General features: G+C 41.5%; 1 protein-coding gene across 1 annotated transcript; it reads left to right on the plus strand.

Moving 5' to 3' along the window:
- Positions 1 to 10,524: 10,524 nt before the first annotated feature.
- On the plus strand, positions 10,525 to 41,745 carry ARRDC4 (arrestin domain containing 4). The gene is made up of 8 exons (XM_072148574.1): positions 10,525 to 11,407; positions 24,498 to 24,561; positions 26,450 to 26,597; positions 30,848 to 30,950; positions 32,581 to 32,837; positions 34,978 to 35,140; positions 35,379 to 35,533; positions 36,695 to 41,745. Exons 1-8 carry the CDS (start codon positions 11,176 to 11,178, stop codon positions 36,758 to 36,760), a joined length of 1,188 nt encoding a protein of 395 aa, XP_072004675.1. The 5' UTR covers positions 10,525 to 11,175; the 3' UTR covers positions 36,761 to 41,745.
- The last annotated feature ends 30,344 nt before the right edge of the window (positions 41,746 to 72,089 follow it).

A 72,089-nucleotide genomic window follows, 5' to 3' on the forward strand; every position in this document is an offset into this window, starting at 1 on the left:
AATTACTTGCTGCGCCACAGTTCTCTGAGGTAAATGCTTCAGATGCAGCAGCGCCGGATGTAGCAGAGCTGACAAAGTTCTTTGCAGGGGTTAACCTCTTGAGTGCTGGAGCGGAGCTCGACAGCATGTGGCAGCAGTAATACAATTCAATGCAGACACACAATCACTTGGGCCTATACCCGAATGGTAGCAGGGTTAGGCAGCACAGTCTTTTCAATAAAGGATTGTCCTTAATGCCGGAATAAGGCACAGAAGTATCAATCCTGTTCGTGACGCCACTTGCAACATCCCCCACCGGGGCCTAGCCTTTTTCTTGGGGCCCGCAGTACCTGAGTGGCTGGCGGTTGCGGCCTAAGCACGCTATTGTGTCACGGTGCTTGGTATGGGGAACCGGAGGGCTGTCCTACAGCCTGGCAGGTCTCCAGCAGGGTGGTGTTGGCAAAAAATGATGAGGGAGAGACTGCTGTAGCGGATCTCCCTGGGGCAACCCTTTGGTGTCTAGAGTATGAGTCTCTGTGTGGTGGACAGGGTGCCCGTGATGGTGACAGCCGGAGTAGCAGGGACCAGACGGAGGCAGAGGTTGAACAGAAACACTTACAGTTCTTTATTGGAACCGACAGGAACATCAGCAACGTGCCTTTAACAAGATGGTGGAGTACTGGAGAGGTATTTGGAGGGAGCCACAGGATGTAGATCACCAGCCTGGATGCAATGGCAGGCTGGGAGGTAGCTGTGTCCTGGAAGGATGCTTCAGCTTTATCCTGGAGTGCTTCAGGTATCACCCTTGAAGGTAGGATGATACCCCTTTCCTCACTAACTAGCTATTAGTTCCACTCTTCAGGCAGGGGCTAGGCTCTTCCTGCTCTGGTCTGGTGTGCTAGCTGTACAGACTCCGAAGAGTCTGTACTGGAGAGACTCCAGTCTGCTTCTGAGCTGCTGCTCAGCTAACTGCTCTCTAGAACATTTTTGGCCAGGGGTTTTATTATCTCCCCTTGGTCAGGTGGTGGCTGCTCCTCCAATTACCTCTCAGCTCACAGAGACAGAGTGTAACACATATGATTGGCTGACACATATGACATCAGACAAAACACTTAACTCCTGCCTTACCAGGCAGGATCTACCACTGCAATGTTCCCCTGTGTCCTATAAGGACTATGTAGTGTGATGTAGTGACATGCTGTGGGGCTGACTAGACCCTACACAGGCTGCAAGCTACATGGTGGGACGTATTCGCAAACACAGCTCTGCCTTGCATCGGCGAGGGTGTTGCACATATTTCACTAGGACTGTAACAACTATGGTCGCAGAAGGGCAACCTTGACTGGGCCCGAAGCTGGAAGGGGCCCGCAACTGCTAGTCAACAGATCACAGATCTGTGAGGAGGGACAGATAATCAATTATATGCGTGTCTAAGACATACATACAATTGATTAAGAGAGTATCGCAGGCAGAGACACCTCCATGTAATCTGACAGCACATTCTCTGGGATGTAGGTGGTGCGCATTTGCAGCACGTGCATCCTGTCACGCAATGATCCACTCTGGCACTGCAGGCAGAAGATAAGTATGTTTTTTAGTGAGGACATCCAGAACTGCATTGACAAGGACATGGACTTCTAAACTTTGTGAAACTTATACTGGGTAGGTGGGGGAGTGGATTTGGTTATCTATTTGATGCTGAATAACTTAATGGAGGAACATAGGGGGCTGCTGAAATATGCATGACTTTTTTTGGGGGGAGGGCTGTTGAGCTCAGCATGAATTACTTTAGGGGGACAAGGGGCTGTTGAACTCCACATTACATAATGTTGAGAGGCTGCCCAGTACTGCTTTTCCTAGTTGAGGGAAGGGGTGGGGGATACTAAGCTCTGCATTACTTTCATTACAAAGGTCGAAGGCAGGGGCTGCAACTGATTTATACCCTAAGTGTTTGTGTATATTTCTGTGCAGCATATACTGTATATGGGTATTATATATTTATATGTATTCTAAAGTATAATGTGAGGGGCCAGTATAGCTGTGAAGGTTTAGGTATATCGGGCCTCAATCCTAAGTTTGCAGCAATTCTCACTGGATTCTTGGTACGCTACTGTATTTCACATTAGTTATTAAAAAAAAGGTTTATTATATGTGTTAGGCTATTATTTTAAAAATTTTACATTTATCTAAATTGCTAGTTAGATTACATAGAACACTATATAACTTGAAGTACTCAGTATGACACCATCTGACACCACTGCATCATAGTGATGCGTCCTGGCCGGAAGAGCACAAGATGGAGCCACGGGGCTGGGGTGAAGAAGCCACAAAGTGAGTATAGATTTTTTTTTTAAGACTGATGGCAATTCTTCATATAGGGCTCGTGTATAGGCGGGTGTGGGTGGGCGTCTGCCCATGCCGCCTATATGAAGATCCGCCATTGGCGGCGACATCGCGTCAAAGTGTGGGCATAGTGTGTTACAAGTGAAGAGGAGAAAGAAGAGGAGCCGCCAGAAGCATGGGTAGTTGGGTATGTAAGTTTATTTTTTAATACAACAAGGGGTTGCTTTAGTTGCTGGGGCACTGCTGCAGGGCATTTCATTACTAGGGGCTGCTGTAGGACATTTTATCACTAGGGGACTGCTGCAGGGAATTTCATCATGGGGGGCTGCGTGGGGCATTTCTTTACTGGGTGGGTGCTTGGGGCACTTAATTACTGGTGGAGGCTGCAATAGGGCAGTTTGTATAGGGGAAACTACATGGGGCATATCTTTGCTGGGGGAGGCTGCATGAGGCATTTCATTAGTAAGGGGGGCTGCTGGGCATTACATGGCTGAGAGAGATTGCTGCAAAGCATTTCTTTACTGGTGGAGGCTTCAGGAGATCTTTAATTGCTGGGGAAGGCTACAGGGGGATTTCATTACTGAGGGAGGCTGTATGGGGTTAATGAAGGAAGGCTGCTGCACATTTCATTACTGGGGGAGGCTGTGTGGGGTATTTTGTTATTGGGGGAGGCTGCTGGGCATCTTAATATTGGGGGTGGCCACTAGACATTTAATTACTGGGGGTGACCTCTGGGCATTACATTAGTAGGGGGGGGGGCTGCTGGGCATTACATTACTGGGGGTGACTGCTGGGCATTACATTACTAGGGGAGGCTGCTGAGCATTGGATTACTAGGGGAGGTTGCTGGGCATAACATTACTCTGGGAGGCTGTGACCAATGTAATTTCCACCCTATTCCACCCTAGGTTTATACTCAAGTGAATACGTTTTCCCAGTTATTCGTGGTAAAACTAGGTGCCTCAGCTTATACTCCGGTCGGCTTATACTTGAGCATATAGGGTAGTGTACTTATGGCACTGGCTTTAGGAGTCTGTCTATGTTATCAGGGAGCTCAATGTTGAGTTTTTTCCATAGGTAAACAGGTGAGATTTCAAATTAAACAAAATTCTTCAGAAAGGACATTTTATATTCTACCTCAGGAGGTTTCTCTCTTAGGTACCAATTCCATTATTGTTGTGAGGTGTATTAGCTAATCTGAATCTAGAGAACTTGTTCCTGAAGAATGGGTAATGATCATACAGTCTCTGCTGATGGGTTTTCAATGGGTTTTCGATGTCTTGTATTCTACTCGTGAAGTTGAATCAGGGCCCTTGGTTTATAATGACCCGGGTTTATAACGAACGTTGTGGTTTTGGGTCCCTCATTAGAGTTTGGATCCAGGCTCAGGTCAATCAACCCCACCACCACCACCACCACCACCACCCCTTTATTCTTATCCTAGCAGTTTAACACTTACTTAGGAACATTGTAGGAAACTAGATCTTAAATTGTAAAGACAAATCATGTGAAAAAATGAGCTTTAGCAAGTAATGGTAATAGCCATACTAAGTATTTCTCCCCCTCCCTCCCTCATAATTAATATAACATTACTTCACCTCCGCATTTATGAGTCACCAGATTACAGTCGCTGACAGTAACATCTCAGGTCAGTGAGTTTACAAATAGCTAAAAAGGGGAAAATCTCCTTATTAAAAATATAAAAACCATGTGGAAAATGCATTAAATAGCTTTTTGCATTTTGTTATGACAAAGTATTGAACCACTTAAGTTTTCGGTTCGTGGCCTTTATTTGTTGTTATAGATATTTTGTAGAAGGGGTGACATTTTCAATGACATTTTTCACCTAAATAAATAAACTATAACAAAAATTGTAGTTATTGGGCACCTTATCTTACTATGACTTCTGTCCCTACTGCACATTACAGATGGCTCAGTTGCTTCTTGGATATTAGTATAACACAGGCATATTATTAATGTAGACATGCAAAGTATTAGTATTATAATATAGGCGTTAGTCATGTCTACACCAAAGCCTCAGTTACAGATTTTGTCAGAAAGTTCATTGCTGATGACTTGTTCATCCACTTGAATAATGGACACCACAATGCAAGTCCATAAAACCCTATTATAGTGAATTACATGTATGTGAAGAAGCTTCAGTCAGTCTGTGTTTAGGGCAGGAAACAATTAATACTGCTGCAGCAAAGACTGACTGAAGCTTCCTCGCTGTGACCCCTGACCCTGAGCTGTCATTACTGACACTTTACAATCTACTGCAGCTGCAGCAGGTCACAAGGTGGGGCTGTTGGAAACATGTTAGCCTGGACTGCTGTTGGAACTGGTAGTCGGTAGGGGAGGGGGTGTATGCTGAATATAATAACAGTGGAGGGAGCTGTGTATAAGGGTCTGTATACAATGAAACTGGGGGAGCTCCATATAATGATATGGAGGAAACAGTATATGGGGACTGGATATAAGTAAATAAAGGTAAATTGTGTATTGGGCCTGAATATAATAAAACTGTGGGGAATGGTATAAATTGTAAGAGCTGTGTATGTGATGGCTGTATACAAATAATTAGAGGGCTGTATAAACATATAAACAGGATATATATATTGGGGGGTGCTATAGTCAATAGTAGGGGGGCACTGTACATAAAATCATTAAAGGAAACCTACCACTTGGGATAGGGTTTATAAGCTGGACATGCCGTGCACCAGCTCAGGGTGAGCTTGTGCCGGCGCTTATCTCCATTATGTTTTTAAACAGTTTTAAAGTGTTTTAACAGTTTATTAATGTTTATATCCTTACTGGTTTTCCCGCACCGGGGTCCGCGATCGGCGCACCATGCGTGCGACCAAGCGTGCATCTGAATAGGAAGTGGAAGCGTGCATGGTGCGCCGAGCGCAGACCCCGGTGCGGGAAAGCTAGTAAGGGTATAAACATTAATAAACTGTCAAAACACTTTAAAACTATTTAAAAACATAACGGAGATAAGCGCCGGCACCAGCTCACCCTGAGCTGGTGCACGGCATGTCCAGCTTATAAGCCCTATCCCAAGTGGTAGGTTTCCTTTAAGGGGTACTAAATATAAATTAGGAGGGTGCTGTAAGTAAATAAGTAACAACAGTGTGGTGTAATATTAATTAGAGGACTCTAACGCTTCACTATACACATGTGTGATGTGCAAGTAGTGACCTGTGTTAGTCAAAATTATCAAGGTTACAAAAAACAAATCACATGTTGTTATCAATTATTGTCAGTTATTTTTCGGATCACAGTGTGGGGGCTTTTCCAAAACATACCTGTAATTTAAATTGAAACCAAATATAGCAAATATATGCAACACCATCCTATTACAGTGGAGTCTTTTTATTGCAGTCCATCTTAAAATGCCATTCCTGCAGTGGCCATCTTAATAATCCCCACTTTCTCCCAGCATCCCCCTTAACCTTGCGCCCTTCCCTACAGTAGCCTCCCCTTTATACTTTCCCCTTTCTTGCAGTGTGTGAACCTTGTCCTATTTTGTAGCGAGAACACACATTTCAATAACAGGTTTGTCATTTATTTTTTATGGTAAAGGAATATAAATAAAAAAGTAAGACAATTTTTTTTACAAGTTATAATGCAAAACAGTAAACATGTTATTTACTATACACTATGGGGCACATTTACTTACCTCTCCAGAGAAGTTCACCAACGATAATGCACATGTGCCGCAATTTACTAAAAGCGTGCGACCGATATCCTGCCTGTGTCACTTCCCTGCTCAGGTCCGCCGGAGGTCACCTTCTTCTTCCTGGTGCATGTAAGTGCATTGTCTTGTGACACAATTTGAAGGTTAAATCCCACGCTCAGTCAGAATCAGTCGGATCATCTGTCGGCACGCCCCCCAATTTGTGTCACATGGAAGTCAGCGCAGCCACACCACAATCCGATCTCGTGCGACACAATCCCCTGTTAAATACCAAGTCGTGCAATCCCCAAAAACGGTGGAAATTCTGATGAAAGTGCGGCCATGGACCCTTAGTAAATAAACCCCTATGGGCACATTTGAAAATGACATGCGGAAGTTTTAGAAGTGTTGCAATGCTTCCTTAACTTTCTAACAACAACAAGCAACATGTGTTTCTCCTCCAGGCTCCAGCTCTAACAACCCCCCCCCCCCCCCAAAGCACTTGTGACCACCACACTCGGTCCTCCCCCTTCTCCCACTCTGTGCCAGAAGTTTTGAGGCAGTAAAGAATATCAGCTCTGTGCTGCCGCAAGATTTCGCTGGACAGTGGGAGGAGGGGGAGCACTGAGGGAGGGAGTCACAAGTGCTTCAAAGGGCATGTAAGAACTAGAGCACATCCCACGAAGAACTTGTGCTTCATTTAAGTTAATTTTATACATAAACTACTTTAGGAACACTTCTAATAAACATATGCCCATATTCAGGCTACCGAAAGCAACCCAGCAGCGTGAATTGTTACATAAATGAAATTTTGCTGGTAGATTTCTTTAAAAGGAACCTTCATCGGGGACCTCATTTTCACTTAAGACAGGTTGCAGAAGCATTGCAAATAAGCCTTTCTGCCTTCTTTGAGCGTTTGCATTACAATATAATTGTGTTTTAACTTACCTGGCTTCCAGATAGAATCCCCTATTTAGTCTCAGGGGTTGGCTCTAGTTTGGATGCATTTCAATAAAGCAACATGTGACTTGTCTATGCTGCTCACTCCTCAGTCCCCACCTTTGTGCTCCTGTACAGCTCCTCCCTCCCCCACTGATGTCAGCCCACCAGGCTGTGGGTTCTGTTTCTAAGAAGCAGCACAAAGGTGGGGGCCAAGAGCTGAGCAGTTTTCAGCACAAGTCACAAGTTGTTTTTGGAAATGCAGAAAAACTAAAGCCAATCCCCTGGATTGAGGATTTTGTCAAAAATCCAGGCAAACACAAAAACACAATTATATTGTAATGGAAATGCTTAGAGAAGGAAGAAAAGTATATTTGCAATGCAGGAAAGGGGTTCCGAAACCTGTCTTTAGAGAAAATTAGGTCCCTGGTGACAGGATCCCTTTAAATGGTATTTGATTAGTTATTTGAATTTAGGGAATATTACTATGTACTGTTGTGCAAAGGTAACACTGCTTATGCAATGTGTTGTTCAGGCAAGGGTTCATTTTACTGATGTTGTTTCCCACTTTATTCTAACTAAATAAATTTTAAAAAAAATCAGAAAAGGCTATTTTTGCTACCTGCAGTATTAGCACAAAATGTTGCAATAGTAGCAAAAGAAATAAACAAAACATATTAACAAATCACAGCTTGGAAACCCTGGGAAAATGTTGCAATAAAGTATTTGTTAAAGGAAATTTACCATCAAAATCCACAATAAAATCAGCATAAACCCGGGGCTCTTACTCATAGATCCGGGCACTGTGACTGTGGTTATCTTCTTATATGTGTTATCCATGGAATCCTTCCTTCTAAAATCAACTTTTAAAATTATGCTGATGAGCCTGAGGGGCTATCCTAGTCCCTCTACGATCTTTTGTCAGTCCTCAGCTTTTGTGCAGTGAGCACTTCATGCTGTATTCTTAATGCTGAGGGAGCAGAGGGAGGATGATAAAGTGTAATAGCCTGTAGAGCAAGGGGACGGAGGGGCTAAGGTAGCCTCAGAATACAAGGAACCTGCACAAAAAGCACAGAATAAAAATAGAGAGGTAAAATTAAAAAAAAAACACTAATCTGGCCTTTCCAATTACAGTATATACTCAAGCATAAGCCAGTCTGAATATAAGCCCCCTAATTTTACCACAAAAAAAAAATGTGAAAACCTAAGCTTAGAGTAGAAAATGCATTGGTCATAACCTCCCTCCCCCCAGTATAAAGCCAGCCAGCCCATGTCCTCTAGTATATAATTGGCCAGGCCCCTGACCCACAGTATATAGCCAGCTAGTACATGTCCCCCAGTATCTAGCCAGCCCCAGTATATAGCCAGCCAGTCCCCTGTATTTAACAAGCCAGTCCCCTGGATATAGCCTGCCAGTACCCTGTATTTTTCCAGCCAGCCCCTTTATATAGCCAGCAACTCCCTGTATATAGACATCCAGCATCTATATAAAGACAGCCAGTCCCTTGCATATAGCCAGCCTGTTTCTTGTATCTAGATATCCAGCCCCTGTATATAGCTATCCAGTCCCATTTATATAACCAGGAAGTCTCCTTTATGTAGCCAATCATCCCCTGTATATAGCCAGCCAGCCCACTGTATAAAGACAGCCAGCTTCTATATATAGACAGCCAGTCCCTTGCATATAGCCGGCCAGTCTCCTGTTTATAGCCAGCCAGTCCCCTGGATATAGTCAGCCAGTCTCCTATATATAGTCAACAGTCTCTTGTGCTTAGATAGCCAGCTCCTGTATATAGCCAGCAAGTCCCCTTTATGTAGCCAATCAGCCCCTTTATATAGCCCAATAGAGAAGTAGGTGCAAAAATCACAGATATATAGGTGTGTGCTGCCCCAAGAGCTAAAATGTAACAGTAAAGTCCAAGGTGTGTGTTAAAGGCTTTATTTTTATAGGTGACGCTGCAGCGAGACTCACACCCCATATTCCACCAGCGATCGGCCTCTCTCCTGCCTCACTACAGTGGCGCAGCCCTTCTAACCGGCTCACCCACCCATTTTATCCAAGACCACAGGACTAGGTCTATTAGATCCCACCCCAGCCGAGCATATGTGAGTCTCCACATTGCATCCAGTGTATGTTGCTTTTGGACCTGAGGAAGGGGAAAATGCATCTTCGAAACGCGTTGTCCATCCAGTCCATTTTATTTAGCCAGCAAGTCCCCTTTATGTATCCATTCAGCCCCTGTATATAGCCAGTCAGTCCCCTGCTCCTAGTGTATAGCCAGCCAATCCTCTTTATATAGCCTGCCAGCCCCGATATATAGCCAGCCAGTCCCCTGTGTATAACCAGGCAGCCTCTGTATATAGCCACCCCCTGTATATAGCCAGCCAGTTCCTGTATATGGTCAGTCAGTGTCCTCTGTATAGCCAGCTTTCCCCATTATATTGCCAGCCAGTGTCCTGTGTATAGCCAGTCAGCCCCTATATATAGTGAGACAGTCCCCTGTATATAACACGCACGCCCCCTGTATATAGCCAGCCAACCCATGTATATAGCCAGCCAGTCCCCTGTGTATAGCCATCCAGCTTCTGTATATAGCTAAAGAGTCCCATGTATTTAGACAGCCACTCCCCTGTATATAGAGAGCCAAAAACCTGTATACAGCAAGTGAGCCCCCTGCCCAGCACATAAAAATAAGCTCTGTACTCAGCTTTCCAACACCCCCCGCAGATCCACTACTTGATCCAGTCCTGCCGGCAGTGACAAGTCCATGCACGCTGTGGGCGCACAGACTATGACGCCAGCTGCTTGCTGATATCAGCCGCAGCCGGGGGCAGGGATCAAGAAGAGGACCTACAGGGAGCATCAGAAAGTTGAGTACAAAGTTTATTTTTTATTATATAAACAAGTATAAGCCGAGTTCATTATAATGAAAAAGTGGGAAGTTATTTTTATTTTGTATATTTGCTGTGTAATTGTTACTGAAAATGTTGCACTTCCTGTATTGTTTTCCCTGGTAAAACTGAGACTTAAAATAAAAATAAATAAATATAACAATACATATAAATTACAAAATTATTGTAATAGTGGCTTTGTACTTTATTGTACTACATTGTTCTGTGTTCCAGTAATTTATATAATAGGTACTTATAAAGTCCTTATACTTACTATCTCTCAATGTATATAATGTCATTCTCAATTTCTAATAAAAAATTATGTTATTATGTTATGTCATTGTCTTCTGATTGCTTATTAATTGGTTACTGGGCAGATTCAGCTTTGTCTGTACACTTGGAAGAACCTCTTAAACATATTATTGTACATAAAGAGATTTTTATAATGTGTTGTCTTCTTATGATGATATGTCATAACATTATTATGTGTTTACAGCATTTCTCTCTCACATGATCTCCCTCTAACCTGTTACACTAGAAACTTTTCAAGAAACTTTAACCTCTGCTGTGCAGTCAACCATTTAGCTTCAGTGTTACATATTGAACAGTGCAATGTGAGACTGTGCAGGAGCCTGTGGTTGGAGAAAGACTTCCAGGCTATCAATTGGCTATGAGTAGGGAGTGAGGCTGGGCTGTTAATAACAGGGAAGTGTTTAGACTGTCAGCTTTCGCTACACCCTGCGAGGGCTCAACACGACTGAGTGAAGGATCATAGGGCTCAGGGTCTGGAGCACTCATCTCAGGAGCACACTCTTGGGGGATCTTGTGTCTTCCTACAAGCAACAGAGGCAGCAGAAGTCTACACACCAGGAAGTGTCCTGATTTCCCTTGTTCTGAGCATGTCCCCACATCACGCTGTCAGATGACTATTTGACCCTATGACCATATAGTATTCAGCTTTGTACTATCACTTGTGGTCACAAGTTTTCCCTTATAATCTAAATAAGTCTCATTGTGTGCACTTCTTGTTTCGATGACAGACAGCGGTGACTTCTTCGAAGCAGCCGACCAAAGCTCCTTTTGGAAGCTACAAGATCATCTTGTCATCTGCTTAGCAAGCAATACATTTTTGAAACTAAGGCGTAGCTGCGCCAAACTTAGCGCAGGCCTATCGGAGGTGTTTTTGCCTCCTTAAACCCAACATTTTTAATTCTTTATTTAGAACTTTTTTTGTTTTAGCAACGTTTTCCCTAACATCTGTTTACCTGAAGGGCATAGGTAACATCCTCATCACCATGTGTTGTGTCTTAGCTTAAACGTACCCCTACATTTTGTGGGTGAAAATGGTCGGGGGAGTTATTATGAGCATTGTGCTTGAAAATGAGAGAAAAAATGGCTACGCAGAAGGGGAAACTGTATGTGGACAGGTGATTCTGGAGCTGCTGGAAGATACTCGAGTGTTAGGACTTCACCTACACGGACATGGGGGAGCATTCGCATCCTTTACGATGAAGAGAGAAGGAGAATGGGTGGAATGTCTTAATAAAGAGATTACCTTACTTGCAAGATCCACAGGTAAGATGTATGACATGAATGGTAATACTTCAGCTCAAAATATAAAGGTTTTTTTAATCTTTTAGGTACGCTCTAAATCGCACTTCACTTCAAATTTTTTTACACTATAATTTAACAGATTGATGAGATCCATATTTTTCTTTTTTTATGTATTTAAAATGCTGAAGACATTTTTTTCACTAGATTCCCAGTTGTTGTTTTTTTCTTCATTTTCTGCTGTTCATTAAAATTCTGGAAAAAAATAATAGATATTTCCACTAACAAAACTTTTTGAGGGTTTTAATCTCACTCACTTGTATATATGACCAACTTACACAAGTCCAGGCTTTTTGTAATTGAAGATAGTCCAACTTCTAATGGGTTCCATTGCGAGTTATGTTTTTTATTACCGTGATAATGCAGTGTGTAAACCCAATGAAAGGCACACACAAATGTGAACTACCAAGAAGTTATATCTTACAATAATAAGTTGTAGCCTATTTAAAACAAACTCAATAAGTGTCCCCATTTTCACTGGATCATTGATCGATGATGGTACAAGTTTTCTGTTGCACTATAGACTATACCGCTGGGCCTTCTTCACATACTGCAAATAAAGTAACCATTATAGCAACCAAATTACTTCTCAAAACTGATGGGGGTCTCAGAATTGGAATACAGACAGTCCCTGGGTTACGTACAAAATAGGTTCTGAAGGTTTGTTCTTAAGTTGAATTTGTATGTAAGTCGGAACTGTATATTTTATAATTGTAACTCCAAACAAATTTTGTTTTGGTATCTGTAACAATTGGATTTAAAAAATGTTGGGTTGTTATAATAACCAGTATTAACACTAAAGCTTAATTGCAGTTACCTGTAGTAACTGTTATAGCTCTTTATTGTGGTCTATGGTTAAAGTACAGTAAATTACTAATTACCAGTGGCCTGTTAGTAACTAGGGGTCATCTGTAAGTCGGATGTTCTTAAGTAGGGGACTGCCTGTACTAGCAATTAGTCAGCTATGACATGGATATGTCTGATAACTCATGTTTCCTCTTCTGGCTTCATGATGTATATATACAGTATAGTGGTAAGTGAGGGCCATAACAGATCACACAGATTATGGAAGATCCTCTGTACCACTCGATCATTAGCAGGCTGTCTAATAACCTGTACTATAAAACAAATTATATATTTCAAACAGTGAACTATGTAAATATGGCAGAAAACTTATGAAAAAGCCACATATACTAATGGAATGTATGGCTTGTCATGCTGAAACCAAGCCCACACACAGCCCTGTCCATAAAAAAAGAAAAATACGATGGCACAAAATAAATTTTATCTTCTGATATATTAGAAGTGTCTAAGAGCAGAACGGTTTTAGTTGCCCATGGTAGCCAATCAGAACTCAGCTTTCATTTTCCCACAGTTATTTAAGAAATTAAAGCTGAACTCTGATTGGATGCCATGGGCAACTGAAGCAGTTTTACCTCAGACACTTCTGATGAGTTTCCCCCTATGTTTTGTTTAACTATAAAGATAAATTGAGTTAATTGTTAATGTACTAGGAGGCTTATCCTGGTCACAAATGTGTTTTGTGTAACACATGCGATTGACACTGGCGAACACGTGATTTACACGTAAATGTGATTTACAATGTAAAACACACGGTGCTTGTTCAATTGAATTGTATATATGAGTATATATGGGTAAGACGCTCCCTCTTGCATTTGAATTGCGTTTAAAAACACAATTGCGCCCTGACATGTGAACGCAGCCTCAGATTTGCTAAACATTTACAGAATACAATTGAAATAAATTGCAGTGCAAGTAATGGACCAGAATTATTAAGAGTTTCTAACCAGCGGGTGATATAAGATCAGCCATCATAAGGCTCTGTAAACAGACCTAACATAAGTTTAATCTAACAATTGGTACTAGGGCTCTGTTTATACTGGAGGCAGTGGGGTCTGCTGGGCCTCACAAAATGTTTGTTGTCAAGAATAGCGCAGCCAACAGCTGTAAAAGATATCAGTATCCTGACCGACTAACATAGTTGTCACGTCATAGTGGCATAAACAGGAGTCAAAATGCTGAGCAGAGCCTAAATAATAGACTTTTTATTGCTGTCATTGCATTTACAATGCACTTAGGCCTCTTGCACACTAGCGTTGCGTTTCACGTCAGGGTGCAATGCGTGAAAAACTGACGTTTTGGCTGCGTTTTTGTTCCATTTTTCCTTGGAGTAATTTGCGTTTTTGCGTTTTTCACGCGCGTGTTGTTAGCGTTGTTTTTGCGTTTTCGGCGCATTTTTGACGCGCGTTTCAATGGGAGACTCGAGCAGTTTTCAAAGGGACCATGATTTGGGATTAAAATGTGTTATTTAATTGAAAAATAATGTCTTCTGATAATTTGCAAACATCTGCGATCTATTCTTCACTGTTCCGCGCGTATATTATCTCCCGACAATTTAGCAGATGTGAAGAACAGTGAAGAATAGAATAAAACCAGTGAACACAGTGAACACAGTGACCACAGGATCATTTAAGATAAAAACACAGTGCAGAACACAGTGCAGAATAGATTACAGATGTTCGGCACATCTGCTTACTTGTCGGGAGATACGCGCGGAGCGGTGCGAACAAAATAGCATGTGAAGAACAATATATATGTGTGTAAAGAACACATTGCAGATGTTTCCATACATCTGCAATGTCTTCTTCACACATATATATTGTTCTTCACATGCTATTTTGTTCGCACCGCTCCGCGCGTATCTCCCGACAAGTAAGCAGATGTGCCGAACATCTGTAATCTATTCTGCACTGTGTTCTGCACTGTGTTTTTATCTTAAATGATCCTGTGGTCACTGTGTTCACTGTGTTCACTGGTTTTATTCTATTCTTCACTGTTCTTCATTGTGTTTTTTTAATTAAATGATCGTTCGCGAGCAGGGGAAATACTGTTATACTGGTCACCTAGCAACCCTTACGTTTAAAACGCATTGCACTCGCATTGCACTTGCAATGTTTGCGAGTGCAATGCGTTTTTGATACGTCCCCATAGACTTGAATGGGGCGTGAAAAATGCGCGTGAATCGCAAAAATAGAGCATGCTGCGATTTTGACGCGCGTGCAAACGAACGCAAGCACGCGCGTTGAAAACCACGCAAATGGAGAAAGACCCATTGAATACAATGGGACAGAGTGCAATGCGAGTTCTGCGCGTCAAATGCACGCGCAGAACTCGCGCGTGAAAAACGCCAGTGTAGAAGGGGCCTTAGAGAGGTAACTGCTTATTCAAACCTTCTGACATAGGGAAACACCTGGACTATTTCCAGTAAAATTGTGCAGAAAGATATTTTATTCTATTTGCCTTGGATTTGATTTATGGTTTTTACATTGGGGTGTGGGTTCCTGTTGGAAATGTGTTTTTGTGACCCCAGACACCCCAGATGAGGTATGTGGTCACACCTCCACAACGTCTATGCCCGGATCAGAGTGCCAACAAATGGTCACCATCAAAACTTCCATATTAGACGGATATATCAGTGAAGATTGTCTAAACAATTAGACACCAATAAATATACCAAAAGCAATCTAACCAATCATATTTGGGGATCATACCCAAAATATATTACAACTTCCAAGTTTCATGGAGCCATAATACTGCCCCACGAGAGAGTATAGGTCTGAATTGTACATACCTGTACATGGAGGCTGTGGCAATTTACATTTAGATCAGAAAATTGGGATTTAACAGCAGGGGAAAGCTGGGTGGAAGTGGGAAAGCTGTATGTTTTCCATTACACAGACTAATTAACAAGCATTAATTAGCAGGCAGCTGTTAGAGTACAATGGTGTGACAATATCATAACAAAATTTTTATTTTGTGACATTTTCATGTTAAAAGTACATGAAACTGTCACTAAATAATAATTTTGTTATGAATTATCATCACAATTCCTGAATTGATGTGACAATGTAGCTAGTTACATCACGGATCACAGAAGGCAATAGAAGTCTATGGGTCCACAAAGAAAAAAGTATGAAACATCTTTTATTTATTTTTTTTACTGATGAGGCTGAAAAATCAGGTGTGATGTTTTCAAAGTAATGTTAAACCTACAATTTTTGTTGCGGACACGGAGACGGATGCACGACTGAAGCTGAACATCAATGTGAAAGAGCCCTAAGAATAGGAGCCACGGCTAGCTCAGTACATCACAGGGAGCGATGTAACACTGTGGCTAGTATAGTATCTCAAGGGGCATTCTCAAACACAATCAGGTGGGACTGGGGAATACAATCCATTGCTCCCTGTTATCAGCCACTTTAGGTCTGGTAGTGGCTGACTAAAGACAAACTATTGCTCTCAGCCATTTCCAACCATCAGGGAGAGACTGACTGCAGGATAGTGGAATTTCCCTTGGATATACACAGGACACAGTTAAATGCAGTTGGCCTTTAGACTGACTATTCTTACTCTGCATGTGAGATACTATACTAGCCATGATGTCACATGGTGTACCCGTGATGTACTCACCCAGCTGCAGCTCTTCACTTTGTTTGGCAACATACATACTTATCAATGTTGGCCCACCCTCTCATAAGGCAGTCGGACATGTGCTGTCACCTGGCGCAAGTCTGCAAGCTAAGCTGCGCCGCTCTGAGCAAGGATCCTTGCATCCTTGTTATGGGCTTATACATATGGCCGTGGTATGCACCCACTGCCCAAGGTGAAAAACTCACAGCAGGTTCTATTTCTGCCCCAGTTTGTGGCATGTACAGTCTCTATTCTGCTCATCGATGTGTGAGTGCAGTTCACACTCCAATGACAGATGGGCCGCAAACAATGGAATTAGCTTGCAGTCTGTGAAATTCACACATTCATCTGCAAGAGGCCTAAGAGGTGGTCATGTTATGGTAGGCATGCTCTTCTGCTCTTCCAATAATGTTTTTGGAAGTATCTAGGCATTCAGCCTCTGTTGTATATAGCCTGTCAGCTCCCGTAATATATAGCATTCCAGCCCCCTGTAGTATATAGCCTTCAGCCCCTGTAGTATATAGCCAGCCAGCCCCTGTAGTATATAGCCTGCCAACCCCCTGTAGTATATAGCCCACAAGCCCCCTGTAGTATATAGTCTGCCAGCCCCCTGTAGTATATAGCCCACCAGGCCCCTGTAGTACATACCTTGCCAGCTCCCTGTAGTATATAGCCTGCCAGCCTCCTGTAGAATATAGCCTGCCAGCCCCCTGTAGAATATAGCCTGCCAGCCCCCTGTAGAATATAGCTGCCAGCCCCCTGTAGTATACAGCCGCCAGCCCCCTGTAGAATACAGCTGCCAGCCCCCTGTAGAATATAGTTGACAGACTCCTGTAATATACAGCCTGCCAGCCCTACAGTATATAGCCAGCTCCCTGTAGTATATAGCCTGTAAGCCCATTGTAGTATATATCCTGTGAGCCCCCTGTAGTATATAGCCTGCCAGCCCTTTGTTGCATATGGCATGCCAGCCCCCTGTAGTATACAGCCACCAACCTCAAGTACTATATAGCCAGCCAGCCCCCAGTAGTCTACAGCCACCAGCCCCCTGTAGAATACATCCCCCAGCCCCCTGTAGTATACAGCCCCAGCCCCCAGTAGTATACAGGCCCCAGTCCCCTGTAGAATATAGCCACAAAATAGTAAACATCATACTTACCTCACCTTACCTCTTTCTCGTTCTTCGGGCAGCCGCTGGCCACTGAAGCCGGAGCTGCCATCACTGGGGGAGATTGCCGATGCACTGGGGTCTCCAGCGATGGTAGCTGTGTCTCACTGATACAGCTGAACTCCTAGACCCCTATGTGCGATGCAGGAGGCCATGATCCGCTGCACATCGCACACAGAGACAGTCAGCAACTCAGCTGGAGGGAGCCCCTTTTAAAGTGAAAGTGGTGGGGTCCTTTAATCCGGCCCTGGTAGGCATCAACCAAAAGTCACTCACCATATCTGGGAATAAGGTTTTATATAGCCATACTGGTTTCTGAGGCTGCGCTGATCAGTTAGCTTGGGACACTCATGCCACATAGATAGCCAGGACTGAGCAAGGATCCTTGTTATGGGCTTATACATATGGCCGTGGTATGCACCCACTGCCCAAGGTGAAAAACTCACAGCAGGTTCTATTTCTGCCCCAGTTTGTGGCATGTACAGTCTCTATTCTGCTCATCGATGTGTGAGTGCAGTTCACACTCCAATGACAGATGGGCCGTAAACAATGGAACTAGCTTGCAGTCTGTGATATTCACACATTCATCTGCAAGAGGCCTAAGAGGTGGTCATGTTATGGTAGGCATGCTCTTCTGCTCTTCCAATAATGTTTTAGTAAGTATCTAGGCATGCAGCCTCTGTTGTATATAGCCTGTCAGCTCCCGTAGTATATAGCCAGCCCCCTGTAGTATATAGCCTTCAGCCCCTGTAGTATATAGCCAGCCCCTGTAGTCTATAGCCCACCAGCCCCCTGTAGTATATAGTCTGCCAGCCCCCTGTAGTATATAGCCCACCAGGTCCCTGTAGTATATAGCTTGCCAGCTCCCTGTAGTATATAGCCTGCCAGCCCCCTGTAGAATATAGCCTGCCAGCCCCCTATAGAATATAGCCTGCCAGCCCCCTGTAGAATATAGCTGCCAGCCCCCTGTAGTATACAGCCACCAGCCCCCTGTAGAATACAGCTGCCAGCCCCTGTAGTATATAGCCTGCCAGCCCACTGTAGTATATAGCCTGCCAGCCCTTTGTTGCATATAGCATGCCAGCCCCCTGTAGTATACAGCCACCAACCTCAAGTACTATATAGCCAGCCAGCCCCCAGTAGTATACAGCCACCAGCCCCCTGTAGAATACAGCTGCCAGCCCCCAGTAGTATACAGCCCCCAGCCCCCTGTAGTATACAGTCCCCTGTAGAATATAGCCACAAAATAGTAAACATCATACTTACCTTCCCTTCCAGTGATCCAACAACGCTGCAGGCTCTTCCTTGTTCTTCGGGCAGCCGCTGGCCACTGAAGACGGAGCTGCCATCACTGGGGGAGATTGCTGATGCACTGGGGTCTCCAGCGATGGTAGCTGTGTCTCACTGATACAGCTGAACTCCTAGACCCCTATGTGCGATGCAGGAGGCCATGGTCCGCTGCACATCGCACACAGAGACAGTCAGCAACTCAGCTGGAGGGGGTCCCTTTTAAAGTGAAAGTGGTGGGGTCCTTTAATCCGGCCCTGGTAGGCATCAACCAAAAGTCACTCACCATATATGGGAATAAGGTTTTATATTGCCATACTGGTTTCTGAGGCTGCGCTGATCAGTTAGCTCGGGACACTCATGCCACATAGATAGCCAGGACTGAACGTGTCCCTGATGGCCTATGGGGGTGCTGGGGTATGATGTTTGAATGACACTCTAGAGCAGAACACCTCTGATGAATTGAAGCTGTAAGTAAACACTATGTCCACTGTGTGGAAAGGTGGACAATTTGCAGATGCCAAACATGTTACACACCCGGGACAATTTCCCATCTCTATTAGGGGATCCTAAGGGTGCTGTCAGACTATAGCATTCTAAAAATAAAAAAAATCTTTTTGAAAATGGATCCATGGCCAATCACATATGTGTTCATATGCAAATGCATGCCATCGGTAACCAGCACCCGGTGTCTTGCATTGTCTAATTGCAAGGCACTGGGTGCTGATTGCCAATCACATGCGTTTGCATAGGAACACTTATGTGATTAGCTATGGTCCGCCCCCTGTGCGCTTTGATTCTGTTTCAAAATTGAATCAAAATGTTATTGTCTGGCAGCACCTTCAGACTGTAGTCACACGGTGCGCTCTTGGTGAGTTCTTGGTGCGTTTTAAATGCACTAAAAACGCATGCGTTTCTGCGTGTTTACCATGCGCTTCACTGGTTTGAATAGTTTTTTCTTCATTCGTGCAAGTGTAAGCTGCTGTGAAAATGTTAATACAGCTGCTTACACTGAATAAAAACAGATTCAAACATGGTAACATGCAAAAACACATGTTTAAAAATGCACCAAAAACGCAATGTGTGTTTGGACTAGAAGGGATGTATAAGTGGTGAGTAGTATCATTCCCAGTTACACTGCCACACCTGAAAGCAAGTGATCCCTATCTGTAAACCACCTCCTCTACATGTCCTGGTCTGTGTTGTATTAAGTTCTTGACTAAACTATGCTCTTTTTATCTTAAAAACCTTAGTAAAAGTTATATTAAAATATCCCATACAGAATGGGGGAGATTTATTGGATGTCTGCGACAGAAGTCTGGAGTAACTTGCAGCAAAAGTCAGTCTCAAATGCCTTGCGCAAGGATTTAGACATTTCCTATACACTCTTCTGTACAGACAGGGGGAGCTTGCATCAAAAATTTTAGTAGAAAAAAAAACCATTTTTTTTTGATGCACTAAACCAGACCAACTACCAACTATTCAACACCACATTTATCATCAAGCAATAGACACAGTGACAAATCAGGCGCAGCTAAACACTGGTCTACTCTACCCTCCCCGCCCTGACACACCCAAAGTGGTGTGGGTTTGGAAAAACCTGGAAATTAATGGGAAGGGGGAGATTTGGGAGCGAAAAATGTATTATATTTTGTAGAAATAAAATATGGCTCTTCCAATAACATTGTATGGCACCAGAACCTGAATTGAATACTTGAATGTACATAAAAAAGGTTATCTCAGGTAGTTAATCTTAAGCAAACATTTCTATCTTGGTATTTACAATATTGTACTCACAGTATTTAGAGGTCAATGGGACAGCAAAGAATCAACAAAAGCAGAGATTGGAGCAGTGCTGAAAAGTAGGGAAATGTATCACTTAAAACTTGTACATGAAAGTAATAACATCTATTAAATCAGCAATGGAATTGTGTCTGACGTGGGATTAAAGGAAATCAACCATTTGTTTTTGTGCATTGTAAACCAAACATACCTTGATAATGCTGTAGCTGCACTGAGGCAGAAACATATCTTGTTTATTCCCTGAACTGAGTGGTTTTGCTCAAAAATCAATTATAAAATTCAGGACCTTGGGAAAGCTGGGTGTCCTGGCTGCCGTAGATAAACACATTACTTCCACATACACAGGAGCTGCCTGAACTGTCCAGAGAGGACTAATCAACCTGAGCTGGATGTATCATACACAGCAGCTGGGGGATGGTGCAGTAATTGATTACTTCTGTCTTTCAGGGACAACACAGTGATGAAATATGCTTATGCTGGGCAGGACAAGGCTGGAGCAGTGCATAATTAGGGTGAGGAGAGTGCTGGGGGAGCCACAGGAGTACCAGAACCTCATTATAATAATTTTATAATAGTTTTTTCAGCAAAAAAACTTGGTTCAGCGAATAAACAAGATATTATCCTGCATCAGTGTAGCTACAGCATTCTCAAGGTATGTTTGCTTCATAATGCAGAAAACAAATGGTAGATGTACTTTAAATTAAATTTGCCACTATTTAATCGCAATGCAATCTGCAGGCAGCACATAATAAAGCAGGATAATATATGGCGGTTGTACTATTTGTTCTATCTTCAGAGGGCATTTTATAGAGCAGGGGGAGCAAGGCAGAGTCTACTGTACATTGTGTTCTCCGTAGGCAGCATTTTATAGAACAGGAGTAGCTGAACAGAATGTACTTAACATAGTGTCCAATCTGCAGGTTGCATGTCATAGATCATGAGTGTCTGAGCAGATACACTGAACATAGTGTCCTATCTGCAGGCAGCATGTTACAAGAGGGACAAAACAGTGTGCACTGTAATAATTATAACAATACAGGCAGTCCCCGGGTTACATACAAGACAGGGTCTGTAGGTTTGTTCTTAAGTTGAATTTGTATGTAAGTCAGAACTGTATATTTTATCATTGTAATGCCAGCCAGAACTTTTTTAGTCTCTGTGACAATTGGATTTTAAAAATGTTGGGTTGTCATAAGAATCAATATTAACAATAAATCTTCATTACAGACACATTTGATAACTGTTACAGCTGATCATTGTAGCCAAGGACTAAAGTACAATAAATTACCAATATCCAGAGGTCCGTTTGTAACTAGGGGTCGTATGTAAGTCAAGTGTTCTTAAGTAGGGGACCGCCTGTAATAATAATAATAACAATCTTTATTTATTTAGCGACATCAAATTCTGTAGCGCTTTGCAAATCTTTGGTTTATACCACCTGGTGTTAATGCAGGCTGTTTTATTTGCCGCTACACTGGACCATTCCAGAGACTGACACCTAGAGTCAATAAGTAAAGGCTCATCCCGACCAGCCGCTTATTTCCTGGTTCACATCAGCTGGAATACACTGTCAGCCCCTAGTGGAGATTTTTCACAGCAAGCCTGTTATAGAGCAGAAGTAAATGAGCAGATTGCATATAGAGTCCAGTCAAGCTTTGCGCTGTGTAATCTGTAGGCGCTATATAAATAGAGATCTTATATAGTGTGTCTTCTTTGCAGGTAACATGTTGTAGAACAGGAGGAGCGAAGCAGAATGCATATACTGTCCTATCTCAAGGCAGCATGTTATAGAGCAGGAGGAGCTAAGTGTCTTGTCTCCATTTGGCTTTGAACATAGTGTCCTGTCCGTAGAAGGCATATGATAGCTGTCAAAAACTGAAAGAATTGCCTCTATGACTGCAACATAGAAAGAGCAAAGATATAGATGACTAAATATCAGAATATTTTCCCATGAAATACTTCTATGTCATGGTTGCAGGTTCTCTTTAAAAATTGAATCTTTACTAAAGTATAAACAAAAAATGTAAATACCCCAAAAGTCTTAGGTTTCGAAGCAGTGAAAAAATGGATGTTAACTCCTTAACGACCTGGCCCTTTTTTGTTTTTCCCCACCCATTATTTTTTTTACTTTATCCTTTTTCATAGCTATTTGAGGGCGGTTGTTATCTGTGGGACAGCGTGTCAGTATTTAATATCCCATTCTATGTACAGAGAAACAGGAAAAAAATTCTGATGCAGTGCAATTTGCATACTGTCTTAAGGGCTTTGAATTTACAGCTTTTACTGTGCAGTCCAATTGACACCTCTCATTTATTCTGTGGGTCAGAATGATCAAATATAAAATGTATATAGTTTTTCATTTCTTTTTAATACCTTAAACTTTATTTACCCCTTTCAAGATAAAGAACAATTGCCATCTCATACGTTTTATAAGCCTGTAGGCTACTTTAACTCTAAGGGACTGTTCCAATATGGTGCAATGCTACTGTATTGAAGCATAGAGGAATTTTTCTTGATCTGTATATGTCCAGCCTACACCAGGGTCTAGTATAGATCCTGCAATGACCATGAGACCTTCCGTAAGGATACAACAACTGTTCACCACCCCTTATCCCCCATGATGTCAGTGGGGCACCTATCGAATCAAAGATGTTGCCGCCCATGTGTTGCCAGAATTTAAATGCCATGTTTGACTGCTCTCTACTGTATATGCAACATGGCATGTAGTCTAAGGAAGGAGACAAAAACAACTCCATAAAACTGATCATTCACGGCTCCATATGGAGATATGGAGACAGAGAGGAAACCAGTTGCAGATGGGGTTTGTATTTTCGGAGTCACTTGTGTAGATGGGATGGGTTTGCAGTCTCCTGGACTGATTCACATGTGTTTGAGCTATGCAGAGACTGCTAACATGGCAATCCGCCCACTGGGACAGCATGTGCTCCGGATATTTATAGCCCCAGTATTAGGACAGTGCTCTTGTTTTATTATTCAACGTAAAGTAATACTGTACAGTGACCGCACCATGAGCACGTCCTGCAGCACTTTTCACCAATATTAACTTTTGGTGGGTATTATGTATAACACGCAATACGCTGGTATCGTAGATTGTGTCAGACTCTTTTCCGACTCAATTATGGCAGCATTTTATTGACCTGATTAGTACTCACCTGGGAAGGCATTTCACTGTTTGGTAGGCATATCCTTTACATTCTTGAGGCAGTTGATGTTTCCCTGATCAATCTCCTCCCAGAACTGGAGCATCAGTCAACTGCCAGAGGAGACATGATGTCCCAAATGTGCTTGATTGGAAGACCATTCAATAGCAACAATGCCTTCATCATACAGGAACTGCTGACGCTCTACGTCCTCCCAATGCCTCCTACACACATTACTCCAGTACAGGGTTGGTATCTGGCAGTTTTGGCCGGATCCCACCCATGTACTTAAGGGACTAGAGCAGGGGAATTCCCTTTTTCTTCCATTAAGTAAAAAGCGGTTATTAGCAGGGAATAATACATATTGTGCCCCCCAAATAAATTACATCTTCCCAATTAAAGTTATAAAATTACATAACATTATATATAATATATATAGTGCAGTGCAGTATTAATTTATTTGTTATGGAGGGATTTAATTAATTAAAAAAGGCAGCTAATTTACTTTTAGCGACACATGCAGGATATCGGGCACACGATCATAGCGAATCGTGGCACAGTGCATTATCGTGGAACAATGCACTTTGGGTGAACTCCTCGGACAGGTAAGGTAAATGTGCCCCATTGTGTTGTTTAAGTGTACCTTTATTTTTTTGAGCAGTGTATTATGACTTTGGTCTCTCTTGTTCTATACTGCGACTTATGACTTATAATGTGATTATTCATTGTGGAGGACCATTCTATAAGCCAATTTACTACCTTTGCCATCTACCCTTCTGTAGCTTATTTGATCTTTTTTAAACAATTTATTGATGTCATTGTAAGTGATATTATGCAATCCTAAATCTGCACCCAGTAGACCCAGGCTTCACCTGGACATTGTCTTCTACTGTGTTTCTGTAATTTTTATTTGATTTGTTTTAAATAAAGTGCTATAATTTTTGGTGATACTCGTGTGATAAGTGGCATTTTTCTGCTTTCTTTTTTGGTTCTTTTTTATAAATAACAGGTTAAACTAGACCAAATTAACATTTCTGTTTATATTTTGAGGCCATTGCCATATTTCTCCACATTTCTGTATTCTTCTATTCTGTTATTTCTTTTTGTGTTACCTGACTTTTTAAAATAATTGTTTTTTACTTAGGTGAAACCCACATGTTTACAGCTGGGAGTCATAAACTTCCCTTTCGTTTCCAGCTTCCTGATGGGTAAGTGAATTTAAAAAAAAGTTAAATAAACAGAGGGGCACATGTATCATAGTTCTTCGGCTGCCTCTTTTTCAAGTTTCCTGAAGTTGGCCTACTTAATCCTTGCAATGTATCTTAAAGGAAACCTACCACTTTGCAATAGGGCTACTAAGCAGCAAATACCGTGCCAGAGCATATCCTCGTTATGTTCTTAACCCGTTGTAAAGCGTTTGAACACTTTAGTAATCTTTATAAACGAAGCAGCTTCGGCACACGGTGGTACGCGCTCAGCGCACCATGGGCGCGACCGTGCGTGTGCCTGAATAGGAAGTGGTCACGCACATGGTGCGCGGAGTGCGTACCACCATGCGCCGAAGCTGCTTTGTATATAAAAATTACTAAAGTGTTTTAAGGCTTTACAACGGATTAAGAACATAACAAGGATATGTTGCAAGGATATGAGCTCGTGCACGGTATTTGCTGCTTAGAAGACCTATTGCAAAGTGGTAGGTTACCTTTAAGTTTTTTCCCTTTGTGATACATGTGATGAGTTTCCTGTTTAGTCTCACTTTTGCGACTTTTTGAGGTGTGCAACTTTTTAGTCCCAAATAGTAAGTCTGGGTCTACCATGCTCTGTTTGCGACTTATTAAGGGCAAAGGGGACAATTCCAAGCCCTAAAGTCGCACGAGTTAAACAAACATCTGGGCTACAAAGATAAATACGGCCACTGCACTAAATCCTCGAGGCAGCTAACTTTGGTACACTGCTTGATTTTTGCGCCTAAAAAGTCGTACAAAAAAAATAAAAAGGAAGTAATAGGAGTGATACATGTCCCCCAATGTTTAGAATAATGTCGTTATATAAATAAGGATAATTATTATTATTATTAAAACGAGGATATAGGACCTTAAGAAAAAAGTAAGCTGAGATATAGAGGATCAAAGGCGGTTACGGTATATACCAATTTCCAGAATAATTGAAGCAACATTCATTGGTTCAGACCGATTTCACTAATATTCTTATTGTTGTTATTCTTACATATACCTTTAAAGGAAAACTTCCCCTTTAAATCCTCACCTACCACTCTAGGTCTGCTTTTTATCGAATCCTTAAAGTCCCAGCGTGGTTTTGTAAGTTGTACAATTAAGCATGAAACACTGCACCAAAAAAGTTCTCATTAAATTTCACTATACAGCAAACTTAGACTTAAAATTTTTTTTCACAAATCAATAGCTCTTATGGTATAGAACAACTTTGTCTTTTACTTAAATTGCCGTTGTTTATCAGTACATTTGCCTGTCAGTTTAGCCTGTCCCTGCAGTAATTGTCTCCCCTGGCTGTGCTGATTATCGCTGTTTTATTTACACTAATTTAGCCCATTTTCTATCTGCTGGAGAGGAGGGGATACTGTACCCTGCTCACTCTAGAAGGATTAGGAGGTCATATGATGCTGATCCCTGTGTAGCTAGAAGGAGACCAGTGTCTGTGCAGCTCTGTGGAAAGAACAGAAAACATCATAGAAAGTGAGGGCATCTTATTGACTCAGCTTTAAGACGAAGAGGTTAGTCTCTGCCTACTTCTCACAAGTAGTTTCAGAACAGGAAATGCTATAACTCTGGAATTAAAGGCGAGCAACACTAAATATGCATTGTTCAGTTTGTTTTGAAAGGGGGAATCTCAAATGGCAATTTAGTAAAAAAAAATTATTATGTACCATAATTGGAATGACACTTTTTGATTTTTAAGGACATGTGCTATTTAAACTTTTAACAATTAAAGTTTTCTGCATCATGGTATTTTCACTTATATGATAAATAAAATTAACATTTGCTCATCATTGTATGCTTACTTATACTTACCACTGTCCTTTCCTGTCCCTTTAATAACCTGTTTCTGTTTTACTTCTAGACCCCTGGTCACATCTTTTACCGGTAAATATGGGAGGGTGCAGTATCGATTTACTGCAGTGTTGGAAAGACCATTGATGCCTGCTTACACAGTTGACCGTGAACTGAGAGTCACCAGCCGTATTGATGTCAACTCCCCAGCACTACTTGTAAGAAAGTTTATTTTCTCTTTTTTTTCTGAAAACTTTTCCTCCAGATGACTGCGTGTTATTTGTGTTTACCTTCCAGTAGCAAGTACTTTTGTCTGCCTGTGTTTGGTATCTGCCCTGGTAATGTATGCAGGTGTGCCAATTTGTTTTATTAGCTCTACATCACGCAGCCCCATTTACCGTACAGCCTGCATTTGTAAGGCTCGCTGTCCTAAACGTGAATAATGACAGCTGCAGAAGACATAATTATGGGAGACTTATTATTAATCATTGCAGGTCTGCTATCTAACGCAGACCATTATATGTCACGTATCCATCCATTTTTCATGCCATTTTCTACCACTAAGTAAGTGTATGCAGCTGCTGGCGGAATCCTTTCAGCTATCATGCCCTAATGGCAAATTGGATCACATTAAAGCATTGAACTCCATAATGACTGCAAATATATAGTATGGCAGGGAGGATCAGAGCATGAGTAACAACACAGTGGCGAGATGTGGAGCTAATGAGCTTTATTCTTTTATCTGCACCCATTTTATCAAAATAATATACAATTATACCTTGCACTTTCATGACAGCTATACAGGAGCCTAATGGTCCGGTATTTAAATATGAATGATATCATCACAGAAAAATACTCTGGCAGTTGAAGCCGATTTTAAACAACACCAATTTGACATAAAATATCATGGAATTTTTTTTTTGTCTTTTTGGAAAGGTAACATATAAAAGGGACTTGTATAACTTCACAAACTCCACCATTTTTGCTGTTTGCCCAGGGCAGAGAAAATATATTCAACCCCCCCCCCCCCCTTGGAACTATTGATTTATTATTGACCAATAATAGTGTATTCAATACTGTTATAGTTGTTGTTTTTTTATTTTTAACTAAAGGGAGTAAAAGCCTCTGAACCCACAATTTATAAAATTTGTAATCTTTATAGCTATCTCCAGTCAGACATACATATTATAACCTGCTAATCATTAAAGGGGTATTCCCACGAACTAAAGGCCTGTGGATAGGGCCTAACTTTAGTTTGTGGGAAAACCCCTTCAAATGAATGGTCATACATCATGGGTGTCAAACTCACACAGTGGGCAAAAATTAAAAACTTAGACAAAGTCACGGGCCAACCAAGATAGTGGAAAAAATTGTACAACGGAGGAAGTTTTTCCTTCTCATCAGGGATAAAGAGGGACCTTTTAATATAGAAACAAAGTTAAAGGGAATCTGTCGTCAATGTAAAACTGAAGATGGTGTAAGGTATGCAAATAAGTTTTCCAGGATGGGATAAGGAAAACCACGCCTCTTTTAGCTGCCTTGTAAGGCAGCTCCCTTGACATCAAGCATGACCTTCAGGAAACCTAATGGGGCAGATTTACTTACCTCGCCCATTCGCGATCCAGCGGCGCGTTCTCTGCTCTGGATTCGGGTCCGGCCGGGATTTAAGAAGGTAGTTCTTCCGCCGTCCACCAGGTGGCGCTGCTGCGCTGAAAGTCATCTCATCGCGCCGGAATGCACCACCTCGGACCAGGTGAAGGTAAGCGGTCCCCAAGCGACACTTTTTCGGTTTTTAAATGCGGTGGTTTTTCCGAATACGTCGGGTTTTCGTTCGGCCACGCCCCCCGATTTCCGTCGCGCGCATGCCGGCGCCGATGCGCCACAATCCGATCGCGTGCGCCACAATCCCGGGGCAATTCAGGTACAATCGGCGCAAATCGGAAATATTCGGGTAACACGTCGGGAAAACGCGAATCGGGCCCTTAGTAAATGACCCCCAATGACTTGATTCGAGATTAAGACTAAACCAGTATATATATCTATTCCAAAAGGAACAGATTCCCAACTGTAGACAGCACTGTTTTGACCTGTTTGGGTCTCTTTAGTACAGCATAGGGAACTGGTTTGGCTATGTAAGAGGTGTGGTTTTACTTGTCCCATCCTGGAAAACCTATTTGCATATTTTACCACAATCCCCTATTGGAGCGTCCATGACTATAAGCCTATAAACACCTCCAAGGCGGCCTTAATTGGCAGTCTTCGTAAGGAGGATACTGTAAGGTGGCAACATTGGAGAACTGTGTATTCATACCATTGTATGTGTCATTAGAAGCAACAGGATAACACAGGGGATTTTTGTTTTGTTTCAATTACAAAAAAACAGGATAACTTCACTGATCACAGCACATTCACTTCCCACAGCAGTGACTCACAGCAGAGGGGAAGGGCTGTGGTATAATATCTCACACACCAGTGCACCAGTATACTCCAATGTGAATGCATTTTTTTCACAGTCTTGCTGCTAATAAAAACACACACAAAGGTATGGGAACACATCCTCAATACATAACATTGTGTGCAGAGAGCGCAGAGAGGTGCACAATTTTCCAATATACTTTCTATATCAATTCTTCACGGTTTTCTAGATCTCTGTTTGATGTCATTCTATAGGAAGCTTCTATGTTTACTTCCTGTGTATAGAAATCTGTCCATGGTCATGTGATGTCACGCAGGTGCAGTAGCCATGATTATTATCTCAGAGAGTAATCAGGACCGTGTGATAATAATATCGGCTCGGGCACCTGCCTGGCCATCACATGACCAGAAGCACATTTATATCCACTGAAAATAAACATAGAAGCTATCGATAAAAGGACAGCAAGCAGAGATCTATCCATGAGGAATTTACACAGAAATTATATTGGAAAATTGTCTAACTTTTCCTTACACATACAATATCATTATCAATATCATTATTTGCTGAAAGTGGACAATCCCTTTATGGAGTTTTCCTATTAATTGCAACTTTTCCCCATAATATTTACTTCCAAAGGTCCTGAAACCACGGATTGAAAGCAGACAGAAGGGGCACTGTCACGGGTGGTCCCATGACGGCGCTGCTCACCTCTCCCCGTTCCAGAATCCCTGCCGAGTTCCGTCCGCGCACGCCCCCTCCCCCCCCCCCCTCTTAGGGCATGCGCGGCATCTTCAGGACATTTAAAGGGCCAGTGCACCGCTAATTGGTGCACTGGCTGATCACTTCCCCTTTAAAAACCCAGCACCTTCCTTACACCCTTGCTGGATCTTTGTGCCTAACAGCCTGAGAGAAAGCTCTTCTGCGATTTATCTGCGTTCCAGTGTTTCCTGCGATTTACCTGCGTTCCCGTGTCTCCTGCGTTCCTGTGCCTCCAGCGTTCCTGTGTCTCCAGCGTTCCTGAGTCCCTCCGTGTTCCTGTGTTACCTGAGCTCTTTCGTGTTCCTGTGTACCAGTGTTCCTCTGTGCTGCTGTCCTGTGTGCTGTGTTCCCGTACCCATCTGCTTGGACCTCCTGTTGCTGACCTTGGATCGGACTCTGACATTGCATCTCTGCCGCCTGCCCAAACCCTGTGCCTGGACTTTGACCACGAGATTGTCTGCTGTCTCTGTACCTCAACCATGGCCGCCACTGCAGACAAGTCACACCTGAGGAACGACCTGGTGGTACCACGCCGCAGCTTGTCTAACCCGCTTTGCGGCGGGCTCTGGTGAAAACCGGGTACCACTTAGACGCCGGTCCCAGGTAGTGGCTTGTGTCATCGTCTGCAGTGGTTCAGAGGATCCACACCTGCAAGCCTGACAGGCACATCCTCCAAGAAGCTGATTCTAGTACCATATGTAGGAAGTGATTCCAGACTTGTAGGGGCTATAATATTCATACAGCCTGTTTACCACACCAATTCTGGATAATCCAGTCTGGATTGTTAAATTATTCCAAATTGCCAATAAAATGTTGTAGAATTTTGGTACCATATGAGCCAAAAACATAAGAATTCATTAAGAGTTATTATGTGACCAAATCCTCTTACTAATTCTGGGGCATCGTGTTCAACCAGGCAAAATTGGCATAAAATAAAGTTTCAGCTGTTAAAAAAAAAACAAAATGTACATGACATTTTTCTTAGAGTCTGTGTGTTTTACCTATGAGTGTTTTTCAGCATGTTATCCTGTTGCACAGGTAAGGCATTAGCATAGCAGGTGATCCATGCTGTATAAACATAGTAAATTCTGCCCATGTGATAGCTGGACGCCTGTGTTTGCCTTTTATATGATACGCCTGCTCTGTTCCTGGATAACCTATTTGCTATCCAGTAATTGCACCTTTTAATCACAACAGATTTCCCTTAATGTGAGTCTGTTTTCACCATCCTCGTGCTTGTGTTGTGTGTGTGTTTTTATATGTTATCAGTGCCTTATGATTTTTATCCCGTAGGCACCTGTACAACAGTCTAAGGAGAAGATGGTCGGCTGCTGGCTCTGCACCTCAGGACCAATTTCATTAAATGCCAGAATTGGCAGAAAAGGTTATTGTAATGGTGAGTTTAACTTTATTCATTTCATTTTTATACTACAGTAAGTAAAAGTACATAAGAGTCTATCACAGGCTGTGTCTGAATAATGGAATACAATGTGGGGGGTCAGATTTATCATGTTAAAAACCATGCATGCTCTACTGGGGACTCTGGGTAAGGAATATGAAAATAAGTTTTTAAGGGTGGCAAAAGGAAAAGTATGCCTCTAGTACTACCTTAAAAGAAAACTACCATCAAAATCAAGCATGATAAACCAGGGACAATTACTCATAGATCCATACACATTCTTATATTTGTTATCCATGGCCTCCTTACTACTAAAATCAACTTTTAAAATGATACTAATGAGGCATTACTATAGCCCCTTTGTGCTGCAGCTGCACAGACTGTTACACTTTCTCCCCCTCCCCTCTCACCCTCACAACTTCCCCCTCCCTCTGCCTGATGTAATCTCACACAGTGGGAGGGGGAAGTGCTCCTGCACAGGGTAGCAGCTATTAAAGCTAGAGCATTGAGGGGCTCTCGCCAGAGCCCTCCTGTGTCATTAAAACACTTTCAAAAGTGCATTTTAGAAGGAAGGAGACCATGGATAATAAATATAAGAAGATTACCACAGTCACGATGCCTGGATCTATGAGTAAGGGTTTATCATGATGGATTTTGATGACAGATTTCCTTAAAATAAGGTAGCTCTTTCAAGAAGTCTAATGAGATTTTGTGAAATAATAGCCAAACCATTAAAGAATAGACCCCAAACTATGGAGAACACTTTTTCAATGTTATTGCATCTCATCAGTACAATGTAGGGGACTGGTTAGTTGAAATGCCATAGACGTAGGTCAGGAAGAAATACATTTTCCTTGTAGAGATCAACACCAACCAAGCTGTCTAAAAGTAAGAATGTTTTTAGCCCATGGCAACCAATTACAGCTTAGCTTTCATTTTACCAGTGCTCATGAATATTTAATGTAATTGGCTGCCATGAGCAACTAAGAACATTCTTACTTTTAGACAGCTTGATAAATCTGCCCCACAGAGTCTTAAAGGCCATAATTTTGGTTCCAGAGTTCACTTCTTTCATTGAGAAGGATAAATTCACCACTAAAAGGGGTTGTCCACTTTCAGCAAATATTTGATATTGTTTGAGTAATGAAAAGTTTTGAAAATACAATTTTTCAATATACTTCCTGTATCAATTCCTTATGGTTTTCCATATCTCTGCTTGCTGTTATTCTACTGGAAGCTTCATTGTTTACTTCCAGTGGATAGAAATCCATAGTCATGTGCTGGACATGCATGTGCATGAGCCGTTGCTATCACAGAGAGTAATCAGAGCTGTGTGATACTAACAGCTTGTGCACATGCGTATCCATCACATGACTGTGGACAGATATATCTATCCACTGGAAGTAAACAATGAAGCTTCTTGTTTTATGACAGCAAGCAGAGATCTAGAAAAACAAGAGGAATTGATACAGAAAACATATTGGGAAATTGTATAACTTTTTCTTACACAAACTATATCAATTATTGCAAAAAAAGCCTCCATTGTTTTTATGGGACCCTTTCAAGTCTCCTCTGAGATAAACCTTGCAAAACCACTGCATCTAAGTGACCTTTTTTATATTTTAAGGGGAAGCCATACCGATCTATGCGGAAATTGAAAATGGGTCATCACGATTAGTGGTTCCCAAAGCTGCTATATTTCAAATCCAAAGCTTTATTGTTCATGGAAAGATGAAAACACACAAACAAATGCTGGCTAAAGTCCGAGGGAACCACATAGCATCTGGAACCACTGAAACCTGGAATGGAAAGACTCTGAAAATACCTCAAGTGACACCTACAATTGCAGACTGTCACATTATCCGCGTGGATTATGTTCTAGCAGTGCGTACAGTACATGTTTGGTACTTTAGTTCTTACTAGCTGTAGCCCTTGACGTTGCTTGGGATAGTAAATAACTGCTCTTAGCTATAAGAAAATAGAATAGATTAATAAAATGTATTTTGGAGATAAAGAATTTGCACATAAAGATCACAGACATTTTATTATGAAAAATCAAAAAAAAAATAATAGAAGCATTTCAAATGTTATATTCAACACTACAGATATGCAACACATATTAACTAAATAATTGTCCAGGTAATGTGAAGTACTTTATTTGCAACTCCTTATAATGGCATGGATAAGACTGCAGCTCTGGATGTGACTGGAGTATCATATATGATGTAAGCAGCTCAATAGAAAATATATTACCTCACACATAAGCTGCCTTATAAAAAGAATGATAATGACAGATTGATACTCTAGTCACAGCCAGAGTTGTAGGTATCTCAGATGATGAAACGGTAGCTCTGTAAGTGACTCGAGTATCACAGATGACATAAGCATCTTAATTGAGAACATATTATCTTATATTATCTCACATATTACTTCATATTATCTCACATGTTACCTAATATCACCTCACATATTACCTCATATCACCTCACATACTACTTCATATCACCTCACACACTACCTCATATCACTTTACATACTATTTCATACATTTCCTTGCATAGTACCTCACATATTGGGGCACATTTACTAAGGGCTTTGGGAAAATGGCTTGCACAGGTATTTAATAAGTGTCTGCGCCGCTATTGTGTCGCATGCGACCCTTTTGTGACACAAATTAAGGGGCATGCCAGCACTCGATCCGACTGAGTCGCACCAAGCACCGTATTTAACATACAAATTGTGTTGCACGCCCTATGTTAAGGGTGCACCACAAAAAAGTTAGTGCAAGAGAGCGACAGATTCTTTCTGTCTTTCTCACATATTACCTTATATCACCTTGCCTATTGCCTCACATATTGGGGCACATTTACTAAGGGTCCATCGGACGCATTTCCATCGGGCTTCCCGAATATTTCCAATTTGCCCTGAATGGCACAGGGGTTTTTGGTGCATGCGATCGGATTTTGGCGCATCGGCGCCGGCTTTCATGCACACAAATCGGGGGCGTGGCCGTCGGATAACCGAACTGATTTGGACAAACCGTGGAATTTAAAATTCAAATTGTGTCGGAAGATCAGCCCTCACATACACCAGGAAGAAGAAGGTGAATTCCGGCGGACGTCAGCGGGGAAGCGACACATTCAAGAAATTGGGCGCATGCAGTAAGTGAATTGTTAGAGCTCCGAATCCTCGTCGGACATTCCGGATCAGCGGACGCAATTGGACGTGCAAGTAAATGTGCCCCATTACCTCATATTACTTCACATATTAGCTCATTTTTGACGTAACATCTTACCTCCTATCTCCCCACATATGACCTTGCATATTACCTCACATCTTACCTCACACATAAGCTGTCTTATACACATTGCCCATAGTAACTAATCCAAACTCAGAGCTCATATTAATGACAGGTGGCAAAATAGAAACTGAGTTGTGATTGGTTGCTAGAAGCTGAGCTGTGATCGATTGCTAACTGCAACAACAGCCAGCAGATGTAGAAAGTAGTTGATAAGTCTATTTTAGAAAGAGTGGGGTGAAAATTTAAACTCAAAACCCCCACACACACACAAATGGGGAAATGTAACACAGAATTCAATATTTCGCTAAATAGTTGAATATGTTATTATTATTTCTGATCTTAGCAGATCAAGTAGCAAAATATATAGCTCTACAATACAGCCAGTCCCCGGGTTACATACAAGGTAGGTTTTATTCTTAAGTTGAATTTGTATGTAAGTCGGAACTGTATATTTTATCATTGTAATCCCAGACAGAACTTATTTGGTCTCTGTGACAATTGGATTTGAAAAATGTTGGGTTGTCATAAGAATCAATATTAACACTAAAGCTTCATTACAGACACCTGTGATAACTGTTACAGCTGATCATTGTAGCCTAGGACTAAAGTACAATAAATTACCAATATCCAGAGGTCCGTTTGTAACTAGGGGTCGTATGTAAGTCGGGTGTTCTTAAGTAGGGGACCGCCTGTAGTTAATGATTGACATATTCTTTCCTGCAGGTCTACATACACATTCCTGGTGAAAAAAAGATGATGGTGGAACTACCTCTAGTTATCGGCACAGTACCATTAAATGGATTCTTGTATAGAAATTCAACCGCTACCAGTCAGTTTACTGTAGACATGAGCTGGCTTGCCTTAACATTGCCAGAGCAACCAGAAGGTGAGGACTATATGTACTATTACACTGTACACCTTGTATGAGGTTTATATGATTTATGGTATGTCCCGCTTCACCAGGCTCCCCCAGTAGTTTTCTGCTCATGATCATTTCCAGATTAGGTTTATGGAGACCTCCTTTCTCCCTTCCAATTATATGTTAATGATCCCTCAATAGTCAAATGGTCCATCTTTCCTATCCTTCTTAAAACAAGATTTTTTACTGTGTTTATGTTTTATAGCACCACCAAATTATGCTGATATTGTGTCAGAAGAAGAACTTTCTTGGAGTACCCCCGTAGCCATCGACCAAAGAGAATTAAGCGAAGGATCTAACTTTCCACCATTTTGCGTAATACAAGAGTTTAGATTTCAACCACCGCCGTTATACTCAGAGGTAAAATCCATAAACAAGAAGAAAGGTGTCATTTTGAAAATATTGAGATCAACACTTGGTTAGAAATGATGAAGATGATGGAAGGGTAAAATATGCAAAGTATAAAAATTTCACTATAGCAAAATTAGGGTACAGGAAAAATAATTTCTAGTGGCATGCACTGCAAGTATCAAAGAGCTGAGATGTCTATTTTGTTGAGATTTACCCCCCCCCCCCCCTACTAGCATTAATGAAAATGGGGGACCTCATGTTAACTTATTTGAATGGAAAAGGTGTCTCCAAACAGTTTGATGAGACTTTTGGACATAGCTGTACTCATGATCATCTTAGGTCTCAGTGGTTTTGCACACCCTAATCTAGCCATGATCTCATAACCAGTTCATAGAGGATAACATACCAATGGAAAAGGTCAGATCTAGAGTAGCAAATTAATGTCTGTATGGAGCTCCACAACCCAGTCCTACAACAATTGTTCCCAGATGAGACATGAACTAAACATTTGGCCTTGTACTGGATGTGCCAAGCATCATAAGCATCCATGACCTGAATGGAGAGAAAACGTTATTTATATTTATCACTTTGGTGCATCATGGGACATGGACCCAGGTACAGTGCACCCTCTACACATCACTTCCAATTCAGCCTTGGTTGACAATGCCCTGCTCTCCTGTAAAACAGGGCAAATAAAAGCACATCAAAGCTAGTGCTTACACCCATGGAGCACTGATATGGTCATTTACCATATTTTTTGGACTATAAGATGCACAAAAAAATTACTTTGATTTTCTCAGAAATCAAAGGTGCGCCTTAAAGTCCGGTGCGCCTTATATATAAATCATACATAAAGACAACAGCTTCCTTGAACTGTGCACAGGTCTGCCACCTGCTGGTGATTCATCCTTATAAAAAGGTGCACCTTATAAACCGCTGCGTGACTACTACTGATGTAGCCTGCTATGTGACTACTCATCCAAATGTTACTGATCGGTTGGTTTACTGTGTGTCAGATTTAATCTGACTAAAAATCACATAACCTCAGGGTCGATAACCAATAAAAAAAATCTTGGAATACCCATTTAATTGAGAATCATTTCTGAATAGCACAAATGAAAATCTCAGTGCTCTAAATACTTCATTTAATTTTCAATTTTGTCTACACAGGAAGATCCTCATCCCACCAACCAGACAGCAGAACAGAGGACTGTGTCATTCATCTTGATGGAATAAAACCAGAATTATAAATTCTATAATATTAACAGACTTTAGGTATAATGGGAAGCATCATCTCAGGCACATGGAGGATGTATGTATTAGTTCTCTCCTTAGGGCATATGCACATTGTATGAGCTGCCCAATGCCAAATTCCCACGGTCAAGGGCTTATTGTTTTAATTTGACCAGAAAAAATTTAATCAGTGGTTGCAAAAGTAAAACAGAATTGACAGATGATTCACAAATTGAATGCTCAGGGATTAGAAATCAGGGAAAATGTAGCATGACATCTGCTCTGCCGTGCTATAAGGGAAAAAGATTGTGCACAGCACATCTACAGTTGTTTTTTGTAATAGTAAATTATGTGATTAGCAGTTTAATGTCAACATTGTCTAAGGTTTAAAGTACAACTGTAACGTATAAAAACTTTTGCCTAGCTAAGCAAAATTTGGCAATTTTCTTATTAGCTATCCTACATGTTTAGCTGCTAGCAGAGACTTTACCTTGCCACACCCCCCTGACTGCTCTCTATTTGCCATGCTTTCTGGTAACCATGGGAAACCGTATAGGACAAGAGTAGGCTTTTTGGGAGGAGTTGTAGTAGAGTAGTGCAAAAAAGAGGACCTTGAGTGATGTCTCAAACATGTGACTCATCACATGCTTCAGGTCGGGCCAATTACAAACATGCTGCCCTGAGTCTGGCAAAGGACCTTGAATGGTTTCAAAAGCACATGATTTAGTTCAGCCAATTACATGCTGTCCTGATTCATGTGAATGCTCTTAGCTGATGTCACAACCAGGAAGTGCTCTCCACTTCAGGAATAGCTGAATATAATTTATAAGAAGAGATTATATATAAGGCTTTATATCAGGATAGGAAGAAGCCAGCAGCATTATACTGTTATCGTTGGAATTGTTGTCAAAGGCCTTCTCCAGCTTTACAGTTATGCTTTAAAGGGAACCTGTCTTGTTGTTTGGGACCACTAAACCACTGCATGCCTCTATGTAGTTATTGCTTAGGGTATAAACTTATTTTGTTCCACATTTATGTGGAGAACTTCAGTGCTTCAGAGCAGACACAGTGAAGCAAGTTGCAACGTGCAAGTGGTGACGTGGACTCACAGGAACCTTTCCATTAATTTCTCCTAAAATAAAATACAGACCATCACTGATTTTCAGAATTGAAGGGGTCATCTGTTTTCTAAGCTCTCTGCGAGCATCTTCAATGCTGTGTCATCAACAGAAATCTCTAGAGCAAAGCCAAAGGGAATTAGTCCAAAGCCATATTTCTAATTTAGATTTTGGAAATCTAAATTAGCTGCCATACATTTCAGCTATAATCTTATCTAATCTGCCCTAATTTGTTTCTAGCAGTTGCCCTACGTAAAAAAAAAAGCACAATTTGAAAAGTCAATGGGGGATCCATGAGAGACGGAAGGTAGAAAAGAAAAAGTATAACTGTTCTGTTGTCCTTATCCACTATACAGAATAAAACTATGTAAAGTCTACTTACAAACTTTAGCGGTCCATTGTTACCATTGGTTTCAAGTTTACTAGATTGACAGATAAAAACAATTGATTTTTGTTGTTATTGACTGCAAATTAGAGATGAGCAAATGTCAAATTTTTCAAAAGATTCAGCTCTGAAACAGAATTATTTTCATCTTCATTAACCTGCCTCCCTTTCCCTATGGATGACAGCAGTAGCTGCAATTTTAAAAGCTTCACCCAAAGTGAATCAGAAAATATCTGAATCCAAAAAACAAATAGATTCACTCGTCTTCAACTGCAGTGTTGGAAATCTGACAAAATGAATCTACTGGGGGTGTTATTGCACAGAAAGGGGGTATATAAAGTGTCTCTGATTCACTAATGGAATTGAGCAACAAATGTAGCATGAAACCAAATCCAGCATAGAATTGATGGAGTTTATAGTATTTTCCTTGGAACTAAACTGATCAAGACTTCACATTGTCATATGGTTTTATCCAATCAATCCTCAGAACCTTTGTAATGAAAAAAATCTGAAGATTCATAGTAAAAATGCTCATTACTATTGCTTGCATCAAATGATCATCCTGGTGCTTAGTGCCTTCTGATGTTTTACTGTACATAATTTCAAGAATTATCTGAACCAAATGTAGCACTTTGTTTTCTTATTTTTGCTCTCATGCTTGTATCCTGCCAAACCTAATGTAAGAAAAACTGAATGTAACCTGTCATTTTAGTTGAAGTGTAAGGTAACTGACTTGAATATACTAATATATCCTGCATTTGTCTTCTCAATACTTTCAATCCTCAACTATAGGATTAGAGGGATTATCTCAAACCCTTCCTATAATTGGGTGATTGCCACTGCTCCTGTTTTATATCAACTCTGACTGGACAACCGGTTCCTGCAGCATAAGTAGTCTTTCTGTTCTGGCAGAGCTCACCTGAGCGATAGCCACCATTTGTGTCATCACTCTTTATAATAAAGTTATAGAAAGGAACAACAAGACTATGCTGTAGTAAGGGACAAGAGACAGCTACTTTCATACACAATGGACTCTCATAGGTAGAGAATACGAACCTGCCAAAGAAGCACATTCAGTAAAAGTTTATATTTTATACTATGACTTTATAAAAAATTTGTCCTTTAACTTCACTAAAAATGTTAATGATACTGTAAATGTTTGCGTATGAATAACTGGAAAATTCTGTATATTTACATGTGATTACCTTAAAAGAGTTTTCCCCTAAAGAATATGTTATAAAGTTCTTAGAGAGCCCATGTCTCCCTCTGAGCTTTTTCACAATCCAATTGTATCCATTTGGCATCTGTTTTTTACTGATCCTCATAAACAATAGTCTGAGTGAGATGTGAAAAACAGTTCTGTCTGGGACACGCTCTGCTCCTTAATATAATGGATACACAGTCCATTAAAAAAGGTCCATGGACATTAAACTGTTAAATAAGTGATTGTATTTGGTGCAGCCGTGTGCCATATGTTAGAAAATCGGACCTAAGAGGTTTTGCTGATTTTAATGCATTTCCTGCTTCTTAGGCCTCATGAACACAGTCGCACATGGAGCCCTTTGTTGAACACACTGGGGCACATTGACTTACCCGGCCAACAGAGTTCACCCGAAGTGCATTGTCCGACATCAATGCACTGTGCCACGATTCACAAAGATTGTGCGCCCGATATCCTGCATGTGTCGCTTCCACGCTCAGGTCCGGCGGAATTCACCATCTTCTTCCCGATGCATGTAAGTGCATTGGATGCGACACAATTTGAATATTAAATCCCGCACTAAATCCGAATCAGTCGGATCGTCCCTGATTTCTGTTGCGCCACAATCCAATCGTGTGCAACACAATCCCCAGCTAAACACCTTTCACAGTGGTGCAAATCCCGAAAATTTTGAAAATAGTAAATAAGCCTCACTGAGTCGCACCACACCATGACCAAGCCACACATTGTAGTGCAGGCCCTATTACTGCTCATACTGCTGCCGCTCACTCCTCCCATCTCCACCGGGCAGAAACATGCCGCATATAGGGGAAAGATTGTGTGCATGAGGCCTGAAGCTGTAGTTTCTTCTCTGCTTGTGAAGTTGATCTAGTATTAGGAGTAAAGGAGTTAAGTAAAGGAGGCATTGTTTTCCATTTAACACCTTGGAAAATGTATATGCATACTTCCCAGAATTCCCTAGTGGCTTTAAGTCTCCACACGCCTTTAAGGTGGCCTTAATTGGAAAACTCTCCATAAGAAGAACACTTACCTTCTGACCCTTTATTAGGAGAGGAAGGAAGGGTATTGCAGAAATCTAGCATCTAATCACAGGCTGAGAAGCTGCTGCTGATCAGATGAGGAATTCCTCCATATACTAAGTAGTAATTGAAAGAGAGAAAACTTAGCATGTCTATCCTCCGGGAACATTTATTGAGGTGGACACAATAAAGGCTATGCACCTTTAAAAACAATTACAGTCTCGGAGCTGCTGTTTAGTGAAGAAGGAGGACTCCTTATATCATGGATCCCCTAGATGTAAGGAGTCCCCCCCCCAGCAGTGTTTTTAGTCTCTGAACAGTCCATAGTTTATGCGCCGACAACGGCAAAGTGAAGCTGCCTTTAGTCTAACATTATCCCTAGATTAATAGTCCAAAAATGAACTAAGAATTATCTTATTTAGTTGTCAAGAAATTTACTCGCTAATTTCACTAGCTTTCTCTTTGATAATTCCTGGTATTCCTAGTGTTATACAGGCGGTCTCCTACTTAAGGACACCTGGCTTACAGAAGACCCCTAGTTACAGACAGACCCCTCTGCCCACTGTGACCTCTGGTGAAGATCTCTGGCATGATTTACTTTAGTCCCGGTAGCAATAATCAGCTGTAAGGTGTCTGTAATGAAGCTTTATACATAATCACTGGTCCAATAAAAGCAAAAAAAAATTTGAACAAACCAATTGTCACTGGGACAAAAAAAAATAATTTTGTCTGAAGCTACAATTATAAAATATACCTGCTTCAACTTACATACAAAGTCAACTTAAGAACAAACCCAAAGAACCTTGCACGTAACCCGAGGACCGCCTGTAATGTAAAAATGTTTCAAAAAACAAAAATGCTTGCAACAATGAACTGGATTTAATTGTAAACTATATTCTGTTTGGGAAAACGCCTGTAAAATTGTAAACCGCCTCATTAATTTAGAGAAATGGATTTTTCTTACTGTGCCTTTTTTATTTCATTATGCTGACTTACTAACACATATGATGTTCTCAGATACGAACCAAAGGTGCCATGTAACTAACTAAAGCTTAAATAACAGAGGATCAAGCGTGTTCATAAAATACTCGTGACAGCACATCTCTGCTCACTTGTCTAAACTTTAAGACTCCTTTAATGTTATGTCGGAATAGAATATACAAATTGTGGTTAAAGAAGTGTTATAAATGTGACTGCATTAAAAAAAAGTGTTTTGTCTAAAATAAAAAAATGAGTATAACAGATTACTGTGCTGTGCCATGTGTGTATATTGTTCTATGAACAATGTTTTTTCTTTTATTTTAAAAAGAGAATTGTATACATTATAAGAATTGTGTTTTCTTCTAACTGGATTGAGTATTAAAGCAAATTTATCCACATGATGAAAATGCAGTGGAATTTGCAGGCAGCATGTTATAGAGCAGGAGGAGCTGAGCAGATTGTACATAGTGTCCTATCTGTAGGCAGCTTGTAATAGAGAAGGGCGAGATGAGGAGATTGTGCATAGTGTCCTATCTGCAGACAGCATGTTATAGAGCAGGGGGAGCTGAGCAGATTGTACATAGTGCCCTATCTGTAGGCAGCTTGTAATAGAGAAGGGCGAGATGAGGAGATTGTACATAGTGTCCTATCTGCAGACAGCATGTTATAGAGCAGGAGGAGCTGAACAGATTGTACATGGTGTCCTATCTGTAGGCAGCTTGTTATAGAGAAGGGGGAGATGAGCAGATTGTACATAGTGTCCTATCTGCAGACAGCATGTTATAGAGCAGTAGGAGCTGAACAGATTGTACATGGTGTCCTATCTGTATGCAGCTTGTTATAGAGAAGGGGGAGATGAGCAGATTGTACATAGTGTCCTATCTGCAGGGAGCATGTTATAGAGCAGGAGGAGCTGAGCAGATTGTACATGGTGTCCTATCTGTAGGCAGCTTGTTATAGAGAAGGTGGAGATGAGCACATTGTACATAGTGTCCTATCTGCAGACAGCATGTTATAGAGCAGGAGGAGCTGAACAGATTGTACATGGTGTCCTATCTGTATGCAGCTTGTTATAGAGAAGGGGGAGATGAGCAGATTGTACATAGTGTCCTATCTGCAGACATTTGTCATTTATTCATGATATCTTTCAATGCTTAAAATCAGTTATTAAGTAATGAGAATGGCTCTTTAGATGACTGACAGCCCTTCATGTGCGTGCACAAAGACACATCTATGAATTATGGCTAGGGCTGCCTCCTTGACTAGCTGACTGTTTCTAAGCATAGACAGATAAAAAATGAATAAATGACAAGTTATCCTGAATCTTTCACACCACAAAACTTTACACCAGACTCATCTACTCCTCATGACCAATAACGCCTGTAGATTTGACATTATTTTCATGGTGGCTGGTTAACTTTTAGGATTTTTACATAAAACCACATTTTCATCAAATGACACTAAGAACATTAGTGGAAACAATCTATGTTTTTAATACCTCCTTCATTTATGTAAAGGGGTAGTACCAAGTTTGGAAGTTATCCGCTATCCACAGCTGATAAGTGAAGAACCTCCCCCCCCCGATTAGTAGAATGCTCTGCTATCTCCGCCACAAATCAATTCCCCCTTTAAATTTAATTTGTCTTGCAGTCACATGACATAAACACAAAATTTAGAAACTCATATTGCCTGTAACATAAGCTTTATTTAAACTTTACACTGGAACGCCCTTCAGCTGATCATCATGCTTTTCATGTAGATGTGACCAGGGGCATAACTATAGCGGTAGCAGTCATAGAAGCTGCTATGGGGCCTGCAGTGTCATGGGGCCCCGGCATCCGACCTAACACACTAAAGAATGGAGGATGTGCATCATTATACACATATTATACTGCACCTTATACAGCATAATACGCAATATAACAGTGCACATCTTCCACAGTACACAGCATGAATTGGCAGCTCAGATTAGAAGGGTCAGGGGAGAGGGAAGGGACATCAGAATGACTAGGGATCTCTCATATCTAATTCCTGGACAGATATGTGTATTAATTTACATATCAGTGAATAATTGTGCACACATAAGTTTATAAATGTTGGTATGTATATAATTGTGTCAGTATACAAATATGTATATTTTCTAAGGGGGCCCCATTCAGAAGTTTGCTATGGGGCCCTGTCTCTCCTAGTACGCCCCTGCCTTTGACCTCTTTCTCTTACTGACTCAGGAAGGGATAAAACATGATCCAGTTACTCAGAGAGAAGCGGCTCTTGTCAGCGATGTCACCCTACGTGCAGGGCGAGCCTCTGTTTTTGGTTTGGAGTATTTGTTTTAATAGCATGTGTCTTTCCTGGTAGAGATAATTATCCTGCTGTCTCCTGGAACCATTGCTGGGACTAATTCTCATTAACTGCGGTGACATTGTACTGTACGCACCTTCCTGTTTCAGCCACTGGCTGTGTTATTAATCAAAAAGAACAAAGTGCTATCATCAGGAAATCTCATTATGCCTATTTACAGAGTGGAATGAAAGACTGAAATAATTATTTCTGTACTTATGAAATCTACTCAATACGTGCGCTCGACTGCTCACCATGTGATGCTTATTGACACTTTATTTCTGAGGAGTTGGTAAAAGTGGCAAGTCTTACTTTCTATACAATCTAGGCAGTCCTCAATTCATATACAAGATAGGTCCTTAAGGTTCCTTCTTAAGTGGAATATGTATGCAAGTCAGAACTGGTATTTTACAATTGTAACTCCAGACCAAATTTTCTTTTGTTCCTGTGAAAATTATATTTTTAAATTGTCCAAATCGCCCACACTTGGTGAGAGCCCCTTTAAGGGTAAAGTGGTGGGGGCCTCAGGTCGTTGAAGTCACCCAGCTTTCCCATGCTTTATGTCACTACATAAGCTGAGTAACAAGCCACATTGATGGCCAGTGTCAGTCTCATCAGCGATGTGTGTGTGCGGCGCTTACTGAGCGGCAGCTCCAGCTGAACTCCAGACAGATCCCCTCTGCAACAATGTCCCCTCACTAGGGGGTCAGCTGTAAGTCTCTGCCTGGGAGGCAAGGGTTAATCTCATTGTCCAATTGTATGCTCTGTGTTACTGGGATGGTAGGAGCATGCTGTTTGGATGAGTGGGTGTGCTACATCACAAGAGGAGGTTATAAAACCCCTTGTAGGTGGGAGTTTGGGGTTCTCAAGTTCTGCAAAGGACTTGCCCAGGAAGTCAGTCTAGGTAGCAGACCCGAAGCAGAGTTCCACCACAAGGACTCTGCTCTAGAACTCTTAGCCCAGCCTGAAGCTATTTAACAGGCTGTGTGCAAAGCTTCCTGGGGACCTGAAATCCAGCCAGCTACCTCCATCCAGCTGAAGTTTTGCTGCTGTTATGGCTGTTGCCTGTTGCCAATAAAGAACTGTAAGTTATGCTTCACCAACATGCCTCAGAGTAATCCCTGGACCTGGCTGTATACTATCACTTCATCACCCCGTCCTTCATCACCAGGGATCCCTATCTACACATCAGGGTTGCCCCAGGGAGAAACCTATGCTTTCAGCCTCTTCCTCCATTTTCTTGCACACACCACCTCCTGGAAACCTGTTAGCGAGCCCCGTGATCATCACTGTGCCAAGCCACACTAGCCAGCCACACTTCCTCCAGCCATCGAGAAAGGTCATGCCTCAGAGCGGGATGTTGTAGTAGCAGGGGCTATTCCCACCTCATTCTGGCACTGAAGCTATGGCTGCTCTGCAGCTGTCATGTATGAGACCAGGAGGAGGTGAGACAATGGAGGGGATAGAAGAGCACCTGGGACAATCTCCAAACCGCCTGTGACAGCGGGGTATCGCCCAAAAACTGGGACTGTCCAGGACAGTTGGGAGGTATGCATATATACATGGCCCCACCCCCTGTAACACATATATAAATGGTCCCCACCCCCAGTAATACATATATACATGTCCCCACCCCCATTAACACATATATAAATGGTCCTCATCCCCAGTAACACATATATACATGGCACCCATAACCAGTAACACACATATATATGTATGCATCCCCTGGAAAAATTGTACTCACCTTCCTCCTATGTGCGCCAAGCTCCTCTCCTCTTGTGAGGTCAGCATACTGGTGCTGGCAACACAGTGTGTGACGTTACTGTGCCGCCCACGTCCCTTCCTCTGCCATACACCGCTGAAGTGTCTTGGACACCACTCAGAGTCTGTACCCCGTTCATGTTCTCTAATTGTGTTGGAAGGTAAGTGTGTTTTTTTATTTTATTTTGGACCCAAATAATAAAAAATAAATATACATATATATATATATACACTCACCGGCCACTTTATTAGGTACACCATGCTAGTAACGGGTTGGACCCCCTTTTGCCTTCAGAACTGCCTCAATTCTTCGTGGCATAGATTCAACAAGGTGCTGGAAGCATTCCTCAGAGATTTTGATTCATATTGACATGATGGCATCACACAGTTGCCGCAGATTTGTCGGCTGCACATCCATGTTGCGAATCTCCCGTTCCACCACATCCCAAAGATGCTCTATTGGATTGAGATCTGGTGACTGTGGAGGCCATTTGAGTACAGTGAACTCATTGTCATGTTCAAGAAACCAGTCTGAGATGATTCCAGCTTTAGGACATGGCGCATTATCCTGCTGAAAGTAGCCATCAGATGTTGGGTACATTGTGGTCATAAAGGGATGGACATGGTCAGCAACAATACTCAGGTAGGCTGTGGCGTTGCAACGATGCTCAATTGGTACCAAGGGGCCCAAAGAGTGCCAAGAAAATATTCCCCACACCATGACACCACCACCACCAGCCTGAACCGTTGATACAAGGCAGGATGGATCCATGCTTTCATGTTGTTGACGCCAAATTCTGACCCTACTATCCGAATGTCGCAGCAGAAATCGAGACTCATCAGACCAGGCAACGTTTTTCCAATCTTCTACTGTCCAATTTCGATGAGCTTGTGCAAATTGTAGCCTCTGTTTCCTGTTCTTAGCTGAAAGGAGTGGCACCCGGTGTGGTCTTCTGCTGCTGTAGCCCATCTGCCTCAAAGTTCGACGTACTGTGCGTTCAGAGATGCTCTTCTGCCTACCTTGGTTGTAACAGGTGGCGATTTGAGTCACTGTTGCCTTTCTATCAGCTCGAACCAGTCTGCCCATTCTCCTCTGACCTCAGGCATCAACAAGGCATTTCCGCCCACTGAACTGCCGCTCACTGGATGTTTTTTCTTTTTCGGACCATTCTCTGTAAACCCTAGAGATGGTTGTGCGTGAAAATCCCAGTAGATCAGCAGTTTCTGAAATACTCAGACCAGCCCTTCTGGCACCAACAACCATGCCACGTTCAAAGGCACTCAAATCACCTTTCTTCCCCATACTGATGCTCGGTTTGAACTGCAGGAGATTGTCTTGACCATGTCTAGATGCCTAAATGCACTGAGTTGCCGCCATGTGATTGGCTGATTAGAAATTAAGTGTTAACGAGCAGTTGGACAGGTGTACCTAATAAAGTGGCCGGTGAGTGTATATATATATATAATAAATCAACCCCTGAAACAGCAGTATCATTTTATAACATATTTGGGAGAATGAATTTATTTTATTATAATAGTATTTTTCTTTGTTAATAGCCAAGGATTAAAGGAGCATAATAAAATATAACTTTTATTCACTCATTTAAAATCAGAGGACATTATATAGATAACTTCACCCTGGTGCAGAATGTGGGCTTTCCATCAGGGGGAGGTTATCACATTATACTGCATATAGTATCCCCTGATTTTAAATGAGCAAGTAAAAGTTATATTTTATTATGCCCTGTTCATCACGTCCAACCTTTAAGAATTAAATAAATGTTTTATCCCCACAACCCGTGATATTTTTTTCTCTCCAGAAAGGCATCCAGGCCTCTCTTGAACATGTATATAGAGTCCGCCATAACAACCTCCTGCGGCAGAGAGTTCCATAGTCTCACTGCTCTTACAGTAAAGAACCTTTGTCTATGTTGATGGTAGAATCACCTCTCCTCTAGGCGTAGAGGATGCCCCCTTGTCCTGGTCACAGGCCGAGGTATAAAAAGATCTTTGGAGAGATCCATTTTACTGTCCACTCCGGTATTTGTACATTATAATGAGGTCTCCCCTCAGCCGACTTTTTTCTAAACTGAATAATCCCAAATTTTGTAATATGTAATTGTATTCTAATCCCCTGATTCTCCTAATAATCTTGGTTGCTCTCCTCTACACCCGTTCCAGCTCTACTATGTCCTTTTTATACACTGGTGCCTCTCTCTTGATACATCCCATAATTTTATTTGCTTTAGCAGCAGCCGTCTGGCTTTGGTCGCTAAAATTACGTTTACCATCCACCAATACCCCCAAGTCCTTTTCAGCTCCAGTTTTTGTTTCTGTTTAGAACATAATTATACTTTTTGTTTCCATGGCCCAAGTGCATAACTTTACATTTATCTACATTAATCCTCATCAACCATTTCTATGCCCACTCCTCAAGCTTCCACAAATCCCTCTGTAATGCTAAACTATCAACCTCAGTATTTATTACTTTACACAGCTTAGTATCATCTGCAAATATTGAAACTTGACTGTGTAAACCCACTACAAGGTCATTAAAAAAAAAATTAAAAAGAAGTGGCTCCAATACTGACCCATGTGGCACTCCACTAGTAACGTGAACCTAATCTGAGAATGTGCCATCAATGACGATCCTCTGTTTTCTATCACTAAGCCAATTATTTACCCAAATACACAGATTTTCCCCTAGTCCCAGCAGTCTCATTTTATATACCAACCTTTTATGCGGCACTGTGTCAAATGCCTTTGAAAAGTCCAGATATACAACATCCACAGCGTCCCCCAGATCCAGTCTGGAATTTACCTCATTGTAGAAACCAATCAGATTAGTCTGACAGGACGGATCTCTCATAAACCCATGCTGACGCTGGGTTATAAGGTTATGTACAGTAAGATACTCCAGGATATTTTCCCCACCACTCACAGGTCTGTAGTTTCCAGGATCGCTTTTTGATCCTTTTTTGTATATTGGTACCACATTCGCAAAGCGCCCTTCAGCGAAGACAATGGGCCAAATTTATCATTGTGTTGCACCAGTTTTTTGTCTATATTTTCACCAAAAAAGTGTCTTTGGATCTTGCACGTGTATTTGTTTGCGCCACTTTTGTGTAATGCTTGCACATTGTCCAACACTTATGAAAACTCTGCCTAAAGGGGTGTAGCGGGGCTTATTCTGAGTTTGCGACACGTTTCAACCAAGGGGTATTATAGGAGCAATAAATCCTCTGTCCACAAAAGGGGCCCCTTTAGGACATTACATAAATAATACACTATATTACATTACATATATATACACACACATGGAGCATACCATATAATACATACATCAAGCCGCCATATACCATATAATACATACACTGTGCCGCCATGTACCTTATAATATATACAGCGTTCCACCATATACCAATAATACATACAGCATGCCTCCATATACCATATAATACATACAGCGTGCCGCCATATACCATATAATACATACAGCGTGCCGCCATATACCATATAATACATACAGTTTGCCGCCATATACCATATAATACATACAGGGTGCCGCCATATACCATACAATACATACAGCGTGCTGCCATATACCATATAATACATACAGCATGCCACCATATTCCATATAATACATACAGCGTGCCCCCATATACCATATAATACATACAGCGTGCCGCCATATACCATATAATACATACAGCGTGCCGCCATATCATATAATACATACAGCGTGCCGCCATATCATATAATACATACAGTATGCTGCCATATACCATATAATACATACAGCGTGCCACCATATACCATATAATACATACAGTGTGCCGCCATATACCATATAATACATACAGCGTGCCGCCATATACCATATAATACATACAGCGTGCCGCCATATACCATATAATACATACAGCCTGCCGCCATGTACCATACAATACATACAGCGTGCTGCCATCTACCATATAATACAGACAGCGTGCCACCATATACCATATAATACATACAGCGTGCCGCCATATACCACACAATACATACTGCGTGCCGCCATATTCCATATAATACACACAGCGTGCCGCCATATACCATATAATACATGCAGCGTGCCGCCATATACCATATAATACATACAACGTGCCCCCATATACCATATAATACATAAAGCGTGCCGCCATATACCCCACAATACATACAGTGTGCCGCCATATTCCATATAATACACACAGCGTGCCACCATATACCATATAATACATGCAGCGTGCCGCCATATACCATATAATACATACAGCGTGCCGCCATATTCCATATAATACATACAGCGTGCCGCCATATACCATATAATACATACATTGTGCCGCCATATACCATATAATACATACAGCGTGCCGCCATATACCATATAATACATACATTGTGCCACCATATACCATACAATACATACAGCGTGCCGCCATATACCATATAATACATACAGCGTGCCGCCATATACCATATAATACATACAGCGTGCCGCCATATAATACATACAGCGTGCCGCCATATACCATATAATACATACAGCGTGCCACAATATACCATATAATACATACAGCGTGCCGACATATACCATATAATACATACAGCGTGCCACCATATACCATATAATACATACAGCATGCCGACATATACCATATAATACATACAGCGTGCCGACATATACCATATAATACATACAGCGTGCCACCATATACCATATAATACATACAGCATGCCGCCATATACCATATAATACATACATTGTGCCGCCATATACCATATAATACATACACTGTGCCGCCATGTACCATACAATATATACAGCGTGCCACCATATACCATATAATACATACAGCATTCCTCCATATAATACATACAGCGTGCCGCCATATACCATATAATACATACAGTGTGCCGCCATATACCATACAATACATACAGCGTGCCACCATATACCATATAATACATACATCGTGCCGCCATATACCATATAATACATACAGCGTGCCGTCATATACCATATAATACATACAGCGTGCCCCCATATACTATTTAATACATACAGTGTGCCACCATATACCATATAATACATACAGCATGCCTCCATATAATACATACAGCGTGACGCCACATACCATATAATACATACAGCGTGCCGCCACATACCATATAATACATACAGCGTGCTGCCACATTATATATTTTACCTGGTAGCACGCTGAATGTACACACATACATACTGAGTATACATACAGCAAATACACATATATGAACAGTATATACAGCAAATATACACACACATACATTTACCATAATAATAATATAATAATAATAATCTTTATTTATATAGCGCCATCAAATTCCGTAGCGCTTTACAAATCATAGGGGACATATACAACTATATTACATTACAGAGTACAAATAGTCATATGGAACAATAGGAGTGAGGGCCCTGCTCACAAGAGCTTACAGACTATGAGGATGAAGGGGTGACACAAGAGGTTGTATAATGGTCCAGCCATTCTTTATAAGGGAACAATATAAAATAATTTAATAAATAATTTACTAAACAACGATGTTGCTGCTTGAACCAGCCATCAGCCGCCATCTTATTTACAGGGTCCTAGGTGAAAAAGACTGCAGAGAAGCCTGGAGCTTGGTATATATCAGCTGTTTGCCAAAAAACAGATGGGAGATAGGACATAGGATGGATTAGTAAAGGGAGAGTTGACATTTCATGCAGTCAGCGAGTGTGATAGGCTTGCCTAAAGAGATGGGTTTTAAGAGAACGTTTGAAACTTTGGAGGGTAGGTATTAGTCTCAGAGTCTGGGGAAGGGCATTCCAAAGAATTGGTGCAACTCGGGAGAAGTCCTGGATACGTGCATAGGAGGTTCGAATTAAGGTAGAGATTAATCTAATGTCACTGGCAGATTGAAGAGCACGGGAAGGGCGATAGACTGAGATGAGAGAAGAGAGATAGGGAGGTGCAGCATTATTCAGAGCTTTGTGGATGAGGGTTATTATTTTAAAGTGAATACGGAAGGAGACAGGTAGCCAGTGCAGTGATTGGCACAAACTGGAGGCATCCGTGTAGCGTTTGGCCTGAAAGACGAGCCTGGCTGCTGCATTAAGAATAGATTGAAGAGGAGAGAGTTTAGTGAGTGGAAGACCAATTAGTAGGGAGTTACAGTAGTCTAGTCGAGAGTGAATAAGTGCAACAATTAGCATTTTAGAAGTTTCAAATGTCAGATACGGCCGGATTCTGGAGATGTTTCTGATATGCATACGGCAAGAGCAAGCAAGAGATTGAATATATGGTAAACAGAATATACATATATACAAATATATTCAAACACAAATCTATACACACATATATATACATACATACTTACATTTCAAACATACATAGACGTTATCTTACCTTTTTTCTTCTTTCATCATCAGGCTTGTCCTCCAGGGAGTAGGGGGGGTTGCCGGGGAGGTGCGAATAGGTCCGGGGGGGGGGGGGGTATATCGGAGCTTGGGGGGAACCAGCGTGGACTTTGTGCTGGAGCAGGTACCTGTGCCGGCAGGTGGATGTGCCGGCGGGCGTTTGGAGGGCGGGAGACTTTGGGCTGGGGCAGGTACCTGTGCCGGCGGGCGGGAGTAAGTGTCGGCGGGCAGGTGTATGTGATGGGTGGGCCGCGGGGTGAAGAGCCGGCATGCGGGAGATGTGATGGGCGGGCCGCGGGGCTATGTGCGGGCGGGTGGATATGTTGGGGGCAGGCCGCGAAGGGAAAGTGCCGGCATGCGGGGAGATGTGATGGGCGGGCCGCGGGGGGAAGTGCCGGCAGGCTGGTGGATGTGATGGGTGGGCCACGGGGCGATGTGCAGGCGGGTGGATGTGATGGGTAGGAGAGTGTGCCAGCCAGGGGGCGGGTTGATGCGATGGGCAGGTTCATGTGGCGGCCGGAGGACATGCCGGCAAGCAGGAGCCCAACGCCGCCCCCTCATCTAGCAGGTGGCGCGCCGCCTGAGGCGAGAATCTCAACTCGCCTCATGAACGCATCCCACGGATTTTGTCACTCAAGGTGACTTCATCAGGGGAAAGGATACAGAAGTTGTGGTTGATCTATGTGCGAGCTGTCAGATGCACAAGCATCGGTATCTGATTGCCAAATGCGCATGCGCAAGTCATCTCAAGAGCGCACGCTCTTATATATACGAGGTTCAGTATATAAAAGAATGCAATGCAAATAATTACGTGAAACACCCACTAATGTATCTATGCTATAAAGGTATATACAGGAAGTCCCCAGGTTACATACATGATAGGGTCTGTAGGTTTGTTCTTAAGTTGAATTTGTATGTAAGTTGGAACTGTATATTTTATCATTGTAATCCCAGCCAAATCTTTTTTGGTCTCAGTGACAATTGGATTTTAAAAATGTTGGGTTGTCAGAAGAATCAAGATTAACACTAAAGCTTCATTACAGACACATTTGATAACTGTTACAGCTGTTTATTGTAGCCTAGGACTGAAGTCCAATAAATTACCAATATCCAGAGGTCCATTTGTAACTAGGGGTCGTATGTTAGTCGAGTGTTCTTAAGTAGGGGACCGCCTGTACAATTAAAGTGCGAAAAAGATGTAAATAGATCAAAACGATGTTGTCAGGCACTGCACAAAACATGTCCGTGGACATTTGTCCAAATGGTGTAGAGATTTTTTACCAAATGATTGCTATGGTAAGATCAATATTAATATAAGTATATTAATATTAATTATATACAGTGAAAGATAAATATAAGAATCATCCATAAAAGTTTTCAAAAAGAAGAACAGATTTAATAGTCCCAACGAAACAATGTGAATTTTGGCGCATAACTATAATGTGACGTATAGATATATATAAAAAATTGTCCATATAAGTGTTAAAAAGAAAAAAGTATTTAATAGTACCAACGATACAATGTGCATATTTTGGCGAATATATATATTGCGACGAATAAAAATATATATAAGAATTCACTCATTCAAAGTTGCCACCCTGTGTTGAATAATAAAGGCTGATAGCCATGATAATATCTAAAATTAAATAATATTCACATATGAATGATCACTTATATACTGAACCAATTAATAACAATCCATAAGGAAGTAAAGACGGAGAAGCTGTCCAACATAGATAAACTCATGAAAATTATAAAAAATGATCGAATATGTGTATAAGGCTGGGGGGATTCCCACAATTATATTGCCACAACTAGTCAAAGCAGTAAGATATGGTCACAATATAAGGGTTCATTCACACAGCGGTATGCCCGCCGTGTGGACATACCGCCGTGTGCTGGGGAGGAGGAGGAGGTGACCCCTCCTCCCTCCATAGAGAATAGCGGCGCACGGCCGCACACACGCCAAAAGATAGAGCATGCTCTATCTTTTTGCGGTGTGCGGCCCGGATCCCCGCCGTGCCGCTTTTGTCGTCTATGGGGACGTACATGCGGCCGCATGTACGTCCCCGCAGACGGCCGTGTGAATGAGCCCTAAGACAATATAACTGCCAAATACAAGTGCAATATAGAATAAAAAACCAATATATATAAAAAATAGTCATGGCATTGTCTACAACTGGACAGGTATAAGTCCATTGCCAAGAATGAATAAAAGGTGGTCAGTACATAATTAGGATCCTTCATGTCCAATGTGTAATGGAGAGCTTGAAATGGAAAGTCCAGGAGATATATAAGGGCCAATAATCACCAAGGTGTGTATTTGGGATAAGGACAGCTGACTTGGTAAATGCGGTAAGTTACATGTGGAAGCCTATTATTTTTCTTTCTCTTTTGGAGGGGTTACATCATTGATGTTATAGAAAGGAAGGAATTTTTCAAGAATGAATCCAGGCTATTGGTACCAAGAAAAGAAAAAGAAAAACAAGTGAATGAAAAAGGGACAAAGTGATACAATTGTTTGTGGGAAAAAAAAAAAAAAAAATAGTAATCTTTCAAAAATCAAAAAAGAGTGCATGTCAGTTTAGGACTGACCAAAAAAGAAGGCCCGATAAGGTGAAAAAAAAATGTTAATAAACAAAAATTTTTGAGCTCAAAGTATTATTAATATTTAACAAAAATTGTTTTCTATTTAATGTTTGATTAAATACTTAACAAATCGTTCATATTTCTTCTTTTGGATAATTTTCATCTGAATCATTTATTTTTGTTTGTAGAAGCCTTTATTAATGCCCCAAAGGGGCAAGGCTACCCGATCTATAAATCCACCGCTAAAGTTCAGATGTCAAATTCCCCCCTCATATTGTGGGTCGAACAATATCCAACGCCACTACCTTAATGCCCTGTGTCTTACCAGCATGGAATAAATGTTGATCTTTTCAAAGTGTGATAGTTTATCCTTGAGGTTTTTTGCCCTCTTGGCTATCAGGTTGGGCTGATTACAGATAAGATGTTTTGTTTTGGGTTCGGCCATCAGTATATTCCAATGTCTCCTTAAAATGTTCTGTAAATCCTGCCATTGATTGTTATAAATGTTAGTTATACCTGGTTTTGGTTGATTTTGTCTCTGGCGTGGTTGAAAAAGTTCCTCCCTTGTGGAATTCCATGTTCGTGTATAGGCTCGGGATATGGATTTTTTTGTGTACCCCCTTTTTCTAAATCTGTGAGTCAAGTCCACAGCATTTTTACGAAAGTCTGCATCTGTACTGCAGTTCCTTCTCAGACGAATAAATTTACCCACACGGATCCCAATTTTTAAATGTCCCGGATGGAAGCTATCAAAGTGTAAGAAGCTGTTTGTTGCCATAATCTAGCGAAAGGAGTCGGTAATCAAACAGTTTCCTGCCACTGAGAGCTATAGGTCTAAGAACTCCACTGATACCTGTGAAAAATGAGAGATCTGAATAATATTTCAGGGTTGAGTTTGTTAAGTTTATCAATAAACACAGTGGTAGGTTCCGTGGGCAATGGAGTATAGTACATTCTATTCCCAAATTAATTTGGCTTCAGTTAAGTAAAGATCAATAGCCCATAGTACTACATTGCCACCCTTGTCAGCCTCCTTGAGGCCAGCGGTCATTTGGCTTGTCGTTGATGTTTGGTCAGGTTCTCAATACTTATTTTTTCAATAGGTAGTTGTTCAATGTCTTCACAGACACTATTGTAGAATAATTGAATGGCTGGAATAAGGCCTAAATTAAGAGTAATTTGTGGAGGGACACGTAATGTACAAGGTCTCCAACCTTGTTGAGTGCATGGTTCGTTTTCATTCAACAGATCAAGTAGATCCCGAAAAGTTTGTCGGTCCTCCTCTGGTACTGCATCTAGAAGCTGTGTGAAGTAATTAATACTGCGGCGGATAGTGTAGATAAATGTACGGTTAGGCACTTGGGCCATGGAAACAAAAAGTATAATTATGTTCTAAACAGTTAATAACTTGGTAAAACTGCAGCTGAAAAGGACTTTGTATTGGTCAATGGTAAACTTAATTTTAGTGACCAGAGCCAGGCGGCTGCTGCTAAAGCAAATGAAATGATGGAATGTATCAAGAGAGGAATAGATTCTCATGATAAAGACATAGTTTTGCCCTTATACAAATCCCTGGTCAGACCACACATGGAATATTGTGTACAGTTTTGGGCAGCAGTGTATAAAAAGTATATAGTAGAACTGGAACGGGTGCAGAGGAGAGGAGAGCAACCAGGATTATTAGGGGAATGGGGGGACTAGAGTACAATGACAGCTTTCAAAATTTGGGATTATTCAGTTTAGAAAAAAGACGACTGAGGGCAAACAAGGATCTCTCCAAAAATCTTTTTATACCTAATCCTCTGACCACCACAAGGGGGCATCTTCTGCTCCTAGACTCGCCATAAACTACCACTGCCATAAACAAAGGTTCTTTACTGTAAGAGCAGTGAGACTATGGAACTCTCTGCCGCACGAGGTTGTTATGGCGGACTCTATATACATGTTCAAGAGAAGCCTGGATGACTTTCTGGAGAGAAAAAATATCACGGGTTATGGGGATAAAACATTTGTTTAATTCTTAAAAGTTGGATTTGAAGGACTTGCGTCTGTTTCCAACCTTTTATACTATGATGTAGGAGTTTCAGAGCTTAATACAAACCCTTTAAGTTACACCCCTGTTTATACCCCTTGTATCTAAGAAATAGTCCTAAGTATAATGGCAGGGGCACTGTCTCAAGAACTCTTATCCACTTAGCATCTCACCTGTTGTATCATATCACTTCAGCTATCTGATAACTACTTACTTATTTTAATGCTGAACCTAGAAGTTTACATATAATTTGAAAATATTCACAGGGTGCATGTGCCTATGTATAGCTGTCCCATTTTTGTATCTTTTATTCAGGGGACATTGAATCAATTGTCAAAAAATGCTGAACCATGCACTTTATATAGCAAAGATAATAGAAGGAAGAATTTAATTGAATACCTGCAGCCTCCCTTCATCCCTCTGTTCCAATGTGTTTTCTAGCTTGGAGTTCACACTGACTGCTCCCTACTGTGAAATTCTCTGCTCGTGGTCTACATTACATTCATCTTAGGAGGACAAATCCAGAACTGAGACAGCACATCTCTTAGCCAACAAATTTTAATATCATTAAAGAGCTTAATATGTCACCCTCCTCAGCACCTCATTGCGGTGCATTGAATAAATGGAGTCTTTCTTAATTTCTGGGTCAAGGCAAATTATGACCTATAGTTGGAGACACAGTTTTCTGATGAAATTGCCACCAAAGCTTAATTAACTTTGACTTTAAGGCACAAGAAAGCAAATTGTGAGCAAAGATTTGACTTCAATCTTCCTCCTTTATCCATTTTCTCTAATTGTATCATGCGTAATTCTCTGCAGGGATTACTGTCTGATTAAATAGTTTGGAGTCTGTAAAAGTAAAGAAGGCTTTAGTCTTATACCGAGTTCAGTAAGTTTCAAATCAGAAGTTTAACACCCAACTTACAGCCTAGGGGTCAAATAGATTGTTCATTGGAAATATTCAAATCAGATGGGATTTACTCTCTAAAAATATCGGAACATGGAGGTGCAGAATGATAGTCACTATTTTTTAGAAAAATGAAGGACTTAAAGGGGTATATAAATTTAAAAGGTTATTTTGAGTTTTCTCCTTTCCAGAAAATTAAGATAAACTTGCTGATCAGGAATGGTCCTATTAACGTTTGAAAAGTAACTATGTTTATCTCCTCCATTAAAGGAGTATTCTCATCTGGACATTGACATTTAATTGAATTCACCTATCATATTTTAATATCATTCGAGTATAAGCCGACCCGAGTATTAGCCAAGGCACTTAATTCTGCCACAAAAAAACTTTTATTGACTCGAATATATGCCTAGATTGGGAAATGCAGCAACTACTCTTAAATAAAAAAAAAACAATAACCAGCAGCAACCTCCCCAGACGAATAAAATGTCCAGCAGAGCTCCCCTTTGAAAAATATGTCCAGCAGGATCCTCCTTTAAAATGAAATGTCCAGCAGAGCCACCTCCCCTTAAAAAATGTCCAGCAGAGCCCCCTTTCAAAATAAAATGTCCAGCAGAGCCCCCCTTAAAATAAAAGGTCTAGCATGGCCCCTCTTTAAATTAAAATGTCCAACAGAGCAGAGCCCCCCTTTAAAATAAAATGTCCAACACAGCCTTTCTTTAAAAATGTCCAGCGGGGTCCTCTTTAAAAAAAAAAAAAGGTCCAGCAGAGATCCTTTCATGATAAAATAATAAATTTAGTACTCACCTCCGGTGCCCACACCTGCCGTTCACTTCTCCCCCAGCTCGTCTTCTATGCTGAGTTCCGGCTTCCCAGCAGTGCGGGCAGAGGCACTTCTATGTTCCCTGCACACATGCACACTGTGATGTGGCGTGTCGCCCCCTGATTACATCACGCGGTGTCACAGTGTGTGCATGCAGGCAGAGAGCAGAAACGTGCCTCTTCCCGCACTGCTGGGAAGCCTGAGCTGAGCATAGAAGACGAGACAGGGAAGAAGAGGACGTCGTGGGTGAGTTCTGGAGGCGAGTACTACTTTTTTTTTATTTACTTGAGCATAAGCCTAGTGGGACTTTTTGTGCTGAAAAATGTGTTTTATACTCGAGTATATACGGTACATATGTTTCTTCAAATAGATGTTATTAAATAATAAGTACCTGTGTGAAGATAATATCCTATACATGTAGCCATGTTGTCCATAAGAAATGAAATTGCGTCCCTTGGATATAACTACCTCTTCTTTAAAGATTGCACAAAGAAACAAATTGTTTTTGCATATCAAATGTCAGGGTGTAACTGCATGTTCTGAGGTAATGAGTTCTGAATCTAGGTGGTCGGGTGGGCACCAATAGCACATGTGTAGCCACTGCTGCCAGGGTGCGAGGTGGTCGTATCAAAGTACAAATATCTTGTTTCTAAGGAACAACACATTTATGGAAATTATCTTCACACAGGTAAATTAAAAAAAAACAAAACATAAATATGAAGACATAAATGTATATGGCAGATGAATTATAAATGAAATGTGAATGCCCAGATGAGAATAACCCTTTAAGTCTCTACAGTCCCATTTCGACTTGGATCGGCACACCGATAAGCCTCATTAGATTAACCAATGAAGGAGCTATCAATGTGGCTTCATTGTGGTAAAAGGCTACAATTGGTTGATTTGAATTCCTATGACCACAACAGCTTTTGTGGTATTGGTATATAAAACATATACCTTTATTACTGAAACTCAATAAAAATACATACATACATACATGACATATTAAAAAAGAATGAAACCAATCATTTATGCCAAAATCCAGCATTACATGGCATGAGGAGAAAAGTGAGACACTATAGATAGATGACAGATAGTATGATCAATATATAAATGGCATATCACAATACAATGGATACCATAGTGTCACTATACATATAAATAAGACTCCTTTTTTGGTTTGGTATATGTTTTGTGGTATTCATGCCGCCAATGCTTTTTTGCATTACACATACAGGGCAGATTTATCATACGTTGTGGGCTGCCACGGCAGATACATGAAGGGGCGGGCATGGTGTATTTTTAGGTAAAAATCAGGAAACTTTCACCGGAATGATAAAAATTATACACTCCTCTGGCGACTACGCCCCTCAATGCCCCCTTCACGCCCGCATGGCATGGAGGTGGTGTAGTTGCTGGAATAACTCCAATTTCTTACAAAAAACTGGCATAGAAGCACTGATAAATCTCCCCCACAGTGTTTTGCGCTAACCATTGTACATAAAAAACATGGAATTCAACATGAAGGGGCTAAAACATTCATTTTATTTTGAATTTATGTGTTCAAAATGATATACATCAATAAAGAACCCTGACGGATCCTACTGTAAGCTAAAAGGGTCAATTGTACTATCCATTGTACAATGAATGGAAAAGAGCACCATGGCACCATGTGACCAACTTCATGATGTGATAGAGGAGAATCACAAGACCAACTGGACAAGCTGCCTACTGTCCTAGATCAACAAGTACACATATCTGGGCCTGGGAATCCACCAATCAGGGAGCTTTAAAGTAAATCTATCAGCAGAATCCATCATGATAAACCAGGGACACTTACTTATAGATCCAGGCAAAGTGACTGTTGTAATCTTCTTATATTTGTCATCCATGGCCTCCTTTCTTTCAAGAATCAACTTTTAAAATTATGTCTCCGTTCTACACAGGCTGTTATACCTCAGCACTTCCCCCCTTCCACTATGTGCTGAAACTTCCTTTGCTGCAATGAGATTACATCAGAGGGAGGTGGAAGTTCGAGGGTGAGACAGTCTAACAGCCAGAGCAAAGATGGGCTAAGGAAGCCCTTCTGGCTCATTACTTTAATTGTAAAAGTTGCTCTTAGAAAAAAGGAGGATAACATATATAAGTAAATATCCTTGGTTTACCATTCTTGAATTTTGATGGCAGATTTCCTTTCCGCAGCCATCCAAGTACTGAGAGACAAGGCCAACAGAGGCTTTCATGCAATCACAAGACAATTGGACAAATGGAACTAAAATCTTTGACTGCATCATACCCCCCCATACCCCTTATGTATGACAATGATGTCTGAGGTCCAAACACATACCCAGATTGGTAAAGGCAGGAATCTAGGCCATCAAAAAAAATGCACCTGCAAATGCCTTCCCCAAATCCATCAGTACACCTAATCTTGCACGTTACTGCACAAAAATTATACCTATTGTTCTTGATCCGCGTAAAGACAAGAAGGTCAGATTCCTTCCACCACAAAGCCTTGAAACATCATAGCAAGACCACCAACACCCAATGTCCCTATCCCTCTGCCCCTATGCACACAAATGTATGGGGGCCTTTGCTTTTGCCACACAATTTGCGGCCTCATCGAATCCCCCACAGACGTCTATGGCAACTGGTCACAGTGCAAGTGGCACGGGCTGTCACACCGCTCCATGACCTAGCCAGGCTGCTTATCTTTTAATGGAGAGGGGAGGGGTGAGGAACCCTCAACCATACTCCCCTCTGCACCAGGCTGTCTGCTCAGCTGGGCTACGGCTACGGGAGAGCATACGTTTGTGTGCAAGGAGCCTGATTTGTCAGTTAGTATTTTTCCAATATTTCAATGAAACAAAACTAGTTTTTCCTCATTCATCTTCTCCTTGAGTATTGTAAAGGATTAATGACAATCTCTATGAGGTCTGTGATGACCTCTGTGGACGTGAATGTGAGAATCACTAAAAAAGGTTTTTCTTCTTCTTAATTATAATGTATATTGAATTTGTAATCCTGTAAATTCTTCTAAATAAATTGAGCATTCATTATTGGATGCCAAATGTACTTTTCTTTTTGTGTCGTATAGATAGTAACTTCGCACTAAAACGACCTCTGAGCGTCGCCAACCCACTGACGGTCATTTTTTTTGCCATGATGTTTCAAGTTTCTTACTGCACAGACCATGTTTTATTTATGACAAGCCGGACAAACTCTGAAGACGTTGCTTAGATTTACGTTCTCCTTTGGTTTAAAGCTCGTTATTCTCTTCTGTATCACAAACGACTCCTGCAGACAGAGGAGACTGCCGGGAGGTGTAATGGGACTCAGGCTCTTTATTTGTCAAATCTAAGTGTTCCACTGAATATTGCCCATCTATCTGCGGCGCTATAATATGACCATCGGGTCTATTGTGTCTTCAGAAACATCCTTCCACTCTATCCAGTATCTTTATGGGGTTATTATTTTGTTTCCAGATTTAGCGAAAGAATAAGGATCATCAAAAAATGATCTGGAATAGACAAATGTGACATGTCTCATTGAATCCTATTTTGCAGGGTGCGTTTCTATAATTGGAACGCCCTGTGTCTGCGCCAGGCTGTCACTGTGGGCACCAAAGGCTGTAAGTGTGTTTTATAGCAAACAGTGTTTTCTCTACTTTGCCGGAGTTAAAGAAAGTCTATTGAACGCAAGTTCTTGTTATTTCCTCGCAGACTGCCTAATTGGTTCAAATGATGCACTCTTGACAGAGCACTATACAAATTTGCATGTTGCCCTGAGGAATGAAGGAAGAGCTGGCAGCGAGCACACCTTCTATTGCATTATGCAAATGCCAGGCAGCGTGCACTTGTTAAGTTTTTAACTTTTCATGTGCTGTCATCTGAGCTTATGAGACTATTGTCTAAATGCTTGGGTTTTAGATCTTCTCAGAATGATCTCCTAATATATTTAAAGGGACGTTCAAGGCTTTGTAAAGAAATGGAACTCCCACGGATAAGGGCCGCTACCTGCCAATCTCCGATATTATGTGCTTAGCAAATGTGTCCTCATACAGATGGTCACCTGAAGGCAAAACAGCTTAAAAATTCATTAGAAGTTGATAGATCATCAGTGAGATTGACAATTCAACTTCAGTTCCTTAACTTTTTGGGTCTCGGATATAAAGTTCCAGTTTGAAGATAGTTTTATAATGATGTTACAAAATGTTAGATACAAAAATGGTTTCTGCTTTTTCGAAATTGAAGAAAGTGTTATATTTACACCTCTGGTGGACATCTCCCTCCATTTCCCAATTACCCTTGGTGATGATGTTACATTCGTTTTGCACATAACTCCGCAGTAACCTTTGAAGACAGGGATTGGTCCAGATTTTACGTTTTAAATAAACGTAACAGCACCAATGGCCCGTTGGGGACTGCAGGGGTATGGCAGTAGTAGGCCCAACCACCAGAGGAGTAAATATAGCATTTCCTTCAATTCCCCAAAAAGTTACCTCTTTATACATGACACATTGTTTGCATTTAAATCTGTGCTACTGTATAAAGTTAGAAGCACTTTAAAATATACATTAGGAACATAGAAAGCGTATGGTGCCATAAGATCTGTAAGGTATACCCTTAAAGGGGTATTTCCACCAAGACAAGATTCTTACATACACTCAGAATAATAAAATAACACATTCTCCAATTCACTGTTATTAACAAAAATACAGCATTTCACAGAAATAATTCCTGTGTTCTGGTGTATACAATTGTAGATTCCCCTGGAATCCAACCATGAATCAGAAGTCTAGGGTCGGGCAGAGCAGAGCAGATTCTTCTCCTATCTGACACTGCAGGGAGCTCCTCTCTGCATCGGCTCCTTCCCCTTGCATTCCAAGACGAGCTCACACACACAGAGATGCTTCCTACTCACAAGCAACAGTGTGAGGAGACTTACTCTACAAGCTACAGACAGATTAGGTAGCAGAAATGTAAATGTCATTGTGTGTTATATGTGCAAAACCCTGCCAATGCATAGGGTGGGTAGTTGTTGCGAATACCGCCCTCTCTATGCTAGAAGCTGTTAGGGAGACTGGCCATCTCTCTAGGTGATCTCCAAAAGTGGAGAACTTAGTAATTGTAGCTGAAACCACTGTCTGGCAAAGCAAAAGTTAACGTGTGAAATGTTAATAACAAGGCCACATAAGCCAGTCACTTCGGTATTCTGGGCACCCGCTGTCTACAACCCAGCATCTCACAGCACTAGAAGAATCATAAAGTGTCTGCTTAGAGAGTCCCCACCCACATTCTGGCATTTTACACTTACTATTACTGATAGTAACTAAAACAGCAATAAAACTGAGTAAAATTGTAAAGTAAGGGGTTAAAGTGATCTTTATTGTGAAAATATCACTCAATCACTTTTCTTTTATGGGCACATTTCCTTAAAGTGGTTGTCTCATTTCGGCAAATTAATGTTATTGTTTGTATTATAAAAAGTTATACACTTTTCAAATATACTTTCTGTATAAATTCCTCACAGATTTCTAGATCTCTGCTTGCTGTCCTTCTCTAGAAAGCTTCTATGTTTACTACAAGTGAACAGAAATGGTCACACAGGTGCACGGCTCGTTATAACACCCAGCTCTGATTACTCATTGTGTTATAACAAGGCGTGCACCTGTGTGACCATGTCAGATTTATGTCCACTGGAAATAAATGTGGAAGTTGTCTATAGAATGACAGGAAGCAGAGATCTAAAAATCTGTGTGGAATTGATACAGAACGTATATTGGAAAATTGTAGAACTTTTTATAATACAAACAATAACATTATTTGGGGTCTAGTTTTGGGGTTTTCATTTTTCACTTCTCACTATTACTTTTCTATAACTTTTTTATTTTTTCATGCAAAGAGCTATGTGGGGGCTTGTTTTCTGCGTAACACAGTGGGGGTCATTTACTAAGGGCCCGAATCGCGTTTTTCCATCGGGTAAACCGAATATTACCGCTTTGCGCTGATTTTCCCTGAATTGCCCCAGTTTTTTGGCGCACGCGATCAGATTGTGGCACATCGCCACCGCCATGCACGCGACGGAAATCGGGGGCGTGGCCGTCGAAAAACCCGATGGATTCGGAAAAAAATGCAGTATTTTTTTAAAAAATTTGTTGCTTGACACGCACTTACCTGCCCCCAGGCTAGCTTGGTGAACTTCAGTGAACTCCGACGGACTTCAGCGCAGCAGCGACACCTGGTGGACATCGGGCGCACTACCTTAGTGAATCGCCAGAAGACACGAATCAGCGTTGGAAAACCCGACTTTTTAATTTTTTTTTACTATTTTTCAGACCCCCTAGGGTAGTTTAAGTCTAGGCTGTCTAATTGATCATACCATACTACCGTATGGCAGGATATGAGGATCGTACCACTGATGATTGTAATCATACAGCCTTGGGACTTACAAATATGAGCGCCACAGGGAGCAATGATCTAAGCCAAGATGGCGGCACCCATGCACCAGCTTTTTCGCTGGCAATCACAGGGTTAACACCCATTGCTAGAACCGATTGCGCGTGTTACCGGTGAGTATGGAGCCCATGAGCCCTCTCTGAATACCCGCAGCTGACACTTGACGTGTTAAACTTCGTTATATTTAACTCAAAACCCAAAACATTAAATGGGGATTTTTTCAGGGCTTGTGTGTCCTGGCATATGAACAGGAATTGTGCCTACTTCCCCCCTTACGCGACTTGGTGCGACATTAAGGGGGTTTGCCCAGTGGTGGGACCAGCGCATGCCTAGTGGCAACACACCATGTTTCAGCTCATGATATAGAACCCCCACCAAAAATAGGCATTTTTTACCCTAATCTTTTGTCAAGCTTAAAGGAAACCTACCACATGATATGGTAGGTGTAAGATGGAAATACCGAGCACCAGTTCAGGGTGAGCTGGTGCCGGAGCTTATTTTTGTTAGTGTCCACACTTTTTAATCTTTATAGCCGAAGCTGCTTCGGCGCACCAAGCGCGCGATTGTGTGCGTGGCTCCGCAGCATTTCTTATGTATGCGCGTGTACCACCGTGCACCGAAGCAGCTTTGGCTATAAAGTTTAAAAAGTGTTTTAAACCGCGATACAGCGGTTTAGGACACTGACAGAAATAAGCTCCGGCACCAGCTCACCCTGAACTGGTGCTCGGTATTTCCATCTTACACCTACTATTTCATGTGGTAGGTTTCCTTTAAGTATTTTTATTAGGACTTATTATTAGAATTTATATAACTATTACTATTATTATTGAATATATATATATATTCAGGCGGTCCCCTACTTAAGAACACTTGACTTACATACGACCCCTAGTTACAAACGGACCACTGGATTGTACTTTAGTCCTAGGCTACAATGATCAGCTGTAACAGTTATCACAGGTGTCTGTAGTGAAGCTTTAATGTTAATCTTGGTTCTTATGACAATCCAAAATTTTTAAAATACAATTGTCACATAGACCAAAAAAGTTCTGGCTGGGGTTACAATGATAAAGTATACAGTTACGACTTACATACAAATTCAACTTAAGAACAAACCTACAGACCCTATCTTGTATGTAACCCGAGGACTGGCTGTGAATAAATATATATATATAATTCTTGTTTACTATTTATCTATGCGCTTATTTATTATGGGACATATAAATAATATTGCATAATTGTTGGTTTTAGTAATTTATTGCCCAATATAACTATGATCACCTATGTAATATCACCCTGGAGCCGGAACCTAAAGTATATAACATGATGCAACTTTTAATACGTGAAACTATCCTTCTTGGGACACAGAATGAGAGTGTATGTTCATCATTGTCTGTATAGATTGTATTTTATTTCTGTACATAATATTAGGGAGAAGTTTGGGAAAAGATTCCCTACTATTCCAGAGCTTTGAAACATGTGAAATTAGTTAATAAAATGGTGCCATCTAGTGATGAAAGCCGCACCTCAGCAGTGCACATGTAGTGGAACATAATTACTACCCAATACACACAAAGAGGATTTCTGTAGGAGCTGTAGGACATTACGAGCATGAATAAAGATACAAAGATAATCTATCCCTCTCCTGCCAGATACCGGGACAAGTTTCTCCTTGGCAACAACCTTATGTTATATAATAGTATATATTCCAGATACTGTATATAGGGCCAGGTCACATTGGTCTGCTATTTATTGTACTGGCATTTACTGCTTTTGTACATTTTAAGGTTGTTTCTCTAGGTCTTTGAAAATGTGACTGAAAACAGGTAATGTCAAATTAAAGGAAACCTACCATGAGGAATCTACCATACGAAGTGTATTTGATGGTAGATTCCTCCTGCCTGCCCCTGCACTAATCTGTAATTTAATAATCCTGGAACCTAACCTAACTTGTTAAAAACTTTATTTTAGTAATATGTAAAGTAACTGCAGAGGCTTCTGAGGCGTGGAGTAGCATTAGCTACTTAGCCTTAGTGCAGTTAATTTACATATTACTCAAATAATGTTTTTAAACAAATTAGGTAAGGTTCTAGGATTATTAAATTACAGATTAGGGCAGAGGCAGGTAGGAGAAATCTACCATCAGATCAACTTCTATTGGTAGATTCCTCATGGTAGGTTTCCTTTAATAATAATTCACCAACATTCAATAACTCGTTGCTTCAGCTCGGCTGATCCCTATAGGTTCTATATTGCTGGCAACTATACATTATACACTGCTACCTCCTGCAGCCAATCAGTGGTCTTCTCGTAGTGGATCTTCCATCTACATTATGGGACTACTGGAGGCGGTGATTGCTACGCTTATCCAGTGTGTGTACTGGAGGAGTCGCACTGTTTTTGGTGCTTCTGTGCAGCACTGGGCATATCTGGGCAAGAGGCGGGACCCAGAGCTGCTGGGGGGCCACATAAGGCTGTACATAAGGAATCCACAGGTGGTAACTGGGGCTCCGTATAAAATAACCATGAGGGGCTTGTACATGGAATAACCATGAGGGGGCTGCTTGGTGTGAAACTAGGGAATATTTTCGGGAACAGGAGACTCACCCAGGCAGGGCCGGATTAAGGGTGGTGGGGGCCCCTGGGTGCAAACTGGTGGGGGCCCTTCCAACAATGTTTTTGGAAGTATATAGCCTGCCAGCCTGCTGTAGTATATAGCCTGCCAGCCCGCTGTAGTATATAGCCCGCCAGCCCCCTGTATTATATAGCCTGCCAGCCCCCTGAAGTATATAGCCTGCAGCCCCCTGTAGAATACAGCCAGCAGCCACCTGTAGTATATAGCCTGCAGCCCCCTGTAGAATACAGCCAGCAGCCCCCTGTAGAATACAGCCAGCAGCCCCCTGTAGAATTTAACCGCCTGTCCCCTTTAGAAAATGGCCACAAAATAATAAACTTCATACTTACCTCACCTTCCCTTCCAGTGATCCCGCGATGCTGCAGGCTCTTCCTTGCTCTTCAGACAGCCGCCGGCCACTGAAGAGACAGCTGCCATCGCTGGGGGAGATCGCTGAGCACTGTTTTGGCAGCAGCACGTAGTAATTGGACACCTACAGTGTGACGTCATCACTCACCACCGGTGTCCCATCACAAACTGCTGCCGCCAGAGCATCAGCGATCTCCCCCAGCGATGGGAGCTGTGTCAGTGACATCCTAGATCCCTATGTGCGAGGCGGGTGGCCACGGGCCACTGCACATCGCACTCAGAGAAAGTCAGCAATTCAGAAACTGACTGACTGTCAGAAACTGGTGGGGGCCCCTTAAAAAGTGAAAGTGGTGGGGGCCACGGGGCTTGAGCCCCAGGAGCCCCTCCTTTAATCCAGCCCTGCACCCAGGTGCCTACTGAAACCTGGAGCTGACCCCACTTCTGTAACTTGTAATTTTGCAGCAGCTATTATATACGCAGTCTCTGGCTGTTCTCTCAAGGTTGCTGGAAGGAGACCTAGCTGCTAAAACTCCCAGTTCCCCTCCCTCCTCCACAGAGCTTCTATATCATCTGACACCTCTGTGATCTCCTGTCTTGTGGCTAGCAAGATGGAATTCACAGACACTAAAGAGGCAAATGCAGATAAGGAAGGAAAAAAGGAGTATGATAAGAACCAAAATAAGTGGAAGTGAAGCACTTTCTGATAAGAAAAATTGTTAATTTTCTTGCAATTACTTGAAGTATTAGTAATTATAAGATACCGTTACCATGTATTATAGGTCAAAGCCATGTTAATCCAAGCCTAGAAATTTTGAGATACATTATTATGGTATCTCTACTTGTACTACTGATCTACTCTATACAAAGTTTATTGAAAAAAATGAAGTGACCATTAAAATGATGCTAATTTACTGAAATTTTCTGCAATGGTATTTAGTATACTATAAAAAACACATTGGGGTTTATTTACTAAGGGTCCCACGGCCGCATTTTCGTCGGGTTTTCTGACTTTTCAGGGATCGCGCCAGGGTTATGTCGCACACGATCAGATTTTGGCGCATCAGTGCCGGCTTTCATGCAACAGAAATCGGGGGACGGGACGATCCAACGGGATTTAACTTTGAATTTGTGTCGCAATATCAAGCACTTACATGCACCGGGAAGAAGAAGGTGAACTCCGGCGGACCTCAGCGGGGAAAGTGACAGATGCAGTATATCGGACTTACTATCTTAGTGAATCGCGGCAGCTGTGCATTGAAGTTGGGGAACGCACCTCGGGGATCAGGCAGGGACCGGGTAAGTAAATCTTCCCCATTGTACTAAATGGTTAACTCTCAGACAAACATATTGCAGTGGCAGAAAAATGTTAGCTCCACTCTTCATCGGATATTTCTATTAAGGTTCCTATTTTTCCGTTTCCCGTGTAAAACAGGAGGATAATTGCAGATGCATAATTGATGCGTGCAGTGACAGAATATGGAAAAGCGTTCCATTAGGAAGGTCACCTCATTAGCATACATTACATTCAACAAGATTGCTCTTTGACCTGCAATTTATTAACGGGTTAGACCGGCCTCACCACTTGCCGGCTGAGCACATCGCTGCACCAAGACTTCTGTGAGACGGTAGCAACTTTTTATGAGTGCAGTGGGAAGTATCCAGGGCCGCAGAAACCACTTGACTACTTGTTTCAGAAAGTCATTTGCTATCTTATTCACCTAATGGAATCCGACAATTGAATAGGGAAATTGTTTTAATTAACTATTTCATGGCGTTTCTGAAAATTCATTTTCCAAGCAGATAAACAATAGAACAAAAAGAGATAAAAGTTTTTTTCCACATGTTCACTGAATTCTCATAAAAAATTACTTCCGTATTGCAAAAGTAACCAACAGAATGCAAATTTTGTTATGGCTTTCATGTATTTCCTATTTTAATTACTCAATAAAAACAAAAGCTTAAAGACTATCTAACCTTTCAATAAATTTTGCCGAGGTCTTTTGTGTACATTAGGAGGAACACTGTTCCTGGCAATTATGTGACTTGTAATTTTCATTATTCAGCAGATCTCCTCTCTGCTAGTGATGTGTCATTCGTGAATGAGTCGGCTCTTGTTCGTGAACGATGTGAGCTGTCTCACTTAACCCCGCCCCTAACCGCCTCACCATGCCTCCTTTAACCCGATACAATCCGGTTAAAAGTGACGGAATTCCCATCACTACTCTCTGCAGTCTTGTCTTTAAGTTTGCAGTGCAGTTTCAGCTGCTGGGAGGAGGCTTTGCCCCTGTGAATTATTGCCCCACCCCCTCCCTCTACATACAATAGAGCTTCTATGTAAGCTTTTGTCTTGTTGCTAGCAAGATGGAAGTCACTGAAATTTCAGAATGAAATGCAGAATAGGAAGGAAGGAAAGGAGATAATAAGAGCAAAGTACTTTCCTGTGATTAGATATATTACACTATTTCATGTAGTCACTTGTACTGCTAATTTATGCAAAGTTTGTTGAAATGTGATCACAGTAGTGAATATTTAAAGAAAATGTTTCATCAGCAAATAACCTTTTTTCAAATCAAGTTTTTTGGTTAAACATCTCCCATTCAACTCAATTAAATGGGTTTTGCTAAATTTAGAAGTTATCCCCAATCCACTTCTGGAACCCCACTGATCAAGAGAAGGCGTTTCCCATGATCCAAAGAATTCCATGAACCCATTTTCGCTGCATTCCTTGGTATTCGCTTAGGTAGTTGAGCGCTGTGATCAGCTACCTACAGCAATCACAATCAATGAATGACGTAAATTAGTGAGAATGGGATTCCCCTTCACCAGATTGCAAGGGTCCCGTTCGCCAGATCCATGGGGGTCCCAGGAGTCAGACCCACACTTCTGAACTTGGGACAACCTCTTTAATACCATAGTTGTATGTGTCTTAATCAGCTCACCGCTGGCAAGCGATATGCCAAAATTATTAAGAAACTCTGAGCCAAAAAGGCACCGACAGAGTTTTCAGCTGTAATCTTTGTCAGTGTTCTGGTGCAGGATATAGTAAATGTTTTGGCCCAATGGTCCCCACCCTAGCCAACCTTGATATTTACCCTGCTCCAACCATAAGAGGTACAAAGTGGCATTTTTTTGTTGCCACAAAACAAAATATTCTACTTTAATGCCCAATAAAGTTAAGTGTCCACATTAATAAATAAACCTCCACTGAGTCACCTAAAGGCGCCTAAGGTCCATTTTCAGCATACAGCGTTTCTGATACAAGCTCTTATACCACTTGTGCCCCCGCTTCATCCTCATAGACTGTAAGCTCTTATGTCACCCCTTCACCCTCAAAGACTATAAGCTCTTGTGTCACCCCCTCATCTTCAAAGACTGTAAGCTTTTGTGTCACCTCCTCATCCTCATAGACTGTAAGCTCTTGTGTCTCCCCATCATCCTCATAGACTGTAAGCTCTTGTTTCTCCCCATTATCCTCATAGACTGTAAGCTCTTGTGTCACCCCCTCATTCTCATAGACTGTAAGCTCTTGTGTCACCCCCTCATCCTCACAGACTGTAAGCTCTTGTGTCACCCCCTCATCCTTATAGACTGTAAGCTCTTGTGTCACCCCCTTATCCTCATAGACTGTAAGCTCTTGTGTCACCCCCTCATCCTCATAGACTGTAAGCTCTTGTGTCCCCCTCATCCTCATAGACTGTAAGCTCTTGTGGCACCCCTTCATCCTCATAGACTGTAAGCTCTTGTGTCACCCCCTCATCCTCATAGACTGTAAGCTCTTGTGTCACCCCCTCATCCTCATAGACTGTAAGCTCTTGTGTCACCCCCGCATCCTCATAGACTGTAAGCTCTTGTGTCTCCCCATCATCCTCGTAGACTGTAAGCTCTTGTTTCTCCCCATCATCCTCATAGACTGTAAGCTCTTGTGTCACCCCCTCATTCTCATAGACTGTAAGCTCTTGTGTCACCCCCTCATCCTCATAGACTGTAAGCTCTTGTGTCTCCCCATCATCCTCGTAGACTGTAAGCTCTTGTTTCTCCCCATCATCCTCATAGACTGTAAGCTCTTGTGTCACCCCCTCATTCTCATAGACTGTAAGCTCTTGTGTCACCCCCTCATCCTCACAGACTGTAAGCTCTTGTGTCACCCCCTCATCCTTATAGACTGTAAGCTCTTGTGTCACTCCCTTATCCTCATAGACTGTAAGCTCTTGTGTCACCCCCTCATCCTCATAGACTGTAAGCTCTTGTGTC

Source organism: Engystomops pustulosus, chromosome 4 (assembly GCF_040894005.1).
Source record: "Engystomops pustulosus chromosome 4, aEngPut4.maternal, whole genome shotgun sequence".
Taxonomy (NCBI): Eukaryota; Metazoa; Chordata; class Amphibia; order Anura; family Leptodactylidae; genus Engystomops; species Engystomops pustulosus.

Bases quoted from the DNA above. Each gene is read 5' to 3' on its own strand.
- ARRDC4 (XM_072148574.1), top strand. From the start codon at position 11,176: ATGGTCGGGGGAGTTATTATGAGCATTGTGCTTGAAAATGAGAGAAAA. The intron at 26,598-30,847 runs GTAAGAAAGTTT...TTTATCCCGTAG, and splicing joins TCAACTCCCCAGCACTACTT to GCACCTGTACAACAGTCTAA. The intron at 35,534-36,694 runs GTAAAATCCATA...TTGTCTACACAG, and splicing joins CACCGCCGTTATACTCAGAG to GAAGATCCTCATCCCACCAA.